The sequence below is a fragment of the Dromaius novaehollandiae genome, chromosome 3 (genome assembly GCF_036370855.1).
Source record: "Dromaius novaehollandiae isolate bDroNov1 chromosome 3, bDroNov1.hap1, whole genome shotgun sequence".
NCBI classification, from domain to species: domain Eukaryota; kingdom Metazoa; phylum Chordata; class Aves; order Casuariiformes; family Dromaiidae; genus Dromaius; species Dromaius novaehollandiae.
In genome coordinates this window covers 19,594,126-19,666,214 of record NC_088100.1, presented here as the reverse complement: position 1 = coordinate 19,666,214, position 72,089 = coordinate 19,594,126, and the positions used below count along the sequence as shown (strand labels likewise).

The 72,089-nt window shown below is 38.2% G+C and overlaps 1 long non-coding RNA gene across 1 annotated transcript; it reads left to right on the top strand.

Annotated features, from left to right (window-relative positions):
• The first annotated feature begins 39,115 nt into the window (after positions 1–39,115).
• LOC112981520 (uncharacterized) lies at positions 39,116–52,398 on the top strand. Its single transcript, XR_003258730.2, has 5 exons — positions 39,116–39,219; positions 42,753–42,781; positions 44,770–44,841; positions 50,019–50,148; positions 52,145–52,398. It is a non-coding gene; the product is annotated as an uncharacterized LOC112981520 (long non-coding RNA).
• Positions 52,399–72,089: the final 19,691 nt, after the last annotated feature.

The window sequence follows — 72,089 nt, the reverse complement described above, 5'->3', positions numbered from 1 at the left end:
AAAGAATCCCAGTCCCACCAATTAAGGTAAGGGGTGCATAAAACAAACCATGTGCTTCTGAAATGCTTTTGGATGAATAATGTCCCATCACAGAGCAAAAAATGGAAGTTACGAGCATTGGGCACAAAACAACAAAGCCATGCCTTTGTCACTAATCCAGGATTAAATATTAATCTTTAAATTTCTAAAAATTCAGCAAAATAATTGCATTGCTTTCCATCAAAAGCAGATTTTTGGCTTATTTTTGCATCCTATGTAGCACCAATGCCAGTATGAGCCAGAACATTTTAATTGCCCTTGAAAAGTAGCCTCTGGTAATAGAAATTATTCCTAACCTCAGATACTTTTCTCTTGACTTCATTTGAGCTAATGCACATATGACAGAATCACGGTGTGCCACTCCCGTAAACTTCTTTGACACTTGACCTCAGGCAGCTGTTTATTATCAGGAGATATTTGCCACTGCTATGCACATTGCCATACAGTGTGTCTGTAGTCAGCATATTTTTATCCCAAATACTTGAATTTACAAATAAGCTAAAAATGAATGTCTTGCATCAGCTTTAATTTTATAATGCAGTGACCCATTCTACTAGTGTACAATAACAGGTCCCACTGTGACAATTAAAATAAATCACCCTACAGAATATGCCATTAGATACATTCATGCCTCATCAGTAACTGAATTGTCTTTTATGATATATTTCAAGGAAAGGTATATAACTTTAGCCTCTTTCCCACAAAGCACAAAAGATTAATAACAAATCTCCCATCTTCTCGAGTTACTATGAAAATGAAATACTGCCAAAATCAAATAAAAACTCTAATTAAGAATAAAATAGCTGTTGGCCACTAAATAAAACAAAAGTGTGTAGATAATTTTGAACCAATAACAATTGATCTAAAATAAAACTAAGTTGCCAGACACCACTGCAGCTGCTACTTCTTAGCTCTTCTATTTTGAACAAACTAAAACAAACAAGAAATCAGTGGAAAAAAGAATTTTGCTAGCTCATGTCACATGCTGATCATTTTACCCAATTTGAGAACTTCTTTTGTAATATACTAGTAGTCAATCTGTCCACCTTCAGGTGGTGTTACCATGACTGTCAGAGCAGTATGTGGATTCCCCCAAGCCCTGTCCTGTCTGTAGTGCTGTGTATGTAGCAAAAGTGTAAAACGTAATACCCTGTGCAAACCATGCTTTCAACGCGTCATTATTTTTAGGAAGGGTTAGACCAGTCTTATGTCAGGTCTTTACATTCTTGCTGCTGGGAGCACTTGGAATTAAAGTGTTATAAGTGAACGATGTTCTCATTTGTATATTCTAGTAAGCTGCTTCCAAACCCTTTTTCTGTTCCCGAGTGTGTAGGACACTTATGATTGGGATTCATCTCATTAACTTCAGATATCTGCAATGTAGACGTCTACATCTGAACTAGTCACTTGAGACTTACTTTGTAGTCAACAGAGAGAAATAGCACTTATAAACGGGGATTCGACTGACCTATTTGAGTCACTTGGTAGCAGGGCACACATTAAAACAATCAGTTCACGTTTAGAAGAGTACATTGAGGTGTCTACATTCGTTCAGATGAATCCCATTAAGAGTTCGAGCCCTATATCTAGGTGCTTTTGTAAATTGGTCAGTGGGGAGAAGAGGAGATGTTTTGTTCCCGTGCATCCTGTAACTTGCAAAACAAGCTGTGCACTATATCTTTTAGTTTTTCTTTTTTGTTTGCCTGAAACCCATACCATGGGTCCGGTAATCAGGTACTTACTTGCTTAGTAGAGTGGTCTCTGGAGTGAGCCAAGGGTAAGTTTGCCTCTTGTCTTCAAAGAACAGTATTGATGCCTGATAGCGTTTTTGTGGCCTATCTCTACTGCTCCATAAAGCAGCTCCTGAAGGCTGTCCCGTTTACACTCCTTCCCCAGGCTGGAGTCGCACCCAGACTTCCCTGCTCTGCACGCTCTTTGGCCTGAACGCTTAACATACAAGCCATGAAGCCCCAGGGCGAATCCCTTCCAGCTCCTGGCCCTGACTCCATCTCATACACAGCTCCCATGTCTCTGCTGCTCCCACCCAGGAGACCTGCCTCACTCTCACCACTGTGCTCCACTTCCTCCCAGGACAGGGCAATGGGAGGAGGGGGCCAGAACCAGAGTAAATATGTTAGCCCTTACCAAGAGTTATTAGATCACATAATCCGCCATCAGTGTCCCAACCTGTCTCCCTTGTGACAGCTCTACTAGATATTATTGGTCCCCTAAAAAAAAAAAAAAAAAAAAAACCCACAGAAGAGAAACATCATTACAATCCTTGTTTTTTAGTAAGGATTTAATTTAATAATTTAATCCATTGGATTGGATTTCCTACCTTTCTATATACAAAGCACCACAACCCATGCTACGAAGACTGCAAGGAAAATCAAAACTGTGACACTTCTCCTCTTTCACATCTGTGCATCTTCTGCTCTTTCCAAAGAAAGCAAACTAATAAGTAGTCTAATGCTGTCAATGATCTAACTAATAACTGGATTTACATTTCTGTACCTTTGGATGGATTCATTTAATTCCTTTTAAAACTCGATTCTTACTGAAGATAAGCCATCAATGTGCTTAACAGGATATTAAAAGTAGAAAGCAAGTGTAGAATAGCAGGTTCATTAGACAGCACTTACTCCAAATGTGGAAGCTGAACACCAGATGCCGTTTTGCATAATAAAAGCAGTGAATGATTAGCCCTTAGAGGTTTGTGATCCCTGAATAATAAACCCATTTTTCAACCTTGTCTGTTATTTTTCTCCCTTCCCCTCAATGTCCAACTTTAGGACTAGTCCTTTTTCATAATCATATAATTGTAATTCCTAATGCAATTTTAAAATAAAAATTTCCAGACTTTATTCTAAAGGGGAAAAAAATCCTACAATGAACAGTCCTGTATATACACATGGGACAAACTGAAAAATTAGAAAACAGGAATACAGTCTACAAATAGAAGGAAAACACTTGGATGTTGGACCACTCCAGCTGGTATAAATCCATAGGGAATTAAGAATACACAATCAGTGTCAGGCTCTCTAGAATTCCTGGCTGTGAGTCATAGTGACAAAAAATGTAGAATCTAGTTCTTTATCTCCAGGGAAGCTGCCATAATCATTATCCTCCCTGAGTTCAAAAGGGGGAGTTTAGGCCTATGGGCTACTGATTTCTTTGAAGAATGGTGGCTCTCTAATCTGCTACATCACCTTTGAGTTTGCAAGTGGGGAATAGTAGACATGAGATGATTAAATCTGAATGATTTGGCTCTCAGCATTTAGATCAGCTGCTGGCCCTGCCCAGGTCCATCTGCTCTTAGTGGCTGCTTCTTGCACAGCAGACATTTATTTGACTCTTCTTCCATTTGAGGACAGAAGTGAGACTCACAGGTGGGGAAATGGTGCCAGTCTTCAAAAAGAGCAAAACGATAGAGTGACTGCAAGAGAAAATTGTCATGGAGGTTAAAAAAAATCCCTCCAAGACAAAGACATTGCTGATAGTTCTGTGAATAACTTTTGTTTTAAAGTCAGTATGTCTTGTTTGCCATTTCGAATAAGCACTGCTCATTTCAGACTGATGCCAAACACGATGAACACTGTACATCAAAGACGGCAGAATAGAAGCTCATGGCCCAGAAGGACCCTATTACGTTACCCTTTCAAGTTTCTGCAATTACAAGTACTTTAGGTTCAGCGGAGTTATGGACAAATAGAAACATACTGCAGCAACAGATTTGGTACAGTCATCTGAAAGCCAATAAGTATTTTTGTTTTAGTGACAGTTATCTGTAGTCTGTTGTGTCTGCAAGCTGGTGGCAAGACACTAGAACAAACTTACCAGCCCATCTGGTGCCTGGAATGAAGTATTTGTGTGCTTCATGTTATTACAGCCAAGGCTGAAAGCAAGAAAACCTCCTGTGGTTCAGAGGATCCTTCCATGTGAGGTCAAGAGGGTTGATGAGCTAATAGGGGTTGTAATAACATTTTAATGGCTGATAGTCATTTACTGCATACATAAACATATACATATATGTGAAAAATAAATCCATGGTGGCTGACCTGAGAAAGAAATGACCTTCACAAAAGGAAATTTAGCAAAAAAAAAAAAGTTATAAAGAAACTTTTTTTATACCACATTATTTTGCTATTCCTTTACTTGGGATGACTTACTCTGAAGGTACAGTAGTAGAATAAAGCTACATCCTTGTGATTGATTAATGTTTTTTTCTAGTTGATACTAAAATTTTTTTAGCTGATACTAGACTTCTGCTGTATTCATTGACATTGTGCTTTCCCTTCTAAACACTTTTCAAGTACCTTTGTTTGAGCAGCACACAAAAATCTGTATGCTTGTAAACTGTTGGCGAGATGTTACAGCCTATAATGAAAATATTTCTGGAATTAGCAATAACACAAAGCATAATTACTAAATTAATAGCACTCTCTATAATTTATACAATTCCAGGGGTGTTCCTGTGCGTTTGCAGTATAAACTAATAGCAATCCTCTCTCAGAAGAAATTACAATTAAACTTGGTCTCCATGTAAACCATAATGATAAAAATGGAAATGAAGGCTGTAGTGGAATACAAGGGCTGTAATAACATAATATATTTGCTTAAGTCATAAAACATTGTGTTGATTTCTTTTGTTTGTTTTTTAATTCCATGTCAAAGCTATTGTTTTGGCAGGTAGCACCAGGTGGCACTGTTACATAATCATCTATATTTTTTTTTAAGTAGGAGAACAAGGTTTTAGTGGTTGGAAGAAATGCTTCATCTGGGGTGTGGGTGCTAAATTTCATGTAGGGAGAAGCTGAGGTAAGCAGCAGAGAATTTTCCTTTCTACATACACTTTCCTTTCACCATAAATTTTGTGTTCGGTTAACATATTGTGTAGATTTGCCCCCATGCAATAAGAGGAAAGCCAAAATTTCCAGAAAGTAGCATTTCTAGTGTGCTGTTTGTCAATAACCCTGTTCAATGACTCGTGCATGTCTGGGAAAAAAAGAAAAGGTATACTTACTGTTTACATAATTACCACATCACAGAATTCTATATTAACAGCCAGTTTTTCCAAAGCCCCACGTATCTGGTATTGCTTGACAGAAAGATGAGAAATGGGATACAGGTATAGAAAGAAACAGCCACAATGGGATTATGAGATTAATTCTGTCGTTTGGAGCCATGTGAGCATGCCATAATGCCAGCAAAGATCCCCTCTAAGGCCTTGGAGCTCTGCACACTTGCAGCGATCTGCCAAGGCCGATCTGATGGCAGGATCTGACTCATTTTGTGAAGCTGAAATCTGCTCATGGTTATTAATGTAAGTAAGAGTATGATACCTAATAGGATAGTAGTGTGCATGTTGTATACGCAGATCTGATAGAATTGTGTGTATTTCTCTAACATATTAAATAGCTGAGCTGTTATTTGGGTAGCTGTTACTTATTCTACTTCAAGATTTAAGGCATCTTGCCACTCTCCTGCTCTGTGCTAAGGAGCTCTCCTGGCTACTGACCTTGCTGGAGGAGGTCTCTTCCAAGAGACCCCTGCGTTATCAGCTCATGGCCCAGCTCCAGACAGTGAATGATACTATCTTTGGAGAACCCTGAGGACATGTTTTGTGGTCCTGGGTACTGACACAGAGGGTTATTCATTCTCCCAGTTTTGAGGACTTTCACAGCTTTGGTTTTACCACTTGCACTTAAGTCACTTTTAACACAGGCTTAGGTAAAAATGAGGGAAAGTTCTTTTTTAAAATTTTGATGCAAATAACAAATTTTCAATCTTACAAACAGCAGGGCACAAAATAATAGATATCTACCAATATTTACTTCTCCCATGATCGTATGAAGAAAAGCTTTTCTCCCTTTGTTTTATCAGTATGGTACATCCCTGAGGTGCTTTTCTAACCATTTAGCTAGTGATTCAGTTCTTGTGCAAATTTTCCATCTTAGAGAGAATCCCAGTCTGGGAAAATAGGCCTATCTTTATATATCATTCCTTTTTTTTGTTTTTTTTTTCTCCAGTCAATGATATTTGTATCTTGTCTTAATACAAGGTACTTTGAAAACTACCTTCTGCATCTGACCTTTGACTACTAACTGCCCTACTCCGTCAGCAAGTAATTAAGGTCAAATAATCTTCATCCCTATGTAGGGTAGTTCAAATCCTGTGTTGAGCCTTTTCACACACAGAACTTTACTTTTCATTCAGTAGCTTCCACTTGGCACACAGGTTATTCAGCTGGGGATTTTATATGTTCACTACTGGCACCTGTTTGAGATCAGACATTGCAATATTTATTATTTTGATTTGGTAATGACTTTGGGGTGCCAAGATTAGCCATGTCTTTGGGGAACACTATGACGCAAATTCTATGCCCCTGATGTATAAAAGGTATGCTATCTGTTATGTTTCTGTATACTTTTTAGATTATATATTTTTTAATAAATTCTTTTAAAATTTCCAAAAATCTACCTTGCAATTCATTTTTTTTCATTAGATATTAGAATAATGAATATAGGAAGTCGAATAATATAAGACAAGTAACTAAATGGCATGACAGAAGTGGCACTCTAGTCAAACACTTAACCAAAGTGACAGCTCAGAAAAGGGAAGGGTGGAGCATCTTAGTTAAGTGCCAAAGCATCTCTAAGACACTGGTAGATACAGAATAACGGTTACTAAATGAGTAACGTGTGGGACCCAAGGAGAGATGTAGCACTAGCTCAGTAAAATTTGTCCCCATTGCTGGATCACATATGAGATTCATCAGCTTTAAGGAGAGGATTTAAGATGTGATGACTGGTCAAGTTACAGAAAAACAGTAAGCTAGCGGGCCAGGATCACTTTTCATTTCCATTAGTCCAACTGAGGTTTGGCTCCACCGAATGGAGTTGCTCTAGGTTTACATCAGTGCTACTAAAGCCTGGAAGCTGGAGTAGTGGGGCAAGCCTGAGTATAGAAAATGACTGCAAGAGTTAGTGTGAGGTTTCAAGTTTATAACAGCCTCTCTGAGCTATTGATCTGAAGGCAAAGCTAGTGGAGAGGACTATGTGAGTGCTTCTGAACTGTTTTACAATCCACCAGTAAAAGTTAAACCTGCTGTCCAGGTTAAATGGAAATCTCAGGTAGTTTCAAGGGAGACTTCCAGCTAATCTAGGGCAGGTTTCAGGAAATATTGTATTTCCTGAAAGAATCTGGGACGTGACAAAAGGTATGGCAGCTGAAGATGATGATGAAGGCAAGCTGAGGAGCATAAAAAATAGAAGAATGAAAGAAAAATGATAAGTACTGTTTTCAGGAAGAACCCCAGTCCAAGAAACAGAATACCTCATAGTCTTACTCCCTGCTTCAGACAATGATCTCTGAGAACTTGTCTACTCATCAAAAATAATCACCCTATTAAAACAGAAACAGACATCATTGCTATTTGCCACACTGGAAAAACATCAATATCATTAAAAGTCACTTTTCTAATATCTGTCATAGTAATGCAGCAAAACAAGTCAAATCATATTGCAGGTATTCAATCTTCTTTCCTTTTGCCAAAGCTCGAGTTCACTTTATGAACTCTTGCTTGTCAATATTTTGATTAATTTGGTCATGGTGTGGGAAGTCTATATTTGTACACAAATTCATTAAAAGTGTACCAAAAAAGGACAGATTAACATTAGAATCTTCACTTTTCACAGTGGGTGCACAATGCAGAGCTACGCAGCGTGCCAGAGTGGAGCTGAGCCAGAGCATGAATGGACCCTTGGGCCCCTGTCCTTGCTCTCCTGGCAGACGTCTCCTTTCCTGATGCGTCTCAGATGAGCCAGAATGGGCAGAACTGTGAGATAAGCTAATACGTTTTCACTGCTAGTCTGGTGTCCTATCTCCTGGATCATATCACAGAAGCTGTTATGTACTTTTGCTATAATACTCTTAAAAGCATTAAGGCACTGGGAGGGAAAGCCACATTAGAAGTGTGTTGCATGGCAAGTGTCACTAGTCAGGAGGAAGAATAACCATTTCCTGTGGTAACTGTTATTCCTTAGAGCTCTCTCAACCATGCTTGCACATAAAATCTGACAAGATTAGAACCTCAGGTGGTATGGCTTCAGGCAAAGGAGAAATTCAGTTACCTGTCAGTAGTAATAATAAAGAGATGAGTGAAACCACCAAAACACTGTGTCTGTCTTTCCCCTGGATTGCCTCTCTTTTAAGATGCCTGTATCGAGCATTTGTTCCCTGTGTCTACTGATGAAAGAACATGCTAATGTTGTGCAAAGAGAAAGTAAGCCTTAAATCTATGTTATGGGTTGACTAAGTTTCTTTGAATATTTTTATGACATTTTTACTTTTCTGTTTGCTCTCTTTTAAACTGAGCTATAAAAGAGTAATGGCTTCCGATGCCATTAGCAGGTATGCTACATGCAGATGCATTCCTTACTTTCCTTTTGAGTCACTCCCATTTTATGTGGTAGATTAAGGATTTGAGTTGGACCATAGAAATACTCTGCTCCAGCTCCCACTGAAATCAGATTCACAGTCTTCAGATATTCCTGCACCAGTATCTTTTCCCTTTTAATAGAGACTATAGGCTACTTATTTGTTGCAGCTATATTGAAATTCTAAAGCTAAGCCCTACTGCTTTACCACCTACACTATCATTTTTCAAGAAAACAATTACAATGAAAGGAATCTAGATTTTCTTCTTCAATAGTTATATTAATACTATACTTTTTTAGCTCAGTTCTTCCCTGTGTTTTCAGATTAATTTGCTTTTTTTTTTCCCCAAGTAAATTCTCTCTAAATGTTCTGATTTTTACCCTGTTGGTTGCAAAACACTTCATTTCCCGTCAAATGGATTGGTTCTTTTGTCTAAAATAAGAATAATAGATAGCAGATTTTCTCCTGTAGATGGCTCAATTATCCTAAAAAGAAAAATCAGGAATCCCCATTCCTTTAAGATGTCAGTATTTTCATGTTATAGAGTTTGTTGTGAATTTTTGGTTTTGCTGTATGCCTTTAATGCATGAATGACTGACAGGCAGAGAACTAAAAACTGTATGGCCATATGACAGCTACAGTACATTTACAGCCCTTTGAAATGGAAGTTGCTTTTCAAAATCTAGGGGGAGAGAGATTTCTAGCTAGAGATCCCTTTAACATGTCCCTACCGGAGGTGAAAGGATTCCTCCAGGTGGAATTTGACACATATCCTGTCAAGTTTTTAAATGGCGAGTCTGGTCACTTGCATAGCAAATACACAAAGATAAACAGGGCATATCTTTGATGTGGGTCTAAAAAAAAAGAAAGACAGATTGTGGACCACTTAACCAGATGCCACAGGGTCTACGCAGGGCCTCTGTAATCTTGTTTTTGTAACTGCTGCATCTATTAAAAACAAGCAGAGGCCAGAATGCTTGTAAATGAGAACATCATCTTCTCAACACAGCCTTGCTTTTGGAAGCTTTCCATTTGCTTATTAGTGAGTGATATCCCTCAGTCATCAACACATTAACATTTTACCAAGATTTTTTTTAATTTCCATTTACAAGCTACTTTTTGTTTTCTATTTGGATCCCAGCTAGATATGTATGTTATTTTTTTTCCCTGAAGTACACAGTGAACTTTGTGACTCTGTGACCTTAAGACTCAGCTGTAAAAACACAAGTTCCTTGTACACTATTTTGATGGTAAAAATTTCTTTCCTAATGGTGTTAGACTAATAAATGTGAGAAATCCTGTAGAGATTCAGACTAGCACATCTGACATTACGATAACTAGCTGTGCTGTGCTGTGCTGTGCAAAGCCTTGGCTAAAGCACAGCTTCAGATGTGTTGGACTGTGTCAAAAGTTTTAAAACTGGTGGTGTTCAACTAATTCATATGAGCTAACAGAATTTTAATATACACCTGGTTCTGCCTGTTGGCAATGTGGATTAATCTTCTTGCTCAGGCTGAACAATAACTTCGCATTTATTTCCACAGTGGGGTCTTATGAACTATAGTATAGTTCAATGTCATTAGGAGTGCTGGAGTTCACTGTGTAGATGCTTTCAAATACCAGCCATTGAGACTGTGATTTTAAGTGGATCTCTGACTGAGAAGTACTGAAAAAGCTACTTCAGGTGTATATAAGTATATGTCGGTTTAATACCTATTTAATATCTATTTATGTTTTTTGCTTCTAATCTGTTCTAACACCAGATTGCTTCAAGCCCCATCCTCTGGCTGAGCTGAGCACAGTGACACATCCTTTGTTCACCTGTTTTCAGGCCTTACGTACTATCAGTGTAGATCATACAGGACAAGAGGTGCTTTATGTGTCTTTTTAATTCTGTAGACAAGCATGTAGTCCAAGGCAAATCTCTTTCCAAAGATTTTTCCTCGCAAGATGGGTTTACTTTATTTTTTTTTAATACGCAGAACATTTGGACTATTTAGTTAAAGCAATGTCTGTTAATATAAAAAAGTGTTGTCATTTGTTCTTTTAGCATTAAGACCAGAAAAAAAGTTCTGTGAAACAAGAGCATTTAAACATGTGCATATCTGTCCTGAAAGCTAGTTCATTTAGGCTTGGGAAAAAACCCAACACCGTAATTTATGAGAAAGTTGCTAGCTTTACATATAGACTATAGACCTGAGTCAATGCTCTTCAGATCACTGTGGAGAATTTCCAGTAATTATTTTTCACATGTAAAACATGCATGTGTCTCCACTTCTAAGCAAGGTCTTTCTTTTGACTGTATACTTTTTATAGGCAAGGTTATTAATGATTCTAATTTTTACTCATTATAATTTTCTTCAAAAGTTCCAGTGACACAAAGATCTCCTTTCAGAAGTTTAGTATAGATTTTGGACCCAGAATATATAGTCTGTAAAAATATTTCCTTCTGAAAGTACTGCAACGGCTTTTTAATTCAGAATCAGCAAATATAATTTAGTAGTATGTAATCTGGATGTCTTTCTTCCCATCCCCAATAAAATCATAGTTTAACTTTGTTTATGTTTAGCCATTTCTGGTAAAAAAATACATAAACACTCTCTTAAGCAGTATATGTCTACGGCAGAAGAACGCTTTTCAATAGGAAACATGCTAATAAAGACAGACTGCTGAAACATTGGCTGCCTTGCTCAGCTGCTGTAGTATGGTCTTGGCATGGCTTCCCCTGTCATTATCCATTAGACATAACACTAGATTACATCATCCAGAATGGATTTTTTCCCTGAACATGACTTAAACTGCAACTCATATCAGCCTTGCCATTTATTTTTCACCATGGGAATGGAAGGGACTTTTCCATTTCCAAAGTCGTACAAAAGAAGCTTGACTCACTGAGCTATTTATGTGTGAAAGCTGCCTCTCAAAAGAGTTCGCATGCAGCTTTCATCACCAAGTTAAACCCATGATTCATGTTTTCTGGTAGCCCAGTCATTAACTAAGAACCCCAAAATATGTTTCAATCCAACTTGCTAAAATTCTGCAGGTTATGGAGTAAGTTCAACTGCTCATTTGATAGCATGTTGGAATATGAAGTGCAGCTAAAGGTATGTAGCACCTTTAGCTAGTCAATAAAAAACATTTTTTTTTAATATCTGAAGTCCAGCTGTTAATATAGCATCTTTAAGAATGAAAATGGAAATTTAAAAAAGCTGATGGTAGAAGCAGTAACCACTGCTAGCTTTAGCGCTGCAAAACAAGCAATTGGAGTTGAGAATCTGACTTAATTTTTAGTTGCTTGGAGAACTACAGAAGCCACATGGTCCAGAGATGAGGAAATAAACAACTAGTTTCTTTTAAATGGAAGCCAGTGCACAAGGAGACACCAAGGCTGGGACCCGTGAACTTACATAAGTGCATAATCGGCACGGAAAAATCAACAGATCTGAATTCATCATATTGGATCCCTGAATAACGTCTAGATAAATGTAGGTGCATATGAATGTGATTCACAGAAGTCGCAGAAGCCAGGAGTCACCTAAGCAAACTGATAAGAAACACTGAAAACTGGAACTGTCTACTTTAATGTCACCCAGAACTTTCACATCAGAAACTGAGCTGTGGACAGCTTAAGCACTAAGTAATACCTGAGTCTGTATGTGAAAGTTCTAAATTTGATACTAAGAAACCTAAACTAGACTATATTCATACAGGCTACTATAAATGGACAACTCAAACTTTATGACTACTCCTCTCTGGTAATAGATTGAGGAATCACACCTGACAGCTGTGGAAATAGCTAGTCTGAGATGGTATGTGCATCAGTATTTTGGTTCAGATTAATAGCATAGTTTTGAAGCAAATCCCCCAGAAGTTTCCACTTAACTGCACATGTATTTGGTGTACAGTATATCAATTCTCTCCAGAGGAAACAAAATCAGAAACTATGCTTGTGGTGCACACCAAATGAATTCCAAATCCTCATAAAGGTCTCACCCACTGTTTGGTCCTTTGGATAGTTTCAAATCTCATGTGTGGCAGAGATTTTTGATTCAGTGCACTAGACTAAATCTAATCTAGGTAAAACCTCTGAACCACATACAGTGCAAATGTTGGTAGCAGCCTCAGCTCTGACTGCTTTGGTCTCCTGATGTGATCCCATTGCTCCAAATAACTTGCCATTGCAAACTTAGCTGAATCTCTTCGGATCCCTTGAACTGTAGGGTGCTAATAAAACTATACTTTAGGAAACTAAACTATAGGATACTAATGAAATTTGTCAAACTTCCATAGCTGGTCTAAAGACATTTCCTAAATCCTTAGTTTTGAATCTAATCCATAATGACTAATATTCAAGAGGATGTTGCTCACAGATACTGTAAACTGCAGTGTGGTTCAAGGGCATTGGCTAATAAGATGAGTGGGGAAAAAAAGGGGAGGATCTTTTGCCTAATTCCTACTGAAAAAGGAGAAGAAAAACCCAGGAACAAAAAAACCCCAACAGTTTAAACCACCTCTTTTTTTCTTTTTTATTCCTAAAATTTTTCATTTGAACCATTCCACCCATGACTTCAGAGGTAAAAACAGTGTGTCTTTCTTATAAATTATTTGGTGTAAATAAAGTGTCAGATGATGTGTTTTCCTTATCAGAAGGATAAATAACAAGGGATGTCTCACTCCCAGATACCTTCTAACAAAAACAAAAAACAATCAAACAAATAAGAGATGCAGGGGAAAGCCCTTATGTAGCCTATCAAACCTTCATTTTTGCCTAGTTAGGGAAAGGTCTCTCAAAAATTTAGGAGGAAGGCTTCCAAATGTTATCCGAGACATTTGAATATTATGACAGAAGTCATTCAAATATTATCCATGTGCAGTGCCCTGTGTGGCCCAAAACTGTTGTAACAACTAGAGCTGGAGGACAGTCTGCTTTTTCTGCCCACTCTTTTGCTGGACAATTGAGAATATAAACCCAGTGTTGACAATGAGCAGTAATTTTTAACAGTAGCCCTTGTAATGCGCACATCTGTTTAACTGGTCTAAACTGAAACTGTTTGCTGAGTTTGCGCAGGGTCTTGAAGTTTTCTTTATCCTGCAACAACTTGCAATATTTCCAACAGGCTTCATGCAACATACAGCTGTTTCTTGGTATATTACCAACCATTTCTATCCCTGTTGTTTTTCATTTATGTTAGGAAAATAATAAGACACTTTACACTATTAAAGGCTCTAAAAATGTTTCAAGTTGTTCACATTTTCCCTTTACATATTATTTTTATTGTCTGTCGCCTCCAGACACTCTTCTCAGCATTGCACTATACTGAAAAAAAAGCATAAAATGATATGCTTTGGACAGTTTGTACTGTAAATGAGGCACAGAAATCAGCAGGGATGCAACTCCAGGAGAATGAATAGCTAGAACTGATTGAATTGTAGTATCAATGCCGAATTCCTCCCCAGGATTGGATTTGACCCTTTCTATGGTCTGCTTGGCTATGGTTATATGTACCTGCCAATGTGGTTGGAGTCTGAGGTCAGCCACAACTCTCTGTATAATTTCATTTAACTAAGCCTAGCAAGTCGGAGCACATATTTGCCACCCTAGTCACGGAGAGGCTCTTTCTGCTTGTTCCCAGTCAGGTTGCCAAGGCACTCTGCAGTTCTCCTTTTCTCATTATAGGTATAGGAAGGACCATTCTGCTTGCATCAAATCACAGGAGAAAGCCAACCTGGCAGGAGTGCTACATTTTGTGATTGAATTTTGGCCGTCAGCTCAGGGCTAGATCCCCTTGTCTGATGACACTGAGAGCACTGCTGCTTCATTTTAACATACTGCCCTGCTGAGTCTTGACATGTTTCCTTCCAATAGTGTATTTGGTCTCATTATCCTGTCTCCTCTAACGATCTCCTTTGGAAATACACTCCCCAACAAAAAGATTTCAAGTTTAGTTTACTTCCTCCCTCATTACCCCACAGCGCTAGCATGCCATTCATACCAGTTGCATGAATGGCTTACTAACCTTTACTTACCCTAAGTTTTAGCATGGCCCTGGCTTCCCTTCTGTGCTCTTTGGGTCAGCAGGCAGTTAGTGATTTCTCTCCCTGCCTGTTGCAGCCCAGCTGCCTCCTGCCCTTTGGCACACATGCTTTACCTCTCCTCCCCAGCGTGTCCGCAGGCCACTGTGCCCTGGGCAAAGCTTCTCTTTCAATGGACCACGCTGCTTGGGGAGTCGTGTCAGAGCTTCAAAAAGCTTCCCACAGCTTTATCATAGCGACGCTACTGCTTGGCTTGGCTTTCTCCAACCGGCTGCTTCACAGCTCCATGTCTGCAGCTGTCCGTGCCCTACTGAGCCACAGCTTGCAGCCTTCTCTTCCTCTAGGTTGTCTGCTTTGTGATACTGCTCCCAGCTGTGTTTTTCTTCTTCTGACGGCTGAGGTCACAGGAAAAAGCATTCTTTTTAGATGCGGTTGTATCTATTTAATGCCTCCAACTGAATACACAGTTAGCTCCTCTGAAAATACAGTATGCGAGTAATTGAAATTCTCCTTCATTCTTTGCAATAATTGTGCAAAAGTTTACTTAGAGTGTATTCTTCTTCTACTGTTGCAGGGAGAAAACATTCAGAACAAAACTCAGGCATAAGGCATAATGTCTGACAGTCGGCAGTGATCCCAGTACGGAATCTAAAAAAAGAGGCTTTCTTCTGCTTTTGTATTAAAGATCCAGGCACTATTTAAGATGGGAGGATTTAAATAAAGATAAGCTTATTAATTTTCCTTTTTTTTCCTGCTACATGCTTAATGGCAATTCTGCATTAAGTTTCAGTTTCAGTCTTTATCAGATGAGATGTAATAATAATTTAAATACTGACAGATAGCAAATTGTGTGTCTATAATATCAGCACCTTTTTGTCAAATGTCTGTCACAGGCAAATGAATGCAGCATTGTGGCACGGAATTTTAAGTTGTGTTTGACATATCAGACTATGGAACTCAGTTCAGTTGTGAGTTGTGAGGACAGCTGGATTTGACCTTTTGTTTATTAAAACAAACCAACAAAAACACAGAATGAAATATTTCAATTATTTCTACTGAGGTACTTCTCCCCTTCTGTATTTAACAGTACTCATCACATACATGCAATAATATCATAAATCCTTATGCCACAACTTTATTAGTGGTGTGTCCACATGGTGGGAATGGAATAATACCTCCAGCTTCTACTCGAGTATTAGATTCATGCTGTCTCCTGGATTACTTTGATATTTGTAAATAAAAACAGGACTAAGATGTGGTTTTCAAGAATGCCTGTCATCTTCCTTACTGTTTAATTTTTAGCATCTTCTCTGGCAAGGCTTTGACCTATGTCACTCCCCCCGACAACACCAGACATGATTTGGGGTAGGCAGTATGGACAAGGCCAAGGTGACCTGACTCCCTCTGTCTGACAGATCTGCAGCACCAGCACTTTGTACTCTCAAACACTCATGAGCCTCCATGTGCAATAGCTATAAAAACACCATTTGGATAGTCTGCAATACAGCTTTCAGAGCATTTCAGATCCTTTAAACTAAAATAAATAAAATACAAAGAATGTACTCCTCCTGTATTAATACAAGGAGATGTTTATTTTCAGATCCTTGATTTCTGTGAATAAGACAATGTAAAACAAAGGCATAAGTGATACTGTTACAAGCATGATGTTGTAGAGACAGAATTTTCTCAAGAAAGAAATTAAAACATAAATAGATATCAATTTTATTTGTATTATTCTTTGTCAAGGACATTTAAACATTGTCAATTGAATGTTAATAATACAGTATTGTAATTAATGGAAGCAAACACCCTATAAGAAGGGAGGTTAAACAAGCAAGATGGGAGCTGAAGAAGGAAGAACTGTTATGTAAATCACACAGAAATCTCCCCCATGTTGCAATTGGAAACCTGGCCAAAGAGGCTGTGAACAAGCAGCTACTCATCCTATATGTAATGTATGTTGTTTTGTTGCTTGATTTTATTTAATCCGGCAACAAATCGGTAAGAACTGATTCCCTTATGAAAGGAATGGTTTGGGATCTTATTATTACTTCCCATCTACCTCCAATTATTAGTGCAACAGTCTGAAGACAAAAAGTACTTTACATTTCTTTGGCAAGCCAACCAAATACCGGTTACGCATTGCTTGCTTAAACTTGGGTGCTGCATTGGGCATCCTATCGGGCTGTCTACACATGGCTCATAGTCTCCAGGTTTGTGTAAGCTGTCACCTTGTACAGTCATTTACATCAGTGTAAAGTCAGAAAAATATCAGAGGATCTTCTACACATTTTTCTGTGGCTTACATAATGGTCTGAGATGAAAGGCAACTACATTTGGTCCACGGTAAAAAGTTTATAGTAGATTATAATTAGGGTGTTCTATTTTGAGACTCAAAACCAAACAAAGAACATACATGCAAAAGCAAAGAAAACAAAGCTAAATTAAATACCTAGCCAAAACACTGTTATGTTGATTTCAAAGAAGGATAATTATAGCAGTAATATATTTAGAAGGTTCTTGTCCATAATTTTTTCCATTCATGTATTGAAAGCACTGTACAATTCAGGGTTCTTATAACTTTTTTATTATCATTTTATCCTCATGGCAAAAGCGTCCCAGGATGGTAAAAAGGACTTGCTTTTGTTACACTGTGAGTCACAACATCTGGATTAAAGTAGTTGTGAACCGCCTCTTCCAGACCTACTTCTGCAGAACACTTCTGCTCGCTCTGCTGCTCCCTGTGTTATTTGTACTGTTATTTGCACAGAAATATAAGGTTTTCACTTGTCCATGTGAAATTTCACCTTGTTTCTCACACCCTTTTTCCAATACTTCAAGAGCAGCTGAAATTCTTACCTGGTGGCCCTTCCCAGCATAGTTTATCATGGTTCATGTAATGTGTGTACTCTCTACTGTGCCTTCTAATGCAAATAATGGTACCAGACCTATCTTCCCTCTTTGATACATCTGTCTGGTTTGAAATGTGGACCACTGATAACTACTTTCTGCTATGTAGGCTACAGCAGTTTATTTTCTAAACTACATTTTGTCCGAGTGTATCATCTGAGACAGTGTAAAGCCTGAGACAGCAACGTGTATCTCCTGCCTCTCCTGTCCACAATACTTGCTACCTTGTCATAAAAGTAAAACAGGTTGTTCTTATGTGATATGTTTTTGACAAGACCATACTCGGTGCTAGTCTTAACTTAATCTCTGCTGATTAGTTCCTGTCTTTTTTTCCAGAAACTGAAGTTAGGATAACTGGTCTATAATTTCCTGGCCTCCTGGACTTTGAATTTCTTTTGTCTTCCACAGATTATCAGAGAAAAATATTGCTAAAGGCTGAAATTGCTTAAGCCAGTTCCCTAAGAATTCTAGAATGAATACTGTCAGGTACTCCCATTTTGAAATGATTCCATTTATTTAAGATTTGAATTTGTTCTTTCCTTATTCTGCCATGAATTACCACCCTGCTTTAGCTTCATATACTACATTAGAGGCATAATATGGGTAAGAGTGAAGGACCAGGTTTCTTAAGGATAGATTCTGCCAATTTGAAATATGCTTAGTTTTTACCCAAGGAACATGGTTCCTGAATTCAGTGTGATGTCTTGCAGAGTAAGGGAGAGAAACACCTCGAAAAGAGGTGGCAGAGGGACAGTGGCACACACAGGAGGAAAGTGCAGAGGTATACAACCCACATATATCTATACAGAAAGAGTCATTTATATGCATAAATATACAGATATAGCACTTGAAAGGGTAGGGAGAAAAAGTGATCACATACAGAAGAATAGAAGGACAGAACAATGTATGCAAATCTACACAGTTATAGCTTACTTTGTGCAGTCTGGCTAGTTTGTACCCCTGAGTGGGCCAAGGCCCATGTGGAGTTAAATCTGGCAAGGGATGTCAAGGACAACAAAAAGGGCTTCTTTAAATGCATCAGCAACAAAAGAAAGACTAGGGAGAATGTGGGCCCACTACCAAAAGGGGCAGGGGCCCTCGTGATGAAAGATACAGAGAAGGCAGAGATACTGGATGCCTTCTTTGCTTCAGTCTTTACTGCTAGGGACAGCCCTCAGGAATCCCAGATCCTGGAGACAAGAGAGAAATCTGGAGAAAGGAAGGCTTTCCTCTGGGCAAACCTGACACCCACAAATCCATGGGCCCCTATGGGGGTTGTGCCCAAGAGTACTGAGGGAGCTGGCAGATGTTATTGCTAGGCAATTTTCCATCATCTTTGAAAGGTCATGGAGAACAGAAGAGGTGCCTGAGAACTGGGAGAAAGCCAGTGTCACTCCAATCTTCAAAAAGAGCAAGAAGGAAGACCCAGGAAACTACAGGCCAGTCAGCCTCACCTCCATCCCTGGAAAGGTGATAGAGCAGCTCATCCTGGATGTCATGTCTAAGCATGTGGAGGAAAAGCAGGTGATCAGCAGTAGTCAGCATGGATTCACAAAGGAGAAATCATGCTTAACCAACCTGATAGCCTTCCTTGATGGAATGACTGGCTGCATAGATGAGGGGAGAGCAGTGGATGTTGTCTACCTTGACTTCAGCAAGGCTTTTGACACTGTCTCCCATAACATCCTCATAGGCGAGCTCAGGAAGTGCAGGCGAGATGAGCGGACAGTGAGGTGGATTGGGAACTGGCTGAATGGCAGAGCTCAGAGGGTTGTGATCAGTGGTGCAAAGTCTAGTTGGAGACCTGTAGCTAGTGGTGTCCCCCAGGGGTCAGTACTGGGACCAGTCTCATTCAACTTATTCATCAGTGACCTGCATGAAGGGACAGAGTGCACCCTCAGCAAGTTTGCTGATGATGCAAAACTGGGAGAAGTGGCTGATACATCAGAGGGCTGTGCTGCCGTTCAGAGAGACCTTGACAAGCTGGAGAGTTGGGCAGAGAGGAACCTCATGCAATTCAACAAAGGCGAATGCAGGGTCCTGCACCTAGGGAGGAATAACCCCATGTCCCAGTACAGGCTGGGGGCTGACCTGCTGGAAAGCAGCTCTGCAGAGAAGGACCTGGGAGTCCTGGTGGACACTAAGTTAACCATGATCCAGCAATGTGCCCTTGTGGCCAAGAAGGGCAATGGTATCCTGGGCTGCATTAGGAAGCGTGTTGCCAGCAGATCGAGGGAGGTGATCCTTCCCCTCTACTCTGCCCTGGTGAGGCCACATCTGGAGTACTGTGTCCAGTTGTGGGCTCCCCAATACAAGAGAGACATGGAGCTACTAGAACAAGTCCAGCAAAGGGCTACTAAGATGATTAAGGGACTGGAGCATCTCCCCTACGAGGAAAGGCTGAGAGAGCTGGGCCTGTCTAGCCTGGAGAAGAGGGGATCTTATCAATGTATACAAATATCTTAATGGAGGGTGTAAAGAGGATGGGGCCAGACACTTTTCAGTTGTGCACAGAAATAGGACAAGAAGCAACAGGCACAAACTGAAACATAGGAAGTTCCATCTGAATATGAGGAAAAACTTCTTTACGGTGAGGGTGACAGAGCAATGGAGCAGGTTGCCCAGAGAGGTTGTGGAGTCTCCTTCTCTGGAGATATTCAAAACCCACCTGGATGTGATCCTGTGCAATGTGCTCTAGGTGGCCCTGCTTGAGCAGGGAGGTTGGACTAGATGATCTCCAGAGGTCCCTTCCAACCTCAGCTGTTCTGTGATTCTGTGATTCTGAGATTCCGTTGTTCTTAGGAATTACTCCTCTCACACATACACACCCACAAACTGCAGTTAGCAACAGAGAGGAAGCCCTCACTTTTCCTTTTTATCTCTAAGAGCTTCTGTTTCCAGCAAGCCTCTTGTCAGGACAACTGAACAGTATATATGTAAACCTAAGCTTCAAAAGTCAGAAGTATTTACCCCAACCTCATCTTATATTATGGATTTCTTCCCATCCCCTGATGTTCCTCTCTTCATTTTGGGTGGATTCAATATCCTCGAAATTTTACTTGTCTTTTCCATCTTTATTTTTTTTTTAAAAGGTTCAAGCTTAGTCAAATCTCTGCCAAAATAAATATGTTAACACATCACATTAGTGGCTTCTATATGTGACAACTCCCCCCTGCCCTTTTTCACATTCAACCAAAATTTGGCCTGGAATCATCTTCGAGTATCATGGATTTGGATTCTATTAGTAACAAACATGAAATCTAATGAAATATTCCTACTCTGTGCTTTATTATGGATCTTTCATATAGCCGTTATAACATTATAAGATTTTGAAACAGATGAAATTTGCCTCTTGCTTCAAATAAGCTTAAAAATATTAACAAACATATTTGACACTCACATTATTAAACACACTCTGTAAGTCATATTAAGCCAGTCAAGGGAAGATATCTCAAAATCAAATAATGCTTCCTCTTCAAATTCACTAACTGGCAACAGAATTGCATAGCTTCCTCATTCCAATCTTAAAGTCTAACATCAAACATTTCTTTAAAAAAATATTCCTGACACCTACAAAATCTACTTCATATCATCATGCTTTTAATAACATTAAGTGAAACCTTCTCCATGTTCAGCTTCAATGCATTAGAATCAACAGTAATACCACTTTTAATTAAACTGGATATTGCAAAGGATCTGTGCTCTTTTATACTGATCCTTATAATCTTATTTCATATTTTACCCACCGAAGTATGTTTATTAATAGCGCTACAGAGATTTTGGCAGCAGGGCTTCTTAGATGTTCTAATAACCTTTTGAGCCTGATACTGCTTCCTTTCATACTATACCAAATCCTCTACCTTTAAGGAATGTCTCACTTTATTCAAAGCCTTTCTTTTCTTTTCTTTTCTTTTTTTTTTTTTTTTTTTTTTTTTTTTACTATCCTTTAATAATTCTTATGCTAAAAAGTATTGGTGAATTGCTTTTCTTCCCACACAATCTAAGAATAGCCAAAACAAGCCGTAGACGTACACAGATAAAAAGCTTCTTTGTACTATCACTGACAGTTTCCATAAATCTCTTAAAATAGAGAGAATAAAAGGAGATCCAGCCAACCTTTTGAACTCTATCTTTTCTCTACTGCTAAATCAATTTAAAAGGCAGCTATAAATGAATAAACATTGGCAAATGGTCACTCCACCTGTAGGAAAATCAATTTTGTATTGTAAAGCCAACATCTAATATTTACTTCCAACTTTCTGCAATGCTTGATGATCTTGAGAGTTGAGCAGTAAAACCGTCAAAACTACTTCCATACCCATCATTTCAAGTGGATCCTAGTATGTCCATCTATTAATTTTTCTCCTCCAAACCTCATTGCTATGAGTAGTTTTACTGCACAACCAAGAATTATATATTAATTTCTTATCATCGTTACCAAGTGTGCAATGTCTTTATATGTTTAGAGCTAAGTTCATTCTATGTGCAAATGATATTTGGTTGTTAGAGATTTTTCCTCTTCATAGACTGCTTCCCAATTGGAGAATTTCATTTCTACATAATCACAGTACAATCTCAATAGTTTTGAATAGTCCATGGTGAGCGACCTAATCAATAGTTATAGCAACTGTTAAAAGTATTCATCTATCACTGAAAATTTATTTATAACAATACATTTATAAAAGTGCTATGTGTTAAAATATTATTAAAACCATAGTCACTGATTTGTCATTATCAAAGTTCTAGATTTAGGTTCTACATTCAAACTCTTCAATCCCATTTCCATGTTCACAAGATGTGATCCCAAACCAGTCAAGATCAGCTGAAATGCTCCCTTTCATTTCCTGTAGTTTTGACTAATACTTTAATATGGCCAGGTTCTCTTTCAGCTTTTCTCTAGACTAAGTAACGACTGTCCCTCTCTGTCCCCACATCTTTGGCAGAAAGGAGCAATAACAACAGCCCAGTGAGTCCTCTCCCTTGTAGAGCCATGCACTGTCCTGAATTAGACCAGCTGACTGTCAGAGGAAGTGGCACATCCATCTGCTCTCTGCTTTGCAGTGACATCGTAAATCATCTCCCCTCCTCTTTCAAACTCAGTCAGAGCCCTGAATCCTGAGTGGAAAAGAACGTGAAATAAAACTTATTTTAGAAGAAAATAGAAAGCGTAATCACACATCCACTGGGAATCTCTATCTTCTCTCTTTCTAGGATTTAAAAATGCTCCTTCATAGACAAATAGAACAAATTTTCCATTCTCTCAAAAGAATTTATGGGCTTGTGTGGTATCATTCTCCTACGCATCCTAATGGCTTTTCTCATGGGAGATAATTTTGAGGTTCTGGCTTTAATTAAAGTGGAAGAGACACTCAGTCACTTTCCAAATGACTGAATAATGACTCCTGGAAAGAAACATTCAGGGATAGGTTGAGCACTAACCCATCTGTTGGTCAAGTTTTACATGGTTTTGAGCTCACTAGATATGAAGATCTCTCTTTCTGCGGTTGATGTCTCCTTAAGTAAATGTGGATGGTAGTGACAGTGTAAGGAGATGTGCTAAATAGACAGGATCTCATAATATAACCAGTTTAGGTCATTAAAAAGTGAATAGATTTTTATGACAGCGATCCAGTCACATCTTTTACAGAAAATTGGATTCTTGTTCCTTTGAGGTTCTTTCACCACTCACTTGTTATCTGTAATCCTCATTAGTTGTTACAGGCAAAGTCTACAAAGGTACTAGTATATGCACTCAGGATTTTTAGCTGTAGCTTCTGGGGAGTAAAAAAGGGAACAGAAACACATCATGAAGCATGTTTTAAATACAGAAAGAATTTCAAAGAGAAGAATGGACAGCACAGAAGTCATAAAAATATGTTTGCCCTTTTTGACACAGGTATTCAGATGCCTTAAAACCTTTGGATCTCTTAGCTTCAGGTCTTGCAAAAGCCAGGCCTGCCTTAAATTATTATTGCAAAATATGGAAAGGCTTCAAAATGCAGACAGTCAAGGGTCAGCTCCTGATTATCCCTCTGACTTGCTGTGTGACTTTCCATCTTTTTGTGTCTCTGTAAAGCCTCCAACACTTTGTACTTTTTTACTGTAAGCTCATCAGTGCCAAGATACGTAACGTGCTATTGTTCTTCCCAGTGCCTGGCATAGTAAGGTGCTGATCTCAGCTAGGATTTTTAGGCTCCACTGTAACACAAATGCTAGTCATACCGCTTTGTGGATATACTCTATATATGTAGAAGTGCCCCTATGCAGCTTTTTTATGCTGCTATTTTGGTATCAGCTGAACAAGGTCTAAACGTAGAGCAGAGGATAATAGGAAGAAAAGACCTACTCAGGAAATAAGTGGTGTGCATGCAACTTACCATAACTGTCATATTATGCTGGTTTAGGAGGAAAGAATGAAGAGCTTGGATTCAATTCAGGAGATGACAGAGGAACCAGCAGAGGCAATGTAGGTGTGAGTGAATGCAACAGTAAAATCGTAAAAGGTAACGGATTTTTGCAGCAAAGTAGAATGATGACTGTCCATGCTCATGCCATTGCCAAGTGCCAGGGACATTTTGTATAGCATATAGCGTAAACTGGGCAAAAAAAAAAAATTGTTTTGCCTTAATATTCACAGTGTGTAAGTAAGAAATGTTAGACAAGCTTCTGAAGATGGGAGAAATCTCCAGGAAGGAAAGGACTGGCTGTACTTTTGGATTATTCCCCTCCTTATGTGCTTTATATTCCATGCGAAACAACGAACATGCAAATTATTCATTGGACATTTGAGTGGATTTAGCAGTAACATGACACCACCATTACAGTCTTAAAACCTTTAATGAATGACTTCACAGTATAATAAGTGTGTGAAATAATGAGCCATTATTATTTTAATTTCTGCAGTGAGGGTAGTTGAGAACATCTAAAAATTCCTGATACCTTGTCAGCCTGTCAGGACTTGTCTACATGGGAAATTCGTTCACAGGAAGCTGAGGTGTGAATTTACAGGAAACTTGCTACCCTGAGCTGGTCTCTGTGCCTGCACAATGTGTAAGGTGTCTTTGCTTTCAAGGGAGGCTAAGATAACTCCCAGAAAATCCATCATATTTTTCCACTTTAGAAGATGAGAATGAAAAGATGCACCAAACTGGCCAGAGGGCATTAGCTCTCGTGCAGAAACCATATAATTGTGTTACTGAGATGAAGGGCATTCATTTACTAAGACAACTTTTTTCTTTGGCCATAACCCTGCACTAACGCCTCTGCTTAACGTTTGGAACAGGAATTGGCTTGTTTTGGGACAGTTCAGATTATGGACAGAAGAACATCTTCATCTGCATCTGTCCTTGTAGGAGTAACTTCAGAGTACATTAAGGGCAATCACAGGAGGCAGAGAAAGGAAAGGTAATACTGCAGAGTAGTTAAAACACTAAATTCATATCCAGACTTGCAGACAAATCCGAACTGATCCTTAAACACAGCAGAGTCCAGAGTCTGTTCTTACTGTCGCAGTCGTTGTTTGTCATAGTACCCAAAGATTTAGATGACACTTTGTCATTGTTACTTTGCTATACACCTAAGATGAATTCATGAACTGTTTAACTACTAGTGTCTATATGTTTGTCAGTCTAGTAATATGAAATCACAAAATTTAACTCTCCAGATAAATTAGAGAAAAAATTGGTAAAATAATTTCTTTTTTGTTTGTTTCAACTTTGAGGAAACCAGTTAAAGATATCTATGAACTAAAATCATGTGTATAATCTCATAATGCATATTTAAGATCAAACTCATATTTTAACTTAGTTAAACACTGATGTTTTGATGTCCTGCTGTCTTTGATATGGTGGAAATGTGATTGAAAAGACAAGGATCTGACATATTTAGCATTGATCAAAAAAGGGCAGTGACTGCAAAATGAGAATAAACCACAAGCATCTGAACATCTGGAAGAATCTAAATGATAAAAATGCAAACACGAGGTGCACTGATTGCTCAGCACTATAGAATAGCTGTGTACAGAAGAGGTATATTTTAGTGGTGTATTTTACATGCAGAGAAGTTACATATTGGTCAATAGAAATTTGCACTATTTAATTCAAATGAAAGCTATCAGTGGTTCTAACACATAAGGAATAAGTCATTCTAAATATAGATATATATGAGCCTTCATAAATTGCATATTTAGAATACATATTCACTCCTCTATGTGGACAATGTATACTTCATTGCATATTACACTAGGATACATACAGAGATAAAATAGACTTGTAACTAAGAGGCATGTCTCTACAATAAGTCAGGAAAAAATGTTATTTTTGTTCTCGAAATAAATCTAAAGTGAATTTTTGGCTAAATGCCATTTTAAAAATTGGGTGGATTAACAACTTTATTATTTCATTTTAAATATATAAAATGACATTGGAGGTAGTATTTCAAGTGATAAATGGAGAGTTCTGTTTTAAAAGCTGAAATAGGACTTGTTGCTGTTTTATGAATGAAAAAAATCAAGATGATTTAAGTTCCTCTTTCAGAAAATATTTTAAAATAACATTCCCTACAGAAAATTATTTCAATTAAAAATTGCACCTATCTCTAGTGAGTTAGCACTGCCTAAGATGAAGATTTAAGAAGGTGTGAGTAAGAAAAAAGGGCTGCAATGTTCTTTACTAGAAAGAACTGGAAAAAAATCTTTTGGACACACTAGCTAATGTAAAACTCATGTACATGATTTTAATTGAGAAAAGCTGAGATTAAACATAAGATACTTGTTTTTGCTTTCAAGGCCTGCCTGTCACAGTTTTCTTTACAATACTTGTCGTCTTATGTCTGATATCAAATATTTAATTTCTGACTGACTGGGCTTGATGCAAGACAGAATTTCAAAAGTCTTCATAGCTTTTTTTATGCTTCAGAAGAGAGACTATAAATATCTGTAAAGGTGTCTCACTTTTCTGTTATTTAACTTTTTTGAATTGCCTTAGCCTTGTTAATATTAGCCAGTGTAACACTTGTGTCACATGCCAATGTTATACTCCTCCAAAATCTGTTCCCCAATTATATAAGCGCTCAAACTTCTGTCATTGTAATCACTGTAATTAGTGATGATTAATGATAACACTTGCAATAAATAAACATATAAAATAATTAAAATTCCAACTAGAATAACAGTAATGCTAACAGATAAAAAAATAGTTCTTTAGGATGTTGTTTTGCAACCTTATAGGCTGATAGGAGCCAGAGACTCAGATATTCTACTAATTCAGGATCCTTGAGATTTATATCTATAACAGCTCCCCCTTCTCAAAAAAAGAAAAATACCAGCCCCACCGTAATAAATACTGTGCATCTCTTGGGTAAAATTTGGCACAGAGGGAAGAAATAAAACTCTTCTTATATCAATGTATCCGGTTGCAATTAGAAATATTAGGGAGGAAAAGCCAAAAGAAAGGACTCAGTCCAAAGTGATGATTTGTTTCACATCACAGGTATGTGCATTTATGTGGTAAGTAAAGGGATTCGTATACAGTGGGCATATGCTTGCATATAAAATCAAGGAAAAGAAAATCTGTTATATAAATTTACGCATGTTACTAAAGAAGGTATTATTAGTACAGATGTGGGACTTCAGGTAATTCAGTTCCACTGCCTTATTCCTAAAGAGTAATTTTAGGTAGTGGCTGAGAGAACATCCTGGGGTTTTGAGATCAAAGAACATGATATCATAATGGTGTTTTCAGAAATAGAAGAGGGATTCAACTGGGACATCCCTGCCAAGTCTCATATGTTCTTGGTGGTGCTTAGTGTAGGCTGTCTGGGCCTTAAGCATCAGGCAGGCCATCAGAACACTTGGTTTTCATACGATAAGACTAGTTGTTAGAATCAGCTAGCTATTTTCTCTCCCTATTTTTCTTGTGCTAATAACTAAACAAACACAGAAATTCCACTAGGAAAACAGCAAAATACTTTGCTTCCCTAAAAGCATGGATCAGTGGTATAAAGAACTAGTTTTTTTTTTTTTTTTTATAACTCGGAGTCTTATCTAACAAAGATGTAAGATAATGAGATTAGTCTTCCTATGGTGAGTGATATGGAATAGCTTTTCTGTTTTAGTCTTTGTTAGTCCTGTGCAGACCAACCACATGGAAAGAAAGAGATTCTTACTTTAGTCTATATTACTAATCTACTCCTTTGGAGGAACTTCCTTGTATTTACAATTTCTTACTTACTTTCAAATTATTGTAATGCACATGGTGTGTTTTTTTGTACTTTCTGAGAGAGACATTGTAAATGAATATCTATATATGCATGTGTATAAAATGCTTCTAAAATTACAATAAATAGCATATTTGTGATTCTGTTGGTGCTAGGTACTGCTGTGAGCTCAAAAGGTAAGAGGGAGAATCTCTTCTAAGTGTAAAATATCCCCATTTTCTGCTACTATGGGATTTTCTAGTCCCATCTACTTTTAGGCTGAGTTTTGCTTTGAAGCCCTCAGGTTTATATCTCATCTAAAAATCATTTGACTCTATCTAGTGGAATCATAAGTGTTCTCATTATCTGTATAAATACTGAATCCAATTCAGGGCCCAAAAAGCTTCTGGCCTTAGTGTTTTAAAACCATAACACAATTAAGTACAAAGTTGCTCATTTTCTTTGAAATCATTGGTCAGGTGGGTATTCTTTGAGAGTGATGGGTTATTTAGGCACAATTATTACCATTATTTTGGGGTGGAATGGCAATGTTTTGGTGTTAGTTATATTTAACCGTGTAGTTTGTTATTGAATTTCTTTACTTACTTTTGATACATTATTTTTACTCAAGGAAACTTTTATCCATTGAGACTTTTTTATTCATTATTTATTATCATATAGTCATATTGCTAGAATTACATCCATTAGACTCTATGGTCTTATAATAAATTCAGAATGTTTATAATAAGAAGAGGCAACACATAACAGTAAGGAATACTACTAGACTAGCAGAGTTAAAATTAAACTGAAGGTACATTGTTCCTTAGTGTCTAATCTGCTAAATCTTTAATATTTTTTCAGACAGCTTGGTTAAAACTTAACCATAAAAAAGCAGTGTAATTCAGAAACTTACAATTACCCAGGCTTATAGTGCTAGTATACTTACTAAGTTTACTTCTTGCAGCTGGTCTATGTGAAGTTCCCATTACTTCTAAAACAGAATCCAAGATCAATAGCTGATAGATTTACAATTTGCAGCAATAATTAATTGAAAAAGAGGAATATAAGTAGATTTATACTGCAGTTAAATACTACCAAACATCAATAAAATCAATCACAACTTCACAGCTGCCAATCCCCTTCCATAATTAAACTGTTTGAGACACATAGTCACTGTTTCTCTCAGTGAACAGAGATAAAAAAACCCAGAGAAGGTAAAAGGTATTTTGCTTTGATTTCTTAGCTAAATTCACTGTAGCGAATCAGAGTTTAAATATCCACTAAAATAATGCCTCACTGGGACTCCCTCTCCAAGGGTCCCTGCCAGAGCCTGCTGCAGCAGGCTCTGTCACAGGGGTTTCTCAGCGTTATGTTTGGTGAAGCAACTAGTGTTTTTGTGCCTGCAAACTGGTGGAGGCTTCAGTGTAAGGCTGAGTTACAGATGAATAGTCTCCTGAGCAGAGGTTTGACTTCTAACCAGCTTCAGCAGTGCAAAGGCATACCTGCACACTCTCCTGCGGATGAGGAGACCAGGCGTAGCTCTGCTGCTTGGTTGTGTGCCTGGGCAAATAAACCCTATCCTGTACCTGGAGGCAGAGCTGCAGCAAGTGTCATTACAAATTTTTCTGATCAGTGCAGCCAGAATTAATTTAAATCCCTAAAAAATGGCCCAATAGATATAACCTTAATCTTGTTTGAAAGCATTTGGAATATGGAAGCTTTGAAGGTTGCACCAGCTTTTCCAAATAAGATGTACGCTCCTGTATCTGCTGAATACGGTGGAATAGACCTGTGGTTTTCTTAGTGATATTGGAGTTCAAATCAAGCTTTACTATGCTAGAAATTATTTTTAATGGCTAGGTCTATTTTAGTTTGAAATTGAATTATATAAGCTAGTTTTAGGAGCTTCAATTAACCAGTTAATAGTAAAGATAATGATATTTTTCTCTCCTCACGTGTGATTACAGGGCACAATGAAAACAACTATGCTATTCCAATGAAGCTAGCTGTCTACATGTCTTCGAATCAATGACTCTTGTCAAAAACATTACTGGTTTACTCTAGCTAGTGTTGCAAAAGAATAACCAGAAATAGTCTATCTGTGTTGAGCAGAAGACGTATTTCTTCTAAGAACTTATTAAACCTCAAAGTTGGACACCTGATATCAAGCAAATGCTTAATACTTGGAAGAATAGAAATGTGTTTAGGAATTTTGCAGACCTGAGCTCCATAAGAACATATAGTATAAGATTTTGAGAAAAGCAGGTTGTGAAATTACACTGAGGTAAGAAGATTTCATTGGTTGGATCTCAAGACATATGTATCAATATATATATCTACATATGTGTGTGTTTGTATTTGAATGAGAAACAAAGTTCTGACAATCTTCAAATAGTCAATTCAATTTTTTTTGAAAGGACATATTTTCAATTTTCATTTTGAAATGCTTTTCTCTTTCTAATGACTTTTCATTTCAGTAGGTTGTATTTTGAATTGTGAATGTAGCATACTGAAAATACAAAGTTCCAGCTTAAGACAGAGCTTTTAGAGTCACCTATAATGATTAATTCTGTCAAATTTTATTCCTGGAAAATGAGGCTTTTTGGAATTTAAGGATTTTTCCTAACTGGAGATAAAAAGAATATTTAAATCTTGGGATCCTTTGCAACCTGGATTTTTTATTCTACATACAATTATCTAAGTCTGTCAGAACATAATGGCCAACTGCTTCTAGCAGAAAATCTGTTTTGATGCCTACTATAAAAGGTGATAGTGGGTACCTGATCTAAAAATGAAATGTCATGTTTGATTGCATCACATCATGTCAAATTGCCCTATATTCCACAGATGGTAGGGTGTGATGTTATATACCACCACGTAAGAGCTAGTGATGAGTGTCATTCCTACCTCTCTCTCAAAAGACTTCCATTAGATTTATGGTAGTGTTGTACTTCGTGAATCATTTGATCTGAGCCTTTGCTGAGAGACAGACCCAAAGCAGCAAGCTTTGCTGCTGCAAAGCAAGCAAGCTGCTTGCCCACGGTGCCTGATATTTTCTCACCCTCATGTGCTCACACTGTTATGACTATTTGCTGTTAAGAGTCCTGTGAGCAGTCCAGCAGTCCCCTACTATGCGCTGTGCACTCAGCGAAGAGCCTCGCTTCTCGTGGTTACTAAGCAGCGCTGTGCCCAGTGGGTAGGTACATCTCCTGTCTAGAAACAGGCACCTCCGAGTTAGAGAAACACCCACACTGCCTCTTTAAAACATCCCCTTTTCAAACACAGAAGTCAATGATGCCATAGTCTGATTTTGATGTGGTCTTAGAACATTAGCCTTTTCTATGCTCTTAAGAAAGTTTCTTGTTCTTCACAGGGCATAAGCTGATTTAGGAAACAACCAGGATTTTATACGATAATCTGTTTACATTTCATTGCATATAGTAAATAAAGAGAATTCTGCTGTCAGTTGAAAGTTGTAAAGTTTCTTTTAAAAGCCTGTTGTAAAAGCTTAGGAAGAGAAAAACCTTTCAACTTATTTCTCTCTTGCCTTCTTCTACTGCTAGGATGAGAGCAAGGGGAATTGGCGGCAGAGGAAAAAGGTATTTGACTGGGACTTTTTATGGGATTTGATTATCCATTTAATCCTAGCTCTTTCTTCTATAGCTCTATCTGCCAGACTAGTGATTTTTCATTTTCTAATGTAATTTTGTAGAGAAAAAGTTTTGTAGAGATAATGAAGGATAGAATCTGAAACATACACTTCAGAGGAGACATGACAGGAAAAGAGCCTATTTAAACCACTAAACATGTTTCAAAGAATATGTCCTACCAAGTTAATTGAGAATTGAGGGCACTCATTATCTCTCAGGATGAAGACATGGAAAAGAGTCTCCCTCTTTCTATGGGCAATACTCCAATGGGAGAAATTAATCTTGTGTAAGTGAGAATTTGGCTTTATGAGCAGCTGATTGAAAATATTTTACTTCTCAAAATGTTCTAAAAGGTGGATTAACATCACTCTCCTTGTTTTACTGACTGCTCAACTGAACAGCTCTGAGATTAACTGCCATGCTTTAAATTTTCTTTTGACAGGCCTAATGCTTGAAATCAGGTTTAGGTCTGGTTTTCCACTCTGTGTGATAAGCTCCTTAGGGCAGAGGGAACATTATCCCTCTAAGCAGAGATACTACTATGGACAAATTCTAGTGTAAACTTAGGGTAATGTTTATACTGTGAGCACATCAAAATGTTGTGGCCTATGATTATCTTCTTTCAGCTTCATTGTGCCATTAATTCTGATACAGGAGCGACAGTTAACATTCTTGTGGAGCATTAAACTGGCTGCTCCAAGTAGCCATTTCCCACTACATAGGCATAGGAAAGAAATTGAGTTGATGCACTACTCCCAGACCATAAAATGCTGATAAAACTCTGGGATTTTTCAAAAGATTTTTCTTTTTGTCAACCTATCTCTGGAAACAGTAAGGCCATGTAACATACTCAAGCAAGAGAGAAACAGGATCTTTGCTTATGTATCCAGCTTGTAATTAAAAAAAAAAAAAAGCCCTCTCCAACACAAGTAATTGTTACTAGGCAAGATATATCAAAAAATTAGTGGATCTGAGTGAAGATGTACTTTGCTTATTTTTAAAGAGATATAAGTGCCAGTTAAAAATTGCAACTAATGTTGCTGCTGTTTTTTATATTATGACGTCCCTGTGTCTAGGAGAAATGCTCCTGGCACAAAACCTCAAGTGCTTTACAGAAAGCTCATCTCCCTGTGAGTTTCCAATTCAATAAGAACAAAAGGGATCAATAGATCTGGGAAGTACCAGGAAACAGTGTGGCCATATTGGTCAGCTGGATAGACTGGGGGCTGCAACTGTACCCAAATGTCATCACTGTTATGTTTTCGTAAGTGCCACAGCAAAAGTGTTTACAGAGGAATTTGAGGAGAACAATGCCATTGCTTAGCAGATATTTATAGGAGTATCCTCCCAAGCATAACTCACAGCGTGGAAGGAAAAAAAAGGTGCTAGATTGAAAATGTAACAAGTTGGTGAGGAAGACTGACTTTATAGACTAAGTTCACATAGACAAGGAAAAGTTTATTGTGGATATGAACACAACGTGTTTGAATCCATTAAGAGATGCTGCGAGATCTGATTTGCAAAGGCTTGCCTGTGAATGGTCTCACTGCATGTCTGGGCAGAAGGTGCTGTGCTTTAGACATGATGTAAATCAAATGTGCAAGATGTAGACACAGTCTGGATGGGAGATCCAACGCAGAAGAGCATGCTGAGGGTGGCATACAGGTTATTTGGTAACCGAGTGTTTAGGTTTTCTGCTTCCGCCCCAGCCCCTGTTTATTTATAGATAATGTCCAGATATGCTCTCAGGCTCTGTTATAGTAGACTAAGCACCAGCTAGAGAGGAAATCAGTGAAGCTAACAGATACTTCTGGCACAAGAACAGCGGGTATGAATTAAGTATGACTAAAATCTACCTGGAAGTGAGAAGAAAGTCCCTAACTATTCCAACAGTGATGTGCTGGGCCGTGTCAGTCCTGGTCATGGGAGGAGATGGAAAAGCTTAAGTGCTTTTATAACTGAACTTGATTAGTTTATGAGGGCAGTCTGTAACGTGACAGCAGGGGACTGCACTCAGCCCTATAGATCACTTCCAGCCCTGGGTCCATGTGAGAGGCCTTAGGATAGTGTTATTGTCGCCAGTGACTGAAAAAGCTGAGAGATTTTAGGAAAAAGCTAGAGTTCTGATTTAGAGTCTTCACTTGGCAACAGGGAGTGTGAAAGCAAATTGTGCATTGTCATCATAGAGATGGTAGGGAAAGCTTACACTGGCCATTATGAATTACATCCCTGACAGTCCTCTGATTTTGATTCCTTAACCTTCTTATAATTTTTAAGCTTGAGGCACTAGGTTGTTAACAAATGCTGTAGAAACTCATATTCATCACTGTGAAAATACCTGATGTGCTGGCTGTCCATTTAATCCATACAAGTCTTACTTCATCTTACTTCCTTTAAAATATTTTAGGAAAATCTGAATATTAAAATACGTTTGGTGAAAGGGAATGCTAAAGACTTTTCATTTTCTTGGCTGCCATTTGAAAATATTTATTTGTGCTTCAGTGATTATTTTAGAGCTGGGGAGGAACATGGATCTAAATCAGACATCTCAAGTATTCTTATAAATCTTCTGTAGAAAGACGTCTAAGCACAGTGAGACATAAAGAAAACTCTGAAAGATTCAGGATTATGATTTTGCACAGAAAAGCAGCAGCCCTAAAAGAGAATTGGACTTCGAGCGCCAGAAGAGAATCAGATGTTAGAACCAGTTCTTAATAGGTGAATGCAACACTTTTGACTCAGTAGGTACTATTAAATTAGACTGCCAATCCCGCAGGTAGCTGGAAATCATGTTAGCATTATTAAATATGGTGAAATTATACTGTTAAAAAAGTCTCCATAAACTACAGCTTTAGATTATTGCTATGTCATGCTGTGAATTGATCTATAAGTCTCTGCCAGAAGATCAAAATGATTTCTATGTATATTCAGAGGACTGGCAGGAAAACTAATGCCATATAATGTTATGGTCAAAGAACTCCATAAGCAAAAGTGAGGATAAAAGACAGGGATGAACAGTTTGTGAGAGTTTAAAACTATTGCTCACAAAGGTGGGAGAACCAGACCACTGCACTGAAGTGCCTTCAAACCAGTAGGTGATCAGATAGCATTTGTTCCTAACCAACTCAAGTGCAGCAGTTACCCAAGACCATTGCTATCACATTTAGAAGAGATTCAGCTTTGTTTAGTGCTATAAAAAAGAAGAAACCCTCACTAATTAGCTATATTTATTTTATCCTCACATTAAGAAAAACACTTTGGCCGCCTGTCTTCTCGAATCCTACAAATATAATATCCTATAGAGAAAACTTAATCTCACGTTGTACTGATTATAATCTCTTTTCTCTTACTTTATCAATGGGTGTGAACAGTTTGAGGGAGGAAAACCAACTGGATGTCCAAATAACAAAAATAAGTAAATAAATAAAAGTGGATCATTGCTGTAAAGTGGATGTTCCTCACCAATGCAATAATATTCAGGAGAAGTAAGTGAGGTATCTGTGGAGGTTATATTTTAAATATTTATATTTGAAAAGTACATAAATATCCAAGGAAGGATTCAGGGATCATTAGGCTATAAGTTACACAGCTGTATATGATATACACAATGGAGTCCCAACTCTACTTAAATCAGAGGGAGCATTTTCAAAAATTTTAGTGGTATGAACATTTTACGCACAGTATCTATCCTGACGTGCTCATAAACAACAAAATAAAATAAGATGAAATAGCATGGTATGCTTGTTCTAGTATTGTATTCTGTCTTTACAAGGTATAAGCCTCATCTTTATGTAAGCTTGTTGCAAGCATGACACATTGAGATACATGGAAGTGAGAGCCTAAAAGTCAGAAAGAGTTCAGAGAGTCAGGTGGTCTAACAGGCATAAGAGATGCAGAAAAACAATAAACACTATTGTTTTCTCATCAGTAGTTCTATGTATTGATGGCGATCCCTCATCAAGCAGAAAAACAGCATGTGGCCATGGGATCAGCTCTGTCAAAAACTCCCATGTTACAGAAATGTAACTCAGCATCAAAGTGGCCTAAACATGTACATGAGATCTGAGTTTCTTGGTGTGTCTGGATAGAAACTTTGTCAAAAGGGATGGATCTTTTCAGTATGAAGGCTCTGTTATTATGTATGCTTTATAGATGCATGATCCTGGAAAATCATTTGCAATCTGGGGCACCAATGGTAATTGGGATTGCTGGGTTCCTTTAACTATCAAAATATTCCCAGGAGATCTTTTATTTTTCTTTTAAAATATGAGATACAGATGCTCATTTGATGTGAAAAGAAGAGTCAGCAGCAAAGCTGGGACTACTGCCTAGGGAGCAGACACCTAGGTCAGCATCTCTGGCTGCTTAGTCGCAGGCATCCTGCTGCGCCCTGCGCTCCTCCCCGTCGACACGGAGGGGGTTGCTGAGGGCTGACGCGTAGTTGCTCTGTCACAGCAAGGGCTGGCACAAAGCTGCATCTTGGCAGTGAGAGCTGAGGGAGTATTCTGCATTCACTTTGAAGACCGCTGCTTTTTCACATGGCTGGGGGAACAGGAGAGCAAAAAGTGTATGTAGAAGCATGCTTTAGCTGTTTTTAATTTGGAATTTTGTGGTCCCAGTCACCTGTCAGACCCCAATGCTCAGCACTGCCAGCTTCCCCTACTAAATACTCCTTCTACCTAACACCCTTCTAGTTTGTGTGTGAGAGGAACTGGTGTTTCCTTTGCTTCTCTCTAATGGATGGCAAACCATCATCACTGCATCCCACGCTAGCTTGCAAAGGTATAGCACCCTTCCCGTGCTATTGCCGCAGGCAGACAGCAACCTCCCTTTCTCTTTCTTTCACTTTTCCTATGACAATGAGAAATGGAGTTTGAGGTGCAGACCCTAAGATCAATGGTTTAGGGCTAACACGGACTAATCATCACTTTCACTTACAGTAAAACTTTTACTGCAAGCTTGATTGCCTAGTGGTTTTGAAATCTTATGAATATTTTCATTTTAACTGGTAGGAGAGCTTTGGATTTATGTTAGAACCCAAAGTGCTCTGATGATAGTTTTATGGAAAGATACAGATCATTTATTTTTGCAAGTAATGAGCTGAGCTTCTGCACTCTGTCTCTGTACTTCTAAACATGGTAGGGGAGATGTGTTAGTATGATGGCTGATTGGATAGTTCTAACTTATCGTAGTTCTTGCAAATTCAGAACTGTCTGTAAGTGAACTAAAAAACTATACTGCAAAATAATCCCACATGTAATGTTCTGATAATTAAACCCCTTTGACAATTACATCATACATTATCAGGATTAGCCAGATCCATTACTCATCACTGGTGCCTTGGACAAAACAAAGCTGGTACGCTAGGGACTGTCAGCTGAGCAGATGCTCCTATGGAAGAAAGCAGCCAAGTACTGTTTATGTAATATGAGCACCAGCATGCTGGAGAAAGATATTGCTTCAGCTTGCAAATGTTCTCAGAGTTTAGAAACTAGGAAAGGGAAAGAATTGAAAGCATTGTATTGACTACACCATATTTGAATACCAATTTCTTTGCATGTTTTGCTGCTTTGCTATAATTATGCTTTGCTAAAACCTGTGTGTATATATATGTATCTATATATAAATATAAAGCACATAGCTTTGCATTTCTTCTGTTTATAAGAATTAAAGAACAGAACAGAAGAAAACCTGTGAGAATGCTTCCTTCCTTTCTGAATATAATAAAATTACTTCTTTAGCTATCATAAAGGAGTACTATGCTAATTACAGAAGTGTCTACTGGAGAATGGGGTTAAAGATGTAATGTGTAGAGAGATTCTTACTGGCAAGTTAGTGTGTTTTTTTAGTGGCAAGATATTTGCCAAACCGGATAATACCAGGGCCATTATATTTTATATTGCTGTTGCACCATTCTGCAGAATAAACTGCCAGAGTGGGGGGATTCTGAGGACAGAAACTCATTTCCTCTCCCTGCTCCCACTAGCAGTCCCTTGCTCATGTAAAGGTGTGGAAAGCAAAAGTCTGCATGCAGTGAGAACATCCTGTTTCCACAGTGTTTTGTGCTGAAATACTCCTAACTGCTTTGCCTTTTCTGAAGCAAAGTATTTTATCCAAATGCCCAATGGGGGTGGTGGTAAAGCAGATAGGTCTAAGTGGCCTGTTTCAGCTACTGAGTGCAATTCAGGAAGATTCAACATCCTTGGAGTGACTCAACAGTTTAGAGATGACCGATGTCTTATTCTGTCCCATCCTGACGAGAATATGCAGTCGTTTAGTTGTTATTTTTTATGGCAATTTTCAAGTAACCTTAGTCCTTGGATTTGCAGAGAAATTCCAGGGGAGTATGCAATGTCTAACTAGTAAATATTGAAAAGCTGGATGGAGTGCTACACCATGTTCTGTAAGTCAAGCACAAGTTGAATCGGGATTTATCAATATAAGCCTTTGAGACGGGGAGATTTAGGATATGTTGCCTCTTAAAAATCATCATAAAATTCTTAATTTGGAGTCTTTTTAGTAAAGGTGTCTGTGGTTTTATTGTGTGGTTTTAAAATTATTATTCTAATGAGCATTTTCCTTTTTAAAATTAATACTTTTGCATGTCGTAGTGAGATGAAAGATGGTCATTGCCAGCCTCATGCATCCTAGCGGTGTGACAAAAACACAGTGCATCTAGGGAGTCTGGTACATGAACTTTGGTAGATGAACCGTGGCAATTTAAGGCCTCTATGCCCTGTCTCAGGTCAGGATTTGGAAAACTTCCCTCAGGCAGGTGTCTTTAACATAAAGCCATCTTCATCTATAGTGTAAGCTGGTAGACTGTGAAAAGCATTTGCTGGTGGTTTCATGCCCAATTTCTTAGCTCCTTTGCAGGGGTGGTAAGAAGAACTCTCTAGTAGAAGAATGGGGTGTAGAAATGGGGACAACTTTGCCATTAGTCATTGAGCTCTGACAGATCTAGCTGCTTTTACAAGAGCTCAGATCCTCTCCTCTGACAAAAATAGTGTTTTCCAGTCTTGCAATTATTGTAGAGCTCCTTCTCCATGTTTACAGATGAAGTCACCATGCTATTAATGAAGAGGTAAGAGTGACAGAGAGAGATGGAAAATGATCAAACAGTCCCTCTAAATATGAGTAATATTTTGTGCTAATGATTGTAAAGTCTACTAACTTTATGACTAGATGTAGTATTGTTGTAAAACCATGTGCTCATACTGCCTTTTCTAGACAGGCTAGTAACACTGACCGAGAAAGACAAAAGAAGGAAGTTCATTCTGTCTCTCCAGAATGAGTCATGTTATTTGGTTCTCCTGAATATTTGGATTATGCTAGTTTGGGATGTGAAATGGTCACAGATTCCCAGTATAATACAGCTCTGATTATGGATGACTGCTTATAACTAGAAGTTTGTTGTTCATCTGTTATTTAGCTTTCTCTTCTTTAGCTATGATTGCTTTTTATTAATTCTGCTCCCATAAACAGTATGTCCAATATCTCTTTCCAGCTCTGGATCTGCATCATGCCTTGGACTCAGTTACACTAAATGTTGCACAAGATCTTACTGTTCACCAGCTCTGGCTCTGCTATCTCTTGCCTTTGTTTTCACAGGGAGAAAACCCAAACATACAGAGGCTGCAAAATGATCATCTACTGTGTCCTTTGCTATAACCTCAGATGATCAGTTATGTACCAGATACATCAACAGCCAAGAAGAACAGCATGAAAACGGTCTTTAGTTTGAAAGCTGATTGCATCATGAACATGAATCACAGACTAACTTCACTTGCTTCAAGCAAGGTGTGTAGTCCAAGTCTAGCATTTACACTTTCCGTAGTTGACGGAGAGAGGAAAACCTCTTCAGGGAGTGGTTTTTCCATTCTAACATAGGCATCTCAAAGAGGTAGAATGAGTCACTTAACTGGATGTGGCTCTCTCTCTTCACTGACTATAGGTAAGTCTGGATGCTGAGCTTAAGTTAGACAACTAACTTGCAGGTGACTCCCATGTACAAATTATTGAATGCTTACATAAAAAAGGATAGAAATAAGAAACACTTCTGAATGATTTACAGCAGACATACTTAAATTAATGAGATTTCAGTTAAAACAAGATGAAAAAGTAAAACCATATTTAAAACAGAGGAAATGAGCTATTTTTGTAGCAGAGTAGTGCTGTTTGGTATGGTTGGTATGCTTGAAAACTGGCTTTTTCTGCACCACACAGGATTGAGGAGAAGGCATACCTATGGTAGCCTCACCAGTTGGTTTCACTGTAGACATTTACTGAAGAATTTTGCTTTTGAAATGTGCAATGTGAGACCCAGAACAAGACACATGCCCTGTCAAACAGAATTTTGTGTAAAAGAAACACCAGGTGTTCAGGGAAGATCCATAACTGAGGCAACAGACTGGCACTGTAACCCACCATGGGGATTTTTCTCTCATCTTCATAAAGCAACTCAAGCTGCAAGTTTTCCCTCAAGTTTCATAAAACAACTTGGAAACTTTGAGTCTGTCAGGATATAAATTTGGATACAGTATTGCCAAGAAATGCAGTCCTGGAACTGGGAAAGGTCTCTCCCTTCCCCCCAACCCCCTCAGCCCCTGGGGTAAAGGGGAAGTAAAAGAAAAGTAAATTTGAGAGTAAAGTGTAGAGACTGATGAATTCAGCTCCTTTACACTTTTTTTGTTTTTTGGTTCTACCTGTATATGCCACTGCACTTCACTAAGCAAATAGCAAAGCATGAGGGAATACCAGATTACTGGAGAGCTGCCGTTGTATCAATCCCATTTTACAGATAAGGAAACTGAAGCATGAAGAAACTTTGGCACTCTCAGGACTCTTCTGTGTCAGGCTTCTCTTTAAAGTTTAAGGCCATCCCTTTGCAGGATTAGGAAGGAATATTCATTGAATGCACAAAGCTAATGAAAGCAGCAGCCAGGCAGCTGAGAAGTTAATTGCCCTGAGTTCACTTGCTCGCTTTCTGACACAGCACATCACAGCTCCCTGTGCAAAGTGCAGGCTGCAAGCTCCGGGTTTCTGGAGAAGTAGTGCACTCTTCCACAGCTTACTCAGTTTGCTCCATCGCTTCCTTTGCATTTTCTAGGTGGATAGAAAGCAAGCTTTTTGAAAGGTAAATAGAGTTCAAGTAGAAGTTAGATTTCCTGAGGCTTCTTTCTATTTAAGCCCGGCTGCTGCGCTGTGTGTTCACATACAGCATGAGTTTATAGCCTTGCTGCTTGGCACAAGGTATGAATAGAGTACGCCTTTGCCAGCAGGTCTGGGAAGAAATGCAGTTTAAACCTTCACTGCTCCTACAGTGGCACCTCCTGAGGAAAAATAAAATGTTAGGGTTCTGAGAAGAGCAAGGGCAGGTTGCGCTGCCCCGGCTGTGTGGGAGGATCCATGCCAGCACGGCAGCCAGCAGCCGCAGCCGGCTGCGATGCCCCTGGTGAGTGCCTTGCGGGGAGCCCCGCACCTCACCTCACACCCGCCGCCTGGGCTCATGAGACGCAGCGGAGCCCAATTAAAAACATGACTGCAGGGTGTTGCCAGAAAGAGCAGGTTTGCGCCTGCAATTTAACTGGTTGCTAATTATGTGGTAGGATTTTTTTTTTCAGTGCTTAATTTGTTTCACAGAATGTAGTCAGTGTGTGCACATGTGAGCGCTTGTGTGTGTGTATGGAGGAAGCAGTGGTCTAAAAATGTTTTTTTTCCTTTAGCTTTTTCCTTTTCCTCTTTGCCTCTCTCAGTTCTCAAACTGTAAGTTATACTTATTTAGTGTCTCTGTCACAACTCAGATTTGCAGCAGCACCATTCAGGGAATTTTCACTCCCTTGCACCAGGTCTGCGTTAGCCTGCTGGCGCTCATCTGTGGAGGTCACCGTGGGCCTCACCGTCATTTAGCTATATGTTAATCTGGAATCCTTCAGTAGGCTCTGGACAGTTATGGATAATTTTCTTTTTATTGTTGTTCTTTAATTAAACAGAAAATGATAAATTGTTTATGCCTATTGTGCGGGCTACAAATATGCACTGCCTGGTTCGTTAGCATTATTATATGACATATGAAAAGAATGGAAAGGAATAGATTAATGGAGCTGCATGCTGATCACAGTTTTGCTTGGAAACCTCAGATATCTTCAATCTGACAGGCATTCACAGACTGCTATCTGGCCTGATCAGATGTTGCTGAGCTGTGACCAAAACCCAGCAGCTTTTTTTTTTTAAAACACATTTTTCAAAATTGTGCATTAAGGAGATTATTGATCATTGCTGTGCAAAATATAATAAATGACAAAGCTACTAAGCTAATTCCCCTAATGTGAAAAAGATAATAAAACACAGGAAAAGATCTTTAGACTAAAGAAAAGCAAAATTGCCTTCTACAAGGCACATTAGAGTATTAGTTAGAAGAATTGTAGCCACAACACAAAACCCTGCTTTATCTGATGTAGGCAGGTCTTTGGGAGAAACAGTGATTGTAGGACACTCTTATGGCTTTCTGGAGGTGCTTCTCCACAGTCAGGAAGACGCATCTGTGTCCACTTACCCATATATTCTACTTTTGACTTCTCCCTTCCACTTATATCAGGCATGCTCGCAGCCTTTCTTCCTTTGCCGGACCAACTCCTGTAGACTACTTTGTTCTCGTGCATGTTATTCTATTGAACACCAGGAATGCAAGTTCCAACCACAAAGGCATTTACATCAACATGAAGGGAGTAGAAAATGCTACTGTTTTCGTTTTGTGATATTCACTTTATCCTTGTGTAAATGAAGAAATGAGGAGAGTGGAAAAAGAAGCCCAACAGCTGCAAAATCAGGGATTTGCAGGGATTTTTAACAGGGATAAGCATATATGTACAGTTGCCTTTTTTTTTTTTTTTTTTTAACATGTTGGCAATTACCTGCTTTTATTTCCTTCATTCCCCGTTTTGTAAAACTGTTTTCATCACTAAAGTGCCTCTGTTTCTGGGACTGCCAATAGTGAATCCAAATGGCCCATTAATTGCGAAGTCAGGTGTCAGTTCTTCTTTCCTGCCTCTATTTAGTTTCGCACGCTTCTAGATGACTTGCTTTGGTGTTTGTGCAGGGATTCTGCACGGCTGAAATGAACCTCAAGTCACATAACTTGAAGTTAATCCAAACTTCATCGTATTTTCTAGAAGAGAAGTTGGCATTTTTTTCCGGTAAAAGAAGACTGGGAACATACATCTGATGATGATGTGCTAGAAGAGCAAATATCCAGATTCAAGTTTAAAATTTGATGGGCAAAATAAAGGGCAGTCTAACATTAGAAAATATATGCACTCTAATGGGTATTTCCAGACTCAAGGGACTATGATTGTTGGGTAGACATGTGATTTTGTCATGCAACTTGAAGATATGATATGGTGTGTTTGATTATATTTAGTGGTTGCTAAATGTTCATGGCAATAAAACATAATTTTTGAGGTATACTTCTTTCCCTTGCTCTCCCAGATCTTCTGCACACAGTTCCATGCTACAAGGTAAGATAGCTTTATGTACTTAAACTAGCTTGGGTATTTATTTATTAGAAAGCATTATAGATTTAACCCATGCTATAGAATTGTATTCTAAGTAGAGAAATAAAAGTGGTATCTTGCCCTCAGTGGGTTTTATGGCACTTCTCTCAGAACATAGATGACAGTTCCTTGAGCTTATTGATTTTGGATTACTTTTAAAATGCTTGCCTTTCCTCACACTCTATAAGTGCATCTGTATATGATGTATCTTTTTTTCCCTTTTTTCCAAAAAATGGTTTATAATGCTATTGTACACTTTCCCCATGCCAGCAGGGAAGTGACTGAACTTTTACTGGTGAACTACAATTCCTATATACACGTTGGTCATGCAATTCATTACTGCAGGCTCTGCTGTCATTTCGGTTTGCTTTTCACTCTAGGCCAGTGTTTTCTTGTTTGCCTCAAGCTTGCGCATTACTTTGTTCCCAAGATTCACTGTAGAGTGAATGAAAAGATAAAGGCAGTATGGACATAAAGCAGTTCTAGCACATGGGCTAGGCAGCAAGATTTTCTCCCTGGTGTGGGTAGCAGCGATATTTTTGAGTAATTGGATTCAGACCTGGCATTGCCTGGACTCTGAGTAAATCAGGCTGCATTGACTACTTCCCTGCAAATATTTCAACTTTAAGATAAAATATTGAACTTCAAATATTGTGATCTTTTCCCAACATGTGTGGGAAAACATATGGAAAGCTTCGAAAAGCTGAATAATTTCTGTATTTACAGCCTTCATGATAAGTCAGAGGAGATAGGTATTATGGGAAAAAATGTCCACATTTAAACAAACAAACAAAAATACATTTCCCCTATCAGTCATTCTTGCTTCACTTCCAAATGCTTGTATAAACATAAAGAAATAGGCAATCTCTTCCACTTATAATTAGATATTTTAAATATTATTGTTATGATTATGTATTTTATATACAACAACAGCAGTGGCAGCCTGTTTAGACTGTTTTTTTTCCCCTCATGTTCAGCTCTCTTAGGAAAATGTGCTCTAATTGAGTTGGAAAAAAATCTCCTCTTTTCCCACTGCTGATAGCAAAAAATTTGGAAGCTGTCAAATAGCTGAAAGGAGAAAATTCACCCATAAAAATAGCTTTGCTCAAAAGATTGTTTCAGCTTTGGAGGACCTCCATGTTCTTTCCTGTTCCTCCTACCCCGACTTCCCACAGGATATTCCTGTCTCAAAGACTTACTTTAAAATAAATAAATAAGCACCATTGTAAGTCTTCATTTGAAAAACAATTCATAGAATACAAGAATGCGTATTTATTTGACGAGACTCAGCAGCACAGTTCAGGTTACTTTGTTCCTACTTACAAATGTTTTCATTAGCAGGGACATTCGGATCACAAAGGTGTCACTGCACAGTGTTATGCACAGTAGTTTACACTCATCTACCGTCTGTTAAAAGTTAATGCAGTTCATCTATCTGTAAGCACTGCTCGGTGATGTATGGGCAGAATCACTATAGTGTCCAAAAACTTGCCTGCTAATAGCGTAAATAATTTTGCTGTGTTCTTTCGCACTGAATGTCTACGTGCTTTAGAAAGGCTGCTTGACTCGTAATATTGGTGGGGAACTGAGATGCAGAGAATGTCTTACCTAAGGATGAAACCATCTGGACTAGTACCATTAGGTACTTTTCCATTTTCATTTTGAATAAATTGCTATATAGATAACCCAAGACTTAAGTAGCAGCTTATCAAGGAAGTAAGATGTTTCTTTTCATGTATGGGGATGACAACAGAGGGGAGAGAGTGCCCAAAATAAGGATTTCTACTCTTTAGCTACCAGTGGAATTTAGCTCTCTTCTACCATATGTGGTATAGTTTATAGACAGGCCTATTTCTTTGGATACTCTAATTTAAGTCTGACATATGCACATATACTCAAAAATAGCTATAGTTTTATTGTTATTTAATATGAATGTAACTTCTCCTCTCTAGGTGTCTAAAAGCTGGAGTTATAAACCACAGTCCCTGTTGAAGGTGGACGTATAGCTGGAAATCGGTGGTCCTGTAGGTAGAATATTAGGTTTGTTTATTCTTTATTATCAAGGTGAGTTTTCACCTTCTGTGTTCCCCCAGCCCTCCATTTTGTTCAAACTTATGCATCTTGCTCATGGAGTCAATATTATCCTACTGTGAATATGTTGAAAATGCTAAATCTGTTTTTTTAGAAAAACACTTAAGCCAATGTTTTCTTCCAGAGTTTTGCAAAAGCCTTTTGTTTCTCTTTCTTCTCCAAACAGTTTGGTTATTTCACCATGTGATTATTCTATCCATGATCTGTTTCTTCTTCTCTAAAATTGATCAGTTAACAAAAAAGAAAACAATCCCAAGCCTCTGCAGGGAAAATACTGTGCAAATGACCAATTTGTCTGTCATTGTCACATCAAAACAGTCTTCTCATATTTGTTTTTGGTAATGCAGCGGACTTGTAGAATATGAGTAGATCATATTATACATATTGATTTAAAGATGTCCATATTCTACATGATTTTAAAGGAAAATATAACTGAATTTAGCTTGGATTAGATAGACCCAAGAAGATAGCACTATCAGTGAAGCAGGTAATTTGTCTGCATCCTCATGTATTTTCAGAAAATGTCATTATAAAGATTTATTCTTATCTGACAGCACAAATGATATCTAGTTTATCTACTATACAAGTTACTGTATGTAGGTGTGCTGATAGGCTATGAAGGTATCTGCAAAATTACTTCTAACTAGTTAGGTACCTGGCGGTAACATTCATGTGTGATCACTGTGGGGTCAGATTCTGATCTTGTTTATACTTGCTGTCATATTAAACTTGATAAGGATGAATAGATACAATTGAGGATGGAGTTTGTCTTGCTTTTTTTTTTTTTTTTTTTTTTTGACGCTTTGCTTTCAAACACTGGTTAAGCTATTTGTTAAATTTAAACAAGCTTATTAGCACAAGGCTATATGCAACATAACATAGATGAGGATCAAGGGGGACATGCAGGTAAATGGCCATTCCTTCAACACATGGCATGGGTGGGTGAGAGGGCTGGGAAGGAAAGGGAGGGGTAGTCCTCTTGGACTCTTCTCCAAATGTTTGTTTAAAAACTGCCTTAAAGCTGTGTTGTACACCAATATTATTTTTTTTGGCCACTGTGATCATCTAGTATGACATTCTCTATAATAAAGGATCTCTGAACTAATTTCCCTTCCAGCTAAAGACTGTCTTTCAAAGATGAGCCAAATATGTCTTGTTTCACCCTTTGCCTATTAATCTCATTATAAGTTGGTTTTATAGGTTTAGGAGACTTCTTTTTAAACTTCTGTACTATATGGGTGACAGAAATTTAATAAGGTGTATAGAATGTGATCAAGTAATATTTTATCCTTCAGGTCTTTCAAGTCAGACTGAGGATCTTTTGCCTTTTACAGTGAGACGTTACCAATTTTTGTATGTCCTTAAAGTTTTCTTGTGAGAGCTTTCCAATCTATAACATCCTTGAAATGTGCTCATAAGAAAGGAGTTAGCATTCCCGTAGATGCTGCATTGCTGCCAGATACAGATGCAATCTGACCTCCCTGCTGCTACTTCACCTTCTGTAATCATACACTCAGGGATCACCTTTTTGACTCTAACATTGCAATTGCAGTGGTAGCATCAGCAATTCCTTTTCAAAGGCCTTGTCTAAGCTTACCTGCAAGAGAACACCAGGAGCCACCACAGATCCTGGTCCTTGGATAACTAGATTGTATGCTTAGATTTCACCTACATGGGGACAGGGACATGGGACATGGCTGGTGCATATGCAGCTGGCACGCTAGTGGTGAGCCAAGATGTGGTGGGCGGTGGCACCTGCACCTGGGAATTCAGAGACACTCCTGGACTTCACAATCTGGGTATAATCAGAGCCAGTTCTTGCCAGGATTATCTCTTATATTCTTTGACTCTGAGTGCATTTCTTGGATTGCTTACTCCTAGTTAATCAAAAATCTGTTCTTTGCCCTCTGTTTTGTTAGAAACAAAAGAATTCAACAATGGCATTGGTTTACTATTTCTGCCATGTCATCTTTATTGATAATGATTTTGTGCATTAGTTCAGATCACTTAAAAAAATTTCTCTAATGTGTAAACATATAACTAGGAAAACAGCTACTTGATAGTTATTATGTATTAAATTTTAAAATGTAACAAAACATAAGTTTTTAAGCCTTTTTAGAGTATCATGTCCATTTTATATTCCTTTAATTTAATCAAAATGTCCTGTGTTACCAAGTTAGATACTGGCAGAAGCATTAATACTGTTGCATTTATTAACTAAACTTGAAATCTTTCAGACAAAAATTGCAAGTTAGTTTGACAAGAGTTGCTTTTATAAACCCTTGTTGATTGGCATTAATTGCATTCTATATATTTAATTCTTTATTAATCAAATCCCATATTATGCATTACATTATTTTGCCTGCTTATGTCAGTCTGACAGCCCTATAATTACTTAGGTTATGCCAGTTAAATATTTTAACAAGCCTCATGTCTTTTGGAACTTTCATAGTGTCGAAAGATATGCTGATAATGAACAATAATGGTCCAGATAGCTCCACTTTGTAATATTTCTCTAAAAGTTCTTTTATGCAAGTTTTCCAGAATTGCTGATCCTAAACATTTTTGTAACTACTGTTACATGTTTCCTTACTCATGCTTAAAATAAAAATCACCATTCGAATATCATCAGGCTTTTCCCAAGGAGACAAGAGATTTATTTATTAAACACTTCTGCTTTTCCAAAATTCTTACTGTTATTAATGAGGATTCTGTCTGTTTTAATAATGAACCAATGCCATTGTTAGGATTATTTTGTGTCTAAAAAAACCCCCTCCATTCTCTTGCTCTTGTCTGTGTTGGCTATAGATTTTTTCTAGGAGTTATTCTGATTCCTTTACCCATTTTCTACAAATCCAATCTTCTGATTTATATTTATTACTAATGTTTTGCTTTTTCTTCCATTTTGTTAAGTTTTATAGCCCTTGGTAATCCCTTCTAAATTAGGTCATTTTATCTTTTTTTAATTGTCCTCCTTTGTCTGTCAAGTATTTAATAATATAGTCTTAGGCAGTTCCAGTTATCATTCATGTATTTCTGATTACATTCTATCTTCCGTTCTGATGTGGCTTATATCTATTTTAAGACTGGTTAATTTCATTTATCTAGAGCAGCAAATGTATGTATTACTGATAAGGACTTTGGTGTCTTCAAGTGATTATTTCAGGAACACTTGTACTGAAGATACCATTGCTCTTTATGTGACCAGCTAACTGTTATCTAAAATGGGGAGCCTAATATAAGGTTCTTCCATGGCATGTTTAAGGAATAATTAACCATTGTTTCTACACATACTACAGATAATTTTGAATATAAAAGTCTAGCACGTATCATCTTATTATGCTGTGTGTTCCTGGGATCTCACTCAGAACTGACATAGCGCTGTCACATACTTAGAGCTAATACGACTGCATAGCGCCATGCTCTGCCATGGGAATTGACCCGAAAAAACCAACATAAAGAAGTGTGCCATCTATATAGCTTCCCTTGTTATAGAAAAAAATATCCCCTCACTGAAAATTATGAAAATGTCTTTCAGAGAAGCATCTTCATTTTCCAGGATGCACTAATCCCTGGGTAAAAGACACAGTCAGGGATTCAATCCAAGAAATGGCCAAGCATTTGATTAATATGCCATAAATGTAATGGAAACAAATCTTTTTGCAAAGGTTTGTTGAACAGTTACAGCCAGAGTGCCCATTGGCTCAGGGAGCAGCACACGGAGCCTTTGATCCTCATTGCTAGACAATATAGTAACAACAGATTTCTGATTTGCAAATGCAGCAGGTTCCCATTTGGTGACACGATCATTTACAGTAATTGCTAGATTATTATTTGAAAGTTTTGGGGATGACATCTTAAAACACAGTCCTGTCATGTGAACATTACCTTAGAGATGTGAAGATCACCCCAGGCACTGGAATTGCCATGGAGGATTGGTCCAGCATAGGATCAGAAAGCTGCTTTAATAAAACAAATTATTTTCCTCAAAGCAGGGAAGAAATCCTATGCCTTGTGCCTTGCAGATCAACATGACGTAATCAAGTAGTCCCTTCTGGACTTAAAAATAAATCTGAATCGGGTCTCCAATCCCTTTCAGTATCTTGTCTTCAGCAAGTAATGGGGCATTTTTTTGAAAGCAAAGTGCAGTAAATCTCATGGAAGTTGTAAGGTTTCCGTATGTAATTTGCTAGAGCACTGGATGAGGGAGGAAATGCAATTTTATTGTACTACTCTAAGATTTTACTACTGACAGAGGGACAGAGGAGTTTAAAACCATGCTAGTTAAGTGTGACCTCCTCCTTCCCCTTCTGCACAAAAAGCCTAGACACTGCTTAAATTCTGTTTTCCTTTTCAGTCTCTAAAGTAAGTAAGTACTGTGGTGACTGATGGGTAACAGGCTCAGTCTATGTAACATTAAGTTACTTGAGGTACTGGCATATGAAACTAATGGGAGCCAGGCTTGAAACATAGAGCAAGGAAGTGTTTTTTCCTGCAGTGGGTAACAGACCTGTGGGACTCATCGTCAGACGGCACTGTGGGTGCCAGCAGCTTACATGGGCTGAAGAAATCCCCCGAGATGAAAACAGACGTTGGGAGAGTATTACAGAGAGGGCAAACTACCAAATATGTTTCTTGTGTTTGTAGTCATCCCTATTGTCTCAGCAATGCTACTTACTGTTTGAGACAGGATACCAGGCTAGATGGACCCTTGGTCAGAATCAATATAGCTGTTCTTGAATTATTGTATTAGAGGACATGGAGACAATAATTTAGTATTTTTATCTCATTCCACTACCAGTACTTGATCTTTCCTGGGAAAACTCATGGCCAAACCCACTGACTGCATTCATTTAACCCTGCTCATAAACATGCTTGGTAGAAAAAACTGTTTTAAGGATTTGGGAGCCCTCCTGAAGATGCAAAAGGATTATACAGTGAACTCTTCTCCATGAGCTCCATCCCTGAGGAGTGTTGCAATAATTCTGTGTTCCCAAAGGAAAACAAAGTCGCAAGTATGCCTTCCCTTCAATGTGTCTGTGTTTGTGTGACTGTAGGACATGGGTGCGTGTAGCATTTTTCAAATTGAGATTTTCTTCCTGTGCTTAAGGGAATACTGCAGTAGCTCTGCTGACAGTGAGTTATAATTTACTCTGCATGGAGTTTCACTGATTTCAGATGGATGGCCTGTGGAGTACAATGCTACCCAGCATCAGACAGTCATACAGCTGAACTGAAAGGTAATCTCATGTTAATGAATGTGGATTCTGAGAAAATTGTGGTATTGACGTTATGAAAAAAGCTGGTCACATCTGAGGCAACAGTTTATTTTTCAATCATATTTAATAATTCTGTCCTCCTTTTTTCCTTCTTTCTTTGGTCTTCCTTTACTTTCCCCTTTTTGGACTAAAATAGATATGTAGGATTTTTTCTCACTTCTAGTGAGAGAAGTAACATATTTGGAAGACTTTCTTTTAGAATTTCTGCTCTGCTGGAACATGTTTTTTTGCCCTGTCAAACAGTGCAGCTCAAAAGACATGCCATCTCCTGTAACAAAACCACCGTGAAGCACAGTGAGAACTAGCCTGAACTGACACTGTATAAACCGGGATATCAGCAGTGACTTATCTGACCAGACTAACCTGCCAGCTCCAAAACTGTCAAAAGGTGTGGAGTTTGTCAAAGACAAGTCTTGAAGAAATAATGAACTTCCTTTTTTTTTCCTTTTGCACTCTCTTTCTTAAATGTTGCTTGTCTTACTGATCTCAGAAGGGCTATAAGGAATACTGTTATTAAAAATTTACCATAAAAAAAATCAAGCTATTCTTTATGAAAATCATCATAATTTAAATTTGACCTTCTGAACTGTCCAAAAAAATCTAAATTAATATAATTATTCCCACTGTTCAACGCCTGTGACTTGCATCTCAAGGGATACTAATTTTGATGACTATTTTCTGAAAATAATCACTTGATGTTTAACAAAAGTGAATTGGAATGTCCCTATGTGGCAGAAAAATTAAATCATTCAAATGAGTTGACTGAATTAATTCTCCTATTCAGTGCTGTTGCACGAACTGGAGACTTGTGATATGTTTGTGCACAAACAAAACCCATTCACATAACTGGACACATACATGTGCATTTTTTGGTGTATTGTAGGGCTGTGCATGTGTGTATATATATATTTATATTTACATATATCGGGGGTATTGCAGTGCTTGATAAATTTGCACTCACACTTTGAAAATTCAGACTGAATTGTACTGATACATTACTAATGCATAGGGATTAATGCCTTTACTGATTTTTGACAGCAAGAAGGAAAATCTATGTTCATAATAAGTTAAATCATACATTTTACTGAAAATGACATATGCAGAATGGTTTTATAAAAAGGATGCTGCCATTCTTTTCTGGTGAAGTTTGCCACCATATAGCACAAAATTAATCTTTTGTATGTTAATGTTTATAGTGTTCGTATACCACAGTGTATTGGTGTAATGAAGTAAATGCCTATGAAACAGAAATGTGTTACAACCACAGCAGCTAAAATAAACTCTTTTCTCTGTTTAGGAACAATATTGAAAACCCCAGGATGATTCTCTTGGACCAGTTAAACCATGCCAGTAGCTATCCCTTCACTGCCATATGTCTGCTGCCAGTTATCACTGGTTGTACTGGTAGCATCTAAAGGAATTATATTTATGTGACTCCAGAAACTCAGGTGCCCAATGAAAAACTTCTCTGTAAGGAAAACAGAGAATTGTATAAAGGGCATGTTGTTATTTCTGTGGCCCTTTTTGAAGTTTTATGGAACACATGGAACGCTGGGAGAGATTAAGTGTCTGTTTTCAGAGACCAGTAAGCTCCCTCAGAAGGACGTGAAATACATATCACCTCTGAAAATCAGGCCACCGATATTTGTTTTATTAATATGGACTCACGGGTCCAAATTTAAGAATTCCTGGTTAGGAGTTCCCATAACAATGTCTTTGTTCTTTGCCCTTCAGTAGGGCAGGTGAAGCCTCACCTCTTGTGACACTCCTCTCTGGGCTAGAGTCCTTGATAGGACACTAAGGGATGTGAATCCCATTGCCTTTAGCAGAGACTTACAAAACTAGTTATGTTAGGACTGAGTAAAATAGTTCATAAAGTATGCTGGATGAGCAACTTTATCATCTACTTCACCATAATGCAGAGGTTTCCAACCTTTCTGCTATGCTTTCTTCCAAGGTGCATGCCCTGCCCATGAACTCCCTCATGTAGAAAAACTCTTAGATGCTACATGAAGAGGAGGCCGCCATTCCCTGTGGAGGGAAGAGCTGGAGGGAAGCAGCGACTCCAGGCTCTGAGGTTTCTGCAGGTTGGACTGTGGTATTTTCCACAGGGGTAAGCAGCATCCCAGTCTCCATGCAAGGTACGAATTTATGGTTCCTACCTCCAAGTCCTGCTGACCTCAAAACACAAACAGAGCTGGAATCTACTGCCCCATAATGAAGAGAGGTTAATTTACCCCTGTACAGGACAGTAGTTCCTACCCGTATAAAAAACTCAAGGCTGCCTATCCACCTCAAAGTGAGGCATATTCTTGGTTTGAAAACTGCTTTAAAGGATGGAGAAGCTAATGCTCTTCTTGTCAGGATGCCATATTCTTCTTGACTCCCCATACTGTGTTTAAGGATATAACTGAAATCTATGGCCTGTTATGACTAATCCTTACACAGATCGAGAGGAGCTATCTTAATGCACTTTATTCCCTAGGCACTAGGGTGATAATTCTCCAGCCTGATCATTGTCCAAATGGTCTCCTGTTTATACAGCTTTCTTCTCAACATTGCAGTTGAAGACCAAAGAGATTGAAGGCATACAAATTCTTTTGTCATCCCATAAATTGTCATTCTTTTTGCTAAAGAATTACTACAAAATTTGAAATGTTTCATTGCAACATTTATCAGTGCATTAAAAAGTTCTTACACAAACATCTTGTCTTTTCTGAATAAAAAAAATGTTAAGTAATAAAAACAAGTAACAGTTTAGTTCCTGAAAATTGGTATATTTCCATCTTTCAAACAGTGTTTCAGATTTCTTTTAGCCAGCTCAGAAACTAAATTTTAAATGCATTTAAATCCCTCCTTAGTAATCCTTTCCACAATAGTTACAATAAGCATCATTTTTAAAACTGATAATCCTAAGAGTTTTGGAAACCTAATATAAATTGCTCAAGACAGAATGACAGTATTAACCATATAAATCATGCTAGGACTAAATGGTGTCTTTTTATTCAGAAGACACTTCCTTGTATATTATCCTAAACTGTGCTAACAAGCAATCTCTTTATCTGACATAATTTATAGTGTTATGATCTTTGTCATCTCGTATATCCACTATCCACTGCCTCCTTCTCATTTCTTCTAATTTATCATTTCTGTCTCCAGGTTGGCAACCTGTAACACCAGTGCTGACTTCTTCCTGGTTGCATGAGTAATTCCCTTGCGGGTAATACCTTTGCCTGCAGATGAAGTTACCACTCTTCAGTGGGTGGGTCATAATCAGCCCCCAAGGTTTAACAGCTATAGTTGAAGTCAGACCATGCACATGTGGAAAACACCAGAAAAAGACAGCTGCTCCCAGATTTAGGGTCAAGGACGACGCCTGATGTTGAGTCAATGGCTATATCCATATTAATAAACTAAACAGCGCCAGGGAAAGCACGGGCTTGCACATGACCAAAACCTGTGATTGTGCGTACTGCTTAATTATTAACACGCTCATTGCCATGTTTTTGACCCATGCCAGATAGCATTTTCCTAGATCATGGCCAGACCTGGTTTAAGGGCAGCACAACTGCAGGACTCTGCTCCCAGGAGGCAGCCTGGGCAAGGCCCTTCTCTGGATGGTGGAGGAAAAGAGAATTTCACACTCTGCTTTTGCACCAGGATTTGGGCCCTTTTTATTTGCTGGTGTAGCCATCCAGAGAAGTGTAGTCTTTACGCACACCTCTCCACCCTATACCGTCCAGCAGAAATGACAGGAAAAAAAGAAATAATTTTCTGCTAAGATGAACAGCAGAGGAAATAATTTGCTACAGAGGCAAATTTGCCCTCTCTGGAGCAAATCGGTAGTGGTAAAGGAGTCACGCTTGAGATGTGCTCCCAAGCTAAACACAACATGCTGAGGGAACATGAAGCTTATGTTAAAACTGTGATCTGTCTTCCTTTTTCACATGTTTTTTCAAAGAAGAATTAATTTTGTTCAAATAACCTGTTTATGCAATATGAAAATCAAACATTTAGGTATGAGTTAGAAAGTTTCTTAATTATTGTGCACCTACTATAACCATGTAACTTTTTTTTAATCCACTACATTTAGATCATATTTTAATTAAAATCTGTACATGCTTCCTCATGGGATTAGTGACTTTTATTACCGTGAGCATTTCATGAGGCAATTTATGAAAAAATCCAATGTTTCTTTGTTTGTTTTTCCCTTTGCAATCCCGGTTTTGATAATGATTTTTTAAGCACTGTTCGGCCTAATGGCTTTGAAGTAAAAAATAGCAATGCAGTGTCCAGAAAAGAGATTTTTTGGAACCATAATACAAATAAATAGATTATTACCAAGTTTGGTCTTTTTTAAAAACAGCTATATCTGTATTGGTAAATAAAATGGACCAGGGACTATTCTCTGTCCCTTAGGCCAACTGATGTGGCACGACTCACATTCATACAGCTAAACTCTCTTAACTCTCAAAACAAGGTGGCCACATCTAATCTGTTGCTCAACAGCAATCCTTAGAGCATATTTTCCCCAAATTGTACTCGCTGGTTGTTTGGGACAGTGTTAATTGGTTTTATCCAAATGTCTGCCAAAACTGTGTTAACAGTATGGATGCGCTTGTGTGCTTGCACAGACTTTGTTGTTTGTTAGTATATTCATGGCCTTGTTTGCTACAGAAACCTGATCTCAGAGTCTGGCTGGTGATCAAGGGCTGTGGTAACTGCTCATGGGACTTGTTCAGGCTCCAGATCACCACTAGGGCTTTTAATTCATTTTAAAACAAAAAATGATGGATTTGAATATTGATAGTTGAAATAAAATACTTCCTTGGTTTACAGCATCTCTTTGGAAAAAGGAATGACTTTGCATCATGTAGTTGAAGAGTGAGTTGCCTTCAAAAGATTTCTAGCAACAATGGATAAAAGAGAAAGGAAAAACATCACAACTCTAGCCTTACTTTTAACACCATTATTTTTAATATTCTAAATGCTCTTAAGTGACCCACTGAAATCTAAATCAAGTTCCTAAATGTAGACTGACTTTCAACACATTTAAACCTTAAACAAGAAGGCAGGCAAGAAAAGAGGCAAAGGAGCCTGTGTGGAGACTGTGCTCACATAGCTCATCCTGAGTCTGGTTTACTGAGAGCTAGCTAAGGCGTTTCCATGCTTTGGTGAACGGTGCAGCACAGACACACTCTGCGCAGGACACAAACCGTTCCCTGCTTGCCCATTAGCCATTGCTCCGAGAAAGAAGCGCATTTCTCCTTGCTGATCCTCATGTTCATCCTGGCTTTAGCTTTCAATTCCAGAAAATGCTTAAGCATATGCTAAATGTTCAGCACATTTCCACCTTACTGTATGAATCAGACACTCAGTGATTTCCTGAACTGGGCTCAGAATGCTCAAAGATACAAAAAATGTCCCGAGAAGGAGAGCTAAAGGCACCAGGGAAGAAGATGATTATGCCAGCATTTATTCTAAAATACTCAGCTATATATGTGAACAAGAGCAAAATGGAAAAGCAATTCAAAACCCTGGAGGAGGCAGGCAGCCAAAACATTTGTCTGAAAATGTAGCTTCCTTGGTGCTCATTGGCTGGGGTGTTTTATATTTGTAGCTTGCTCTGAATTTTGTTTGACTCGATCATGATTTTGCTTTTGCAGTCAAAAGCAGCTGAGGCCTAATGGATAGAGTACCTTTTCTACCTCTTTCTTTTTAAGGAGAGAAATAAGCAGTTTAGATTTTCTAGAAGTTAGATAGGTCTCTATCTACGCTAACCTGATAGACTAACTGACTCTCTATTTTTTAATAGAGAAAAGAAACTTATGGTCCTATAACATACGTAAAAAATAATGGTGTGTATGTCTCTGGCCACTGTCTTTTCTATTTAAAATAGCTACAAGTCTACTCAGATTTTTTTTCAGAAAGTTACTCCAGCAGAAAATCTTCAAAGCCTTTGCACAGGTTTTGACCCAGAGAGTAGTCACCCTTCAGGGAATGAATGACAGCTACAAAGTGACTAGCTCCAGTTCCCGGGCAAATCTCTATTTGATGTTTCTTACTGCCATTTCTATGACACTTTGATGAGTAGTTCTGGGTTCCCCAGTGCTGGAGAAGTAAATACCCACAGTAATACTTTGTAGCTAGGCAGAGCCAGACTCCTCTCTGAAGTGCACAACAAAAAGCCATAGTTTTTGGTCACATATTGAAATGAGTGAAATTCCACCTGGGTATACGGGAAAAAGGAGCAGGATGCCCAGAGAGGCTGTGCAAACTCCATCCTTCAAGATTTTCAAAACATGACTGGACAACACCCCAAGCAGCCTTGATCTACCTTTGAATTTGCCTGTTTTGAGCAGGAGGTTGAACTAGAGATTCCAGAGGTCCCTTCAAATCTAAATTATTCTATGGTTCTAATTCTGACATATTATAGGAACTTAATAAATGGGAGATAAAAATTAAATAATTTAGTTTTTAAAAGTTTTTTTTTTAAATCTGCTTTATTTATGGTAAAAGCTATCTGCATTTCATTTAGAAACAAAAAAATGTGGTCTTGGTGCTTAATAATTTAATTTCTGCATAATTCAATGTCTACCTGATTTCTATATACAGTCCACATACAATGTGGATATAACTAGATGAAACAATCTGCAATTAGCATTTTACTGCTTCCAGAATTAATTTAATATTGCTTGTGGGAAGATATACAGAAACTTTGGTTTTAGAATTGCCTGTGTGAAGAGGTAAGTTGCACCCAAAATCTTGAAAAATTGTCCTTAGAGAAATCCAATAGTTTTGATACCACACACATATTTCTTTTTCAGTTCGAAGCCCTGAGCTTCAGGCTTCAGCAGACTCCAAACTCAAAGGAAGATTAAGGAAAATTATGATGTTTTCTCTACTTCTTAGTCAAAGCCATTAATCCCACAGAGGTTTTCATGGCTACCATGGTGTAACAGCAGCTGCACAGAAAAAAATCGTTATTTTAGAAAATCAGTGAAAATGTTAAAGAAGGGGCACATGAAAGTTCTTCTTTAACAAATTTTCAGTATGAATGTTAACATGAAAGGGAACCGCACACACTGGCAGAAAGCAGGCTGAGTGGGTACCACAGCGATATATTGCTGAGCAGCATCATAAGCAATTGCACTTCATTTAAATGAGCTTCCAATCTTCCCACAAACAGAATGTAGAAGCTGAAGTTTAAAGGTGACCCTGAAAGATCAGGGGAAGTTTCTCAGAGTGAGAAATGAACATGAAAGAAGATTTACCGGATAAATGAGGGGAGCTAGCAGGTCCCGTCTGTCATTAGCGTTGCGGGAGCGCTGGCCTCACGGCATGATGTGACCAGGGTGATCTGGGCAGGTATCAGCCTCTGGCTGAGTTTTGTGAAATCCAGCCCTTAATCACCACAGTTTTGATACTTTCTGTAGGCAGAAAATAACCTTGTCTGGTGCAGTGTAACATTTAATCCATTTCTGAAATGTAAATAAGTGTGTGAGTGTGTCTGTGTGTGAAAACACTGCAGACAGGGAGTGCATACAAAGGAGGGAGTGTATGCATTTAGGATTAAAGGCTAGTTAGGTACACAAATTCACCTTCTATCATTGTACAGTTGTTATATACACCTACCCAAAGAAAAGTACTAGGCATGTAACAACTTTGCCTGCGACATCAGTAGACCACTGATTTCCTCCTCCTTAAAATCTGGCCCTCATTAATGTTTACCAGTGCAAATAGTTTTATAAGAATTTTCTGTGTTCATTGTTACATTTAATAAATGTCTGTCTGTCTGTCTCTGTCTTTCTTTCTTTCTTTTTTTCTCCCTCTCTCTCCCTTTCTCTCTTTCGTCTCTCATTTCTCCAGAGCAAGGTCAGACTTCTGTATGGTTCATAGCAAGCCAGCATGGAAAGGAAGTGTCACCCAGCATTTAGATGTGATACCTCATTAGCTACACAGGCACTGCTGTTGTCGGCTTTATAGTTACCCTTCCGGAATTACACTTGGTTAGATGTCTCTGCTGCTCTACCCTCCTGAACCTCATTCTCATTTGATTCTTCATGGGAATAAGAAATAATTACACTGCTGGAGAATATTAATATTTTACCTTCAAATGTAATCTTTCAGCTCAGCAGATTCCCCCCCACCTTTTTTTTTAAAAAGTGCGTTCACAGAAACTATGTTGCTTGCTCAAATGCATTGAGATGGGATATAAGCTAGGGGACATTCTGAGCTGGCTTTTTCGCTATGGGTTTGGCAATGTCAAGATGTTTCAAAAAGCCTTCTTGGTCTCTCTTAGCTGTTTTCATGTGAGCTGAAAAGAAAGAAAAAAAATAAAGTGATAAAATCAGAGCATTTTGATTTTACATTTGAAAACACCATCTTTTTATTTAGAAATTCCTTTTGATTTTATTTTTTAAAATAAAACTAATACCAGATTCTAATATTCAGTTCAGTTCAAGCAAAAGATTATTTTTAAGTATTTGATTCATGTAAAATATTTTCAATTGTCTTATTTTAAATTAAACAGTGTTAGTGTTAATTTTATTTTTTCTTAACTGAACATGAAGTTGGCAGTGCGGCTTTACTCTTAACAGGATCTTTAGTAATGAGGGCAGCTGTTCACTAGAAAAATGGCTTTCATTTAATCAGTCATTTCATCTTGGACACCTAATGTGATTGACAAATGTGTCTATTCAGGTTTTTCACTTGTTCTGACATCCTAGTGCTGGCAGAACTTCATTGCTTGAATTGCTTGAGAAAATCAGATTCTGTTGCCACAAATCAACAGGTGCAAACTTATGAATGTTGTTCACACCAAGCGTTGTGGAAATAATCTTAAGAGAATAATTATGTGAGAAGTGATGATGGGTCTTTCTAATACAGGGCAAGCAGCCAAGACATGGATAGTTTGCAGTAGGTCACTGAGATGTGACTGAATGCCCAAAGCCAGTGATGGAGCATGAAAATTCTGCTATAATGTCTCTAATACTCAGACTTGAATATGTCTTTTCATTTACTCATTTACTGAGCTGATTAGGTGCTTTAACGCTCAGACTGTGTTTATAATAACTACCAGTGCTGAGCAGTAGGAGTAGATCTGGGAGAACAGATGATGAGGACCTAACATTGACACTATATTTGTTTTGGGATCTATTTCAGTCTAGCTGTAATCTGCTCCCATAGACTGAATGTTCATCAGTGGCTGGAGGCATTAGGCGTGCTCCTGGAATGAGTCTTCCAGGGCGTGTGCTCTGAGCCTGCTCCATGCTGCAGACCAAAGAAGGGGGCATGAAGACAAACAGGACACTCACTTCTGTTCTAAAACACTAATGCCCATGCACCCTCAGCCAGAGAGACTGATGGACTTTGTGTCATGTGCTCGTGGCATTTGCATCTTCAAAATTATCTCAGTGATTTTGTAGGTTCTACAGACCTGCCAGGTTTGGATCTGACCTTAGCAGATTGCCAGTGCCCGCTCTATCATTTTGAACACATCCAGTCTTCTTACTTTCAGCATCTGAGTTAAGAACTAGGGTTCTTTCTCAAATAAATGAAGGAAGGTAGTTGCATCCTGAATGTAAGTTAGAGTAACTAAGCAGATAATGGTTAAGCTATTAATGTAAGGGCTGTGGGATGTCCCTCTGGAAGTGTTTGTTTTTCCTCTTTACTGGTGTATAAATTAGGAGTTCATGTCCTAATCTTCTGGCTATGTTAGAAACACAGAGTTAATAAGCCCTTCCTGATCTCTAGCATTATTTCTGACAGTATCCAAAGTCTGTGAAATGCCAAAACATGGAGTGCAAGAGCATAAGGTGATATATTAACTCAGGGTATCTAACTGCAGAACTCACCCTATCCACTGAATTTGAGTGCTATTTCCTCCAGGATTTCTTCTTCCAAAGTAAGTTCAACACATCAATCATGACTTTTTCTTTACCCAAGATCTTCTTCAGGGGCCTCTCCACTCCCTACAGGATTATGTTTCACAAGCCATCTGCTGAGAGTCAAGGAAAGCCCTTCTGCTTCCTCCTTCCTAGCCTTCTTTTTGCACAATAACAGAGCCACGGGTCATAGCTGAAAACTCCTATAGAAACCTTCCTGTTTTCTGATGTTCTTCAGCTCACTCAAACTGTTGCTGACTTTTATGATCCACGCTTCTTCTGTGGAAGAAACCAGAGCTGATACTATACATTTCTATGCAGTAATTATATTCTAAAATATAAGTAGGTGACTATACAGTGGCTGCATTGGTACTCCTTTTGTCTTTTGTATAAGTTTTTTACTCCTAGAGACTGTATACTCTCAGCTAGAAAAGTTGTATGAATTTGAGTTTGACAGATCACTTCAACTAGCTTTATGAAAAATACAGAACTATTAGTAAGGGAGCTATTACTGAACATTGAAGCTAATGAGAGCGCCTTTCTTGGTTTTGATTACTACTGAAATCATTTTTCCCTGCCTGATCTAGAAATGATCCATATCCACTGCTCATTGCTCTCCCATTTTGACTGTATTTCTGCTTGTCTTGATTTTCACGGGAAGTCTCTCATCTGCACACCAGACAAACCTGACGGCAGGAAATTTGTATCCTCACCACAGTGGGAGTACTTAGACAAAGTCTATGAGCTTGAAAGACATAGCCAGCGTGAATGACGTTATCAGTGATAGGGAATGCCAGAGACTATAAAAGCATTTAAAGAAGAAGAGAAGATGAAAGTGTAGGAGTCTGTGTTTATATAGCAGCATTAGCTTTCTTAGAATGTAGATGAAGGAGAGAAAAAGAAACAGAGACTTTAACCAGAGCACCAGAACAGTTAGTTGCTGCACCTTGCCGAGGATAAGACTGAACCCTTCATCTGGATCTGTGAAGGACACAGATATACAATACCAGGTATGTGGTTGTCTGCAGGAAAAAGCTCTGAAAAATACTGAACTTTTTTCTGATTCCTGAGAGGAATGAGAAAATTCATTTTTTTAAGTGGCAGAGAACCTCTTATACCATATGGCCATTGTCCAGAAAAGTGTGGAAACAAATTGTGAATACACCCATGGAAGTGAGTGAATATATGTCTGTAAAGCTGGAAGTCAGGCATGTGTCTAATTGCTTGGTTGGCTTATGGCCAGCGTGCTCCATTCCTTCCAAGATCAAGCCAAAAGATGAACAAGCAAAGCAAAAGATGATCTTCAAAAATACTAATATCAATGCTGAGATCTTGTGAAGCATATGTATATTTTATGTAAACAATATAAAAAGAACCGTCATTATGCTAAGCAGTTTAAATTTTATCAAGCATATTAGGTATCTTCTCCTTATTCAGTTTGCTATCAAAGAAAGAATTTAATTTCAAATCATAATGTTTAAGTAATTACTTATTCTAATTACTTTAGGCAATGAAAGATATTTATACCTTTTTAACAGCAATTCCTTAATTAGCATATTTTCATTAATCAAAAAATGAATAATTTAGAAGCACAGTAACAGACGAATTATTCTGAGAGGTTTTGTCTGTAAGGAACAGTTTACCCAGTTTTCCCATATAAAGTACTAGGCAGAAGCCCAAGACCTTTGTTGTCTGCACTATGGAAACCAAAGGGCTGTAATGTCCTTTAGTTGGTTCCTTTGCTTAGGATCTGTTAATACAAAGGCTTCTGCAGCTTCCAGATTTCCCCAGCTATGACTAATCGAGGCCTAGTGTGGGTTAGAAGAGCCTCAAGGCTGCTCTAAAATGACATATGGTCCCAAAAGATGCAGTAACTTACACTATGAGCCCTAAAGAGTTTACAGTCCTGAAGCAAGTTCATCCAATTCCTCTATGTGGGATTTATGGGGAAGAAGTGCATGATGCACAAGTCGGCGCTCTCTGCAGAGCAGTCACCTTCATTCAGGACCATGCACTGGCCCTGAACACCGCACTGGAGTTAATTCAAGGATTTCTACCCCATGCTCTGCTGCTCTTAGAGTCTAAAGCAACACTTCAGTATTATTTAGATGAAGAGAATGACTGGATTTGACCTCATAAATACACACCTTCTACTGCATGGAATGCATTATCCTAAATCTGTTATCTCTGCATTTTAGTCATAAATCATACTCCATTTCAAGCAAATGGCTACTACACGTGCTTGACATGATAGTTCCATAGGAGCAGATGAGGCTGCAAAGGGCACACAGTGGGAACTATTAAATCTAAGACCAGACAGAAATCGATGAAGATTTATGCCATCTGAGAATCCACTCTGTAAACCTTTATGAAATAAAAAGTGAAGAGAACAAAAAATACAAAGAATCACATTCTGATCTGTTATGCTATTGACAATCTTCCATAACCTCACTCTGCTAGATTTCTCTGTTGATAGATTTATGCTCACACAACTCATTTATTTAAAAAAATCAGGCAAGGTCACTGACTCAAACTTGCTCCAAATTTACACATTTATCTTTGGAATTGAAAGTAACACAAAACAAAAAAAGTTCATCTAGATTTACAATGATAGAGCTGAGACAGTCTGATTTAGAAGTACATCATAAAAGCCAAAAAATAGTATAGTTTTTGGAATAAACTCAATTTAGTCTTTTGTCTGCCAGCTTTGTCACCCAGTCAGTGAGGCTGCCTATTCATGCAGGAGAAGGGCTGCTGTTGTCAAGAGATCAGCAAAACTTAGTATAGGATGTTGTGACTGGGAAAAGAAGTGTTGTAGTTGATAAAGCTATATCACCTCCAGGAATGGCATTAAATAACCTTATAAAATTTCTTAATTACTGCAGTTGCATCCAAGGTGAAAAAATGTTTTAGCTGGGAGAGTCACTTAGCTGAGAGAGCTTTCTTAGTAAAGACTCAGGAGTACAGGCAAATCCTCTGAAGCTTTCTTTCCACCACTTCTTAGCTGGTTAGTGTGGAGTACTATCAGGCCAAAGCTGGGAAGAGTAAAACTGCTCGCTGTTCCACACACAAGGCACTTATCCAGGTCTTGAAGTCTAAAAGCAGATAAATGGGGAGAAAAGGGCACACCATGTTTTCCTCTCAGTTGTAGTTCATGGCTTATTAAGAGAGAAAAATGGATTATCATTATTTTTTAATTGAAATGTAGCTTCCAAGGGAAGAGAAAAAATGCAAAGATCTTTTCCTCCCCCACGACCAGTGGCAATATATAGACAACAGAGTCGGATGTGGTCCAGAAATTCCCAAAGCCGAAAGTTTAATGATCTCAAGTGAAGAGCTTAGGCTCTCTCCGTTACAGGAAAAAATAATTTATGTAGCATAAGGACAATACAAATTTGGCAGAGTTCTTCAAAATCACATCTGTTCACCATGTTTTATGTTTGGTGACAGAAAGAACAAACTGTAAAGCAGTATAGGATAAAACATGGAAAGCATGGCAAGACAGTTGACTAAGGTTCCACTGGTAATTAGCAGAATTAGCTTGTTGATTGTCATCACTATTTCTTGTAACTCACATGGACCTATATTGGTTGTCATTAAAAAGATCTTCATTCAGCAACTGATACTAGAGTGTTATTTATTTTCCAATTTCTAAAACTGTAAGATGATTCTCACATGACTATACCATAGTGAAAAATATCTATTAATCTGTCTATTAGGAGTTACCATTAACTTTAAAACACTCATTTTTTGAATGACAGTCTTTGCATTGCCAAACTATTAGTATTATTTGAAGGAAGGCTATTCTTAGTAAATTGTGGATTCAAAGACAAATACTTATTTTTCTTTGTGTCATCCAGTGTAGCACAGCATCTACACCAGATTGTTAGTATAGGGAAGGCTTTTCTCCAACACTGTTTCTCACATAACTTTTTGAGTGTCCTCATCTTTCGTAACTGCATAATCAGTGCTTATTAGAAAATAAGGAAATGGAAAATCAAAAGAACAAAAAGTCATGCTTATCAAAGTTTTTGAAATAAATATGGATTATTAACAGAATTATTCTTTCTAAAAATACATATATATATATTATTTTATTGTTCTGTGGTGTCTCTTTGAAGTCATAGTTTGGGTGCTTATTTTTCTGGCTTGGTTCTCGTGGACATCTCCCTGCACAACACATCACTTCTCTTTTTAAAGTGAGAAGGCAAAATGTTCTTGGCATTTCTGGTACATTTTAGGTGTCTATCTAACTGAGAGCAATGAGAAAATGGGAATGTATATCTACGTCCTAACTATAACTTCTACTCTAAATGCAAATATTTTGGTTTTCAAAATTTTCTAGTATATATTGAACTTATTCATTTGAACATGAAACCACAGTCCTCTGTCTCTAGTTTCCTACTTTTTTTCTAAACCTTTGACCGTCATGCTAAGGGACAGCATTATTTACTCGTAAATCTGTATCCTGTACATACATGCCATTGTAAGATTATAGCTAGAGCTCACCAATTAGTGAAGCTAGCTGCCACAGGAGTGAGACAACCTTTGAGTTGGAGCTCACCACACCTCCAGTGAAGGTGTGATGAGCATTAACCTTTGAATGTAACTGAAAAAAAGGAGGAAAAAAAAGAATTCTTGGCCATTTTTTATGTGTTCTGGTCAGCAGAGGTACAAGTGAAGTCATGCTGACTTCTGGGCCAGAGCATGGAAACCTTGTACCATATTTTTTAAAGCATAAGAATTACCATATTCCTGAGTGATCTTCTTTCCCTCCCTTTTTTTCCAAATTCCTGGACTTCCAAAGTTCCCAATTAGCTATCAACTGTGTCAGAAACACTTGCAAAATACAACGGCTGCATTTTCCCTTCGAAATGGCTGCCTTTCACTGGTGGGTGAAGTGATTGCTCACAATGCACATGGCACTTTTCCTGGATGAAAGGTGCTGTGGGCCATAAAGGCAATCAGCTCTCATTATTCACAGGTCTATTTCAGTCTGTGATGACTTTTACAACCCCAAAGTTCCTTGGTTTGCAAGGACGCCTTTCCAAGCATGCCCTCCTTTGATGAACAATCTGAAAAAATAAAGGCACGTACATAAACATGTTCTGCACTCCCAGCTTGGTTTTTGCTCAAGCCAAGAGGACATCCTCGCTCAGTCAGGTGAGAGGTACAAACTCTCTCAAGCTGTATAGCAAATATAGGGTTAACTGTGTTCCTTGCCCTTATTTATTGTAAACCAAGCCTTGGCATTGTAAAAAGGGAATGTGGGAGGGAATGGAGTTACTCCTCTGAAGTGTAGGAAGAACATAGAAAAGGGAAATGCTCTTGGAGATAAAAGAACAGGGCCTATCACAGCACACAGAGAAAATGACAGGGAAAAGAGGAAGCAGGTGGTGGGTTTTGGATTTCAGTTGAAGTGCAGGACAATTCAGTGACCTGTGAGAATGTTTTAGCACTTTTTATGAGCCTGAGAATTTTTGCAGTTTACATTTGCTACTCTTACACCTTATTGGTATGCATGGTGATCTCTGAATTGTGAGAGACTTCAGCTTACAGAACAAACATTTTATGATGGGTTTTAAGGTAAGAGAACACTTGTTTATATATCGCTTGTTTGGTCTAGTCAGTTGGAGTTGTTTCTGGAACAATTAAATGAATGATACTAGAGCTGTAAAAAGCAAAGAAAAAATCAACTTTTTAAACAGCTTGTCTGGGAACATTTTCATATATTATGTACTGTATCATAGTCCTATCATCAAAATGCTTGAAGCCCTATGACTAGCACGGGATCCAGAAAGGCCTCCTTAAAGTTTTGCATCTGTGTTGAAAGATATGTGTGCTCATGCGTGTGTGTGTATGCACGTGTGTGTGCATGTGTACGTGTACAACTCAGGATCCCAGCCCTAAAAATGTTCTCTTCTTGATATTAGACCACTAACTACCCTGCTAATTTATTGTTAAGTATTTGTCTGTCATATATTTCTTAATTCCATCCTTTAAACTTCCTAAGGAGATTGAAGCTCTGGTCCTTAGCTGCGAAAAGGGTAGCATATCATGACATCAACACCAACAAAAAATTTGTCCCAAGATCCTAACAGTGTGATGGAAATGACTTGAAACTCTAATAGACTTTTGAGTCCGACGTTCTATTAAACCTGTGAAATACAGTTCTCAGTGTTTTCATGGACAAGCGACAGTGTAAGTAAAGTCCAAATGGCCTTAGCTGGAAGAATTTAGCAAATCTTGGTGGTCATCTCCAACACATAATCTCTTGAGATGTATATGCTTGTTTTTACAGCATAACTCCTTTTTTTTTTAAAGATAGTCATAACAAGCATCCAGAGTATAAAGGAATCATTTTACATGGGACTCAGCATAAAAGCTCACAGATCCCAAAAGTAACTTTAACATGCAAATCTTTGGCAGTTTATAATTGAGGTATCATCAAAGAGCTATCCAGCTTGTTTATATAAAAAAATGATCTCCCGATTGTTCAATGTGAAATGGCTTCAGCATATTGTGGATAATTTTATGTTCTTGCATAAAGTATTTAGGCAGTGTGAACTGTGAGAAAATGATGGTGGCAAGTAAACTGCCAGATCTGCTTTGTTTTCTATTCATTCTTTTTAAATCTGTAGTATCACTAACTCCAATTATTTAATTTTTTCTGCAAGAACTGTCATTAACACATTACTATGCCCAGTCCCTCCTCCCTCTAATATTGTCTTAACAAGTATTCTCTAAAAATAAGACTGTGTGCCTGAACTGATTTTCTTTTTATTATTTAAAAAGTCCCTTGCTCTTGGTTGAAAATTAATGAATATTTATGCATTTACTAATCCCTCAGATGTGTCAGTTTAAGCTGATTCACATATTTGGAGTCAAGAAAGAAGAAAGGAATATTTTCCTTGGCATGCTGAATAATACTTTATGAGTATCTTTTCTGTTGTTCTTTTATTTATTTATTTTTTGCTCGCTTTGCAACATCATATGGAGAATCATCATGGTCCATCCGTTTCTTGCAATTTCAAAGAAGCAATCATAGCTAGCAGGCAGAGTTCAGCATCAAATCATGGGTGGGGAAATATCCTGACAGCTGCTAATTAGCAGCACCCTTGATGATGTCCCACTGTGCTGTGTACTTCTGTGGCACTGCCATGCTCCTCGCACGTGTGCACAGGCACTTCATAGTCTAAAAGCTGGTGCCGTTGGTCATGGATCCATCACTCAGTAGGGTGACTGCATTAGGTTCTGCTTTTGGTGGAGTACCTTTTAAATGTCCTGCCTCTTTTAAAAACCTTATTAAAAACATTTTGATAAAAGGATAGTTCTGGTATTTATAAAGACTTTATTTTTAAGCAATGAGGAAAATGACCAACAAAGTGCAAATATACCAAGAACCTAGCCCATAAAAATACAATGCTTTAAGCAGTCCACAACCAAAGCCTTTCCAAAGCACACTAAATATTGCTTTATTTGATTTCTTTTATTTTTTTCCCTTCCTGTTCAAAACAAAAACTTTGACTGTAGCAAAAGTGCGTGCTATACTTATCTTTCTAACAATTTTCCTGAATTATTTACATCATTTCTGTTCCACTGAGGGAACTAACATTCAAATTAAACCTGTATACAACTAGCATTACTCCATAAAAGTCAAGGTTTAAGTAGCATTTTCAAATTTCAGTATTACTGAGGGAAAAATTTTGTTATATGCTAGCATTTGTGAACTGTTTGCTTTAGGATCATAAGGACAAGTTTTTTCCTCTGAAATTGGGTGAGTTTCATAGTATTAGTGAATATGAGATTTCTGCATGGAATTATTGAAATACTCTGGCCATGCTCTGAACAGTCTTGACTTGTATTCTTGGGAGAGCAAGGGGAGCCCAGCAACTTTCCTTTTTACTTTTAAATTCTTTTATCCTAGGCTAGGCTAGCCTAGAAGTTTGTAGATGCTGGGAATGATTCTTTATTTCAGTTTTTTTTTAAGGAAAAGCAAATACTACATTAGTTTGAAGACCAATGCAGCAAGAAGATACTGAAATAGCAAATCTGGAGATCACATAGGAGTTATATGAAATGTATTCATTTGTATTTAAGCACTGAATCTGCTCTCTTAGTTAAAATCATTTTGATTTTCTAGTCATCAAACTATCCTCTGACCATTTACGTTCCATGACTACTCTTTACATTTAGAAAACGTCTCTCATCAGAAATACGTTCATTTCTATATGCTTCTTTTAAAATATGCAGATTCTTATTCGGAAATCACGATGGTGCCATGTCACATCAGGTTATGCCATGCCATGCTTCTGCCTGCTTTGATGTGACCTAAAGTAAAGCCCTATGCTGTACATGTAACATAGTCACACTAATTCACTGTGGCCAGATCTTGATATCGAAATGCTTGGGTTGACAGGTACTGCTACTTTATCAGTTAAAAAATCATTTGCAGGTAACAAAGGAATTACATGAGGAGTCACATTTCAGACATGTTTTGATGTATTTTTACAACCAGCATTGATAGGGCTCAACAGGGAATTGCTGATATTACTTCCATAAAGGCAGCCTTTGCTGGTGTAATTTTCTCTGACAGGGAGAAGAGGAAGTCTGAGGCAAACAGCCCTAATAGACTGCCCACCGAGGCAGTCTTATGCCACTCAACCTTCTTCCTAGTTTCTCAGTACTTCCTGCATACAAACCTGTGTGTGTTAAGAGCATAATGAGATCTACTATATCAAAGTCCAAAAAATGCACTGTATTTTACTTTTTAGGAGTCTTCCCAAAAAACAAATAGTTGCACAAGCAGCAGAACTTCAGGCTCCTTCCCATGCGGCTGCTTCCTTTATGGCTGCTCTGGTCTTTGACCTTATGGCTTTTACCTCAGTGGGCACACTAATCTGGATGTCCTTCCTCTATACGGTACCTATCATTAGGTACTTTGTAGGGTTTTAATACCCTTAAGACCTTTAGTTTTCTATCCAATTTGTTGAAATTAGCCAAGAGATTTGAAGTAGGGGACAAACTAATAGAGGTGATCAAGAGAGGTGTGATCACATCTGTCTCCTTTCCTTAGAATAGCAGGTTAAAAATCAGCTTTTTCTTTTTTCTTTAGAAGACATTTTTCAAGTCATTTTAAATTCAGGTGGTAATGACACTCTTGTAAATGTGTGCAATTTAGGCCCAAATGCTGCAGAAATTGAGACATCATCAGAGTTATTTCTCATGCTTTTCTACTGAAAGCATCTTTGATTTGGTCAAAAATATTTTTGATTATAAAACATTAGAAGAAATTATTTCTTGCACTGTTGAATGTCTCCTGTAATATTTACTGTAAGGCAAGAAACAAACAGTATTTCTACACAGGACGGTGAAATCTGATGTAGCATTGAAAAGACCTGCCAAGCACAGACACCTGTCACCCTCAAATAAGCAGAAAGATTAATATATGTTATTGAAATTGTGAGGGGGGTGCTCCATTTCATTATTCAGTAGATAAGGGTTATTAGGAAACAATAATTTAATGTTACAATGGAGAAATTTACATAGGAGGCTCAGATCTTGCAGGGGGATAAAGCAGGCTGCATTGCAAAAGAATCTTTCAAAGCAGTGAAGGCTGGGCTGGTGAACAGTAACAGCCTGTATACAGATGACGCCATTTGATAACGTTGGTCTGTCTAGCTTTAAATTATGTAGACTCACACCATCACCCAGAAAAGGGTACTCAGATCTGGATTTCAAGTATCATAATATGCCAGGGTGTTTTCATCCAAGTTATGGTTTATTCAAAGAAATAAAAAATTTCTGTGAAATTTAAGAGCTTTATAGGGGTGCAGTATTAACATGCAGCATTTTGGTTCTGACTCAATGCCATTTTAAATTGCTTTAAGTTATAACTTATTCTGTTAAAGAAATGCAGTGTTTGTATCATGGGTGCAATATCTTATGTGTTCATCAGATGGGGGTCAGTGTAGGAAGGGCTTCTAAACAATGTCAAGTAGACTTCATGTGGCTGGTTTTGCATTGCCACCACAGAATTTTTTGACAACACAAAAATATTATTTCATGTACCTACAGGTTTTCTTTACCAGTGAACTGTGACCTGTTGTGCAAATATTTTATTTTTGTTCCTGCCTTGGGTGCTTTCGAAGGGCAACATTTTTCCTGGCCAGAGGGTATAGGCAAAAATGTGAACAAAACATGTGATTTGTAGCAGTGAACCACGTTGGAATGGGCAAACGGAGGCTCTCCAGGACAGCCAGGAAAGGCTGCGAGAGCCCTGTGCCTGTGAGCTGGAGGGAGGGCACACGGTACTCATGCAAATCTTGCAGCCCCAACACTCAGTACCATGTGCAGAGTGGCTGTGTTGGCTCTCCAAGCAGCAGGGCTTGCACTGTGACCCCTACCTCTTGAATAGCAAAATCAATTTGCTGTTACTGTGTTTATGCCTGTGAGCAAGTTGGATTCCCACCTCACTCCATCTGCTCACAGGCACAAGCACAACTAAAGGGAATTCAGTTTTTCATTTAAATGAATACTGGTGGGAGCTTGAGGTATTCACTTTGCTCTGGTGAAAGCCTGGAAGCTGTTCAAAAACTGGAGGAAAGTTAAAAGACAGGGTCTGTCTCATTTGGATTGCTCTTCAAGGAAACAGGAGCTACATGAAGATTAAAACTGTGATGGTAGGGTAGGAGCAGATGTTTACTCTTGAGGGCAGCGATGGAACAATAATTATAGCATATGTCAGTGTCCTACAGACAACAGAAAAGTTGTATTAGGAGCTCTAACTTGATAGATCCAGATGAATCTGCCAGTACATCTCATCTTTACGTTCTAATATCAGAACTGGGGAAAAAGAGAAAAATAGAGACATCTCTTCTCACAGGCATGCAAGAGATTGTGAGAACCAGTGAGATATGATGCAAGTGGAAAGGCAGGATGGCTGGTCTTTTTTTTAATGTAACAAAGTGGAGAAAAGTGATGGGTAGTATTTGGATGGAGAGTAGAACAGGGGAGGCATTTGGAAGGTATTACCTTTCAGTTAATTACCTTTCAGTTCCCCCTCTTGGGGAGGAAGGAACTGAGTGAACCAGAGGACAAGAGGCTGAGTTGCACCCAAGTATACTAAATTAAATGTTGCCTATAAGTACAAAAATACTCTAGAATTAAAGAATAGAATAAAAGATTTTAAAGCATGAAAAGAGCCTGGAGAATGGGAGTGACGTTAGTTACCATGTGAAACATAACCATCCTTAAAATACAGCCCAGGCTTAACATAGCAACAGCTCTCAGACTTCTGCTGATAATTTCCACTTCTGGTTGTGATCCTCACTTCTACAGCTGAATTTGACCCTTATTTTGAGAACTACTGATAGAGTCATTTACATATGCCTGATGCAAGTCATCAAATATACGAAAGTGCTTCAGCCTGCAGTCTGTCATGTCTGTTCTAAGATTTTAGCAGATTTAATCAAAAGCAGATTTTATCTAATATTGGCATGAAGCTTCAAAGTATGCGTGTGAAGCTTCAAAGTATGCATATACTTTTTTTCCTTCTCTCTATAAAGTAATACTGCTTTCACTGGGAATCTCTGGAACTTTTACTGTCTTCTGTCACGTTGGATCGAGACCTAGGTGCCTATATACAGAGGGAAATACCAAACTCAGTTCTTACCACTGTCCCGTATATATCTTAGGTGTTGCATGAGAAAGGTGGTCCTGGTTAGCAAAAAGGTAGTTTGCAAGTTTCTATCGTAAAAGCAGCAAGAGAGAAACATTGCCACTTTTAAAGACCTTTGGAATTTCATCATTTAATTCAATTGAACTGAGATTTCACTCTAACTCCTTAACAAACATCTGTAATTGTGCCAAACAGGAGCTGATGCAAAGATTTCAAATGGCTAAAAGGCATGACCTTGATTTTCTTTAATACTTCTCTGTAGAAGGCTTTCATTTTCTCTCTTTTCTTATCTTTTTAGTATTTTCATCGAGGCGGGCCATTGTGATGCAACTCAG